General features: G+C 29.2%; 8 protein-coding genes across 18 annotated transcripts; 3 read left to right on the plus strand and 5 right to left on the minus strand.

Annotated features, from left to right (window-relative positions):
* Positions 1-1,178: 1,178 nt before the first annotated feature.
* On the minus strand, positions 1,179-5,628 carry LOC149894679 (uncharacterized). Its single transcript, XM_090098876.1, has 3 exons — positions 5,422-5,628; positions 5,151-5,290; positions 1,179-3,040 (listed from the first exon to the last, which is right to left on the minus strand). Exon 3 carries the CDS (start codon positions 3,037-3,039, stop codon positions 1,276-1,278), a length of 1,764 nt encoding a protein of 587 aa, XP_089955002.1. The 5' UTR covers position 3,040; positions 5,151-5,290; positions 5,422-5,628; the 3' UTR covers positions 1,179-1,275.
* A 5,042-nt stretch (positions 5,629-10,670) lies between these two features.
* On the plus strand, positions 10,671-12,737 carry LOC149894680 (uncharacterized). Its single transcript, XM_090101031.1, has 2 exons — positions 10,671-10,819; positions 11,367-12,737. The coding sequence occupies exons 1-2, from the start codon at positions 10,789-10,791 to the stop codon at positions 11,705-11,707; spliced, it is 372 nt and encodes a 123-aa protein (XP_089957157.1). The 5' UTR covers positions 10,671-10,788; the 3' UTR covers positions 11,708-12,737.
* Positions 12,738-15,330: 2,593 nt separating this feature from the next.
* LOC145191910 (uncharacterized) lies at positions 15,331-17,694 on the minus strand. The gene is made up of 2 exons (XM_090073084.1): positions 17,539-17,694; positions 15,331-17,230 (listed from the first exon to the last, which is right to left on the minus strand). Exon 2 carries the CDS (start codon positions 17,227-17,229, stop codon positions 15,466-15,468), a length of 1,764 nt encoding a protein of 587 aa, XP_089929210.1. The 5' UTR covers position 17,230; positions 17,539-17,694; the 3' UTR covers positions 15,331-15,465.
* Positions 17,695-21,137: 3,443 nt separating this feature from the next.
* LOC145191916 (uncharacterized) lies at positions 21,138-22,577 on the minus strand. The gene is made up of 2 exons (XM_080069050.2): positions 22,250-22,577; positions 21,138-21,668 (listed from the first exon to the last, which is right to left on the minus strand). Exons 1-2 carry the CDS (start codon positions 22,512-22,514, stop codon positions 21,355-21,357), a joined length of 579 nt encoding a protein of 192 aa, XP_079925176.2. The 5' UTR covers positions 22,515-22,577; the 3' UTR covers positions 21,138-21,354.
* A 347-nt stretch (positions 22,578-22,924) lies between these two features.
* Positions 22,925-33,337, minus strand: LOC145191915 (V-type proton ATPase 21 kDa proteolipid subunit c''-like). Its single transcript, XM_090099703.1, has 10 exons — positions 33,086-33,337; positions 31,678-31,726; positions 29,925-30,008; positions 28,660-28,737; positions 28,338-28,407; positions 26,163-26,229; positions 25,283-25,361; positions 24,131-24,176; positions 23,734-23,799; positions 22,925-23,525 (listed from the first exon to the last, which is right to left on the minus strand). The coding sequence occupies exons 1-10, from the start codon at positions 33,153-33,155 to the stop codon at positions 23,493-23,495; spliced, it is 642 nt and encodes a 213-aa protein (XP_089955829.1). The 5' UTR covers positions 33,156-33,337; the 3' UTR covers positions 22,925-23,492.
* A 3,165-nt stretch (positions 33,338-36,502) lies between these two features.
* LOC145192288 (uncharacterized) lies at positions 36,503-41,060 on the plus strand. 2 transcript variants are annotated; one of them, XM_080069508.2, is made up of 3 exons: positions 36,503-36,691; positions 36,781-36,855; positions 39,757-41,060. In XM_080069508.2, the coding sequence occupies exons 1-3, from the start codon at positions 36,629-36,631 to the stop codon at positions 40,903-40,905; spliced, it is 1,287 nt and encodes a 428-aa protein (XP_079925634.2). In that variant the 5' UTR covers positions 36,503-36,628; the 3' UTR covers positions 40,906-41,060. The 2 variants fall into 2 exon arrangements, with proteins under 2 accessions (XP_079925634.2, XP_089944120.1); XM_090087994.1 differs by having other exon boundaries at positions 36,541-36,691; positions 36,781-36,868.
* A 1,299-nt stretch (positions 41,061-42,359) lies between these two features.
* Positions 42,360-70,180, minus strand: LOC145191906 (receptor-type tyrosine-protein phosphatase S-like). 10 transcript variants are annotated; one of them, XM_090088004.1, is made up of 17 exons: positions 70,051-70,091; positions 62,974-63,035; positions 60,882-60,970; positions 52,249-52,431; positions 51,769-51,858; positions 49,002-49,068; positions 48,662-48,864; positions 48,188-48,328; positions 47,139-47,294; positions 46,647-46,993; positions 45,912-46,199; positions 45,495-45,762; positions 44,946-45,277; positions 44,614-44,745; positions 43,354-43,511; positions 42,891-43,026; positions 42,360-42,800 (listed from the first exon to the last, which is right to left on the minus strand). In XM_090088004.1, exons 3-17 carry the CDS (start codon positions 60,925-60,927, stop codon positions 42,462-42,464), a joined length of 2,886 nt encoding a protein of 961 aa, XP_089944130.1. In that variant the 5' UTR covers positions 60,928-60,970; positions 62,974-63,035; positions 70,051-70,091; the 3' UTR covers positions 42,360-42,461. The 10 variants fall into 10 exon arrangements, with proteins under 10 accessions (XP_089944130.1, XP_089944173.1, XP_089944126.1 ...); XM_090088047.1 differs by having other exon boundaries at positions 52,259-52,431; positions 70,051-70,087; XM_090088000.1 differs by lacking the exon at positions 70,051-70,091 and adding an exon at positions 66,432-66,564.
* Positions 54,198-56,570, plus strand: LOC149894681 (zinc finger BED domain-containing protein 4-like). The gene is made up of 2 exons (XM_090065627.1): positions 54,198-54,485; positions 54,604-56,570. Exon 2 carries the CDS (start codon positions 55,387-55,389, stop codon positions 56,350-56,352), a length of 966 nt encoding a protein of 321 aa, XP_089921753.1. The 5' UTR covers positions 54,198-54,485; positions 54,604-55,386; the 3' UTR covers positions 56,353-56,570.
* Positions 70,181-71,927: the final 1,747 nt, after the last annotated feature.

Consider the following 71,927-nt stretch of genomic DNA (forward strand, 5'->3'; position numbering starts at 1 on the left):
TTTTGATTCTGCTTTATGAAATTTAATGTACATTTGTTTTTGTAAATATAACAAAACTTGTATCTATAATATCTAAAAACTATAATATCTTTGAATGATTCTTTTGAAACCAATTCAGTTGTGTTATCGATTGGTGTAAGACAAACCGCAGAGCAGAGTGTATTGTGCTCGTTTCTGGTTTGTGATTTTAGCCATCTATAAAATTAGTACTTAGTAGTTATCTCTTAAACTTAACTTTATCGATAACTTAACTTTATCGACTAAATCGATATCGATAACACTATCGATAAACCTTATAAACGATTACACTTGAGAACAAGTAAACTTTTCATAAAAATTGATTGTCATCAACTTTTTTGTAACGCTACATACCGAAAACTAAACTGTTAAAATATGATGACAAATCTGATGCTAAAAAGCTTTTCACAATTTAAAAGCAAAAAAAGTTTATTAAAAAATAGAGAAAGATTCAAGATGTGGTAGCAACCTGTCTTTCAATTGCGTTGTAAAAATAGCTTTCTAATAGTAATGCCCAAAATAGTTTAGTGGAGTAACGGAACAAATTATTTTGTATTTAATACAAAAAAACAGTGCTTCATTTGAAGATGAAACGATAAAGATGACATTAAGTATTTCTTAATGGTTTTTACACATTTAACAGATTTATTGCAACATTTACCAATTCTGTATAAGTCTTTCTCAGAGACGAAACGTATTTAGATCTCAACTACTAAAATAATTACAAAGCTGAATTTTTCACGTTGGACTTTTTATACCGCTGCTTTGAACGGTTTGAAAATGGTTTTCTGATTTGTTTGTTTTTTGTGTCCTTAATAAATTATTTTTATTTTTATTGTGTTTTGTTTTGTAGGAGTAAAGTTAATGAAACTTATAAAAATTTATGTGAACGATGGTTGAGTTTTCTAAATTATAATTATTTGGTTAGTGTCAAAGTTTGTGTCATTTAAGTTTTAATGTTTGCTAAAATAGTTGAGTGTGGAAACATAGAGGATTTCACATCTATAATTTGAAAAATATTTTTTACGGAAAACTTCTGACACATTTCAATTATATTTGAAAAACCCATAAACCATTTTAAAGAACTTTTGTAAATAGATATTTTAAAACGAATGCTTCAGAAAACTTTTTTAAACTTCCATAAAAGGAATAAAGAAACATAACATGTGCTTTTTATTTTGTTGATAACAAAATGCACCAATCTTTCCACAGAAAAAACTGAACTTGTATTTTATTGAAGTCTACCTTCAAACCTCTCTAGAAAATATATTTATCTTCGCTTTCAAAACACCCCATAACTTCTCTTAACTCCAACGCAGACGGTTCAACTACAATATTGTTTGTTAGTGCGGACAATAGCCCGCTGCGATCACCTGCCAAAATTTCCCTCCACGTCGCTAAATCTACGGTAACGGTTATGTCCTCTTTTCGTACATGCAATCCGCTCATATCCATTATACCGTTTCTCAAGTGAAACCTAACTTTTTCGCTAACATCTGGAAATATAAACAATACAACTTTATCAACTTCGGAACATTCTTCGCTTTTTACTTTATATGCCATCACTGCAAATAAGTCTTTCAACTTTAAGTTGCGAATAGCATTTATCTTCTCGCTTGCCTCCATTTCAAATGAAACTTTTCCTAAAGTAACACTAGCTGCTGTTGTGTAGTAGTTTCTTCCGTTTTGACTTGTTTGTCTTGTAGCGAGTTCTAATAGTGACTTCACTTTCAGCTCTTTTGCCTTTTGATTGTGTTTATCAACTTTTAAAACGGCAGAGGCTAAGACCAAGCACCATTGGGCGTCGGCTTCGTTTAAAGCGTTTTCAGAAGCTGTCAACAAGTTGTTAACACCACCTCCTAGCTTAACCAAACGCTCAGCTTTTTCAGATGGTGTGTGAGGCTCCAACTCAGATATATCTCCACTAAACCATCCCATGTAGCCAGCAAACAAGCTTTTTGAAGACCAGCGGACAGTTCCATATCTCTCGTAGAGATAATCTGACTGTTTCAGTGACTTCGGAAGATCGATCATATGCGCAATATCATCAGGGTGGTATCCTTGGTTGATGAAGCGAACAGTTTGATCATGCACAAGCTGAATAGCGTCTCGATAGTCGGTGAGGTGTTTGAAAACGTTCTCCTTGCCAATAATGGGATCCGTATGGCTGGGTACAAGATACTCTGCATTCAGACTTCTCATGGTATCAATTGACTCAAACCACAGCTTCAAGCTGCGAAAGGGAGTACCGCGAATTGCATAGAGATTTGGAAACGCTTTATAAAAGTTATCACCACACATTAAAGCGTTCTCTTCTGGCCAATAAACAGCAATTTGATCGTCAGTCTCACCAGGGATGTGTATCAACTTTAGGTTCATTCCGGCTAAATGGATTGTTTGTTCTTTCTTGAATAAGAACTTGTTTGGATTGACGTAACCAATTGCAGAGTTTAAAGAGGTTGTTTTCAACCGTTGTCCTATTCCGACTGTATGAATTTGATCGTCATCGAGTTTTCCTCCGAATTGATGCATAGCTCTTACTTTATGCGCTCTGCCCACAATTAAAGTGCTTTGATGCATAATGGATTGCAGTGAATGATGAGCCCAAACGTCAACATCTGTTCCGTTTAAAAACTCCCTCGTGCCGATGACATGATCTAGATGATTGTGAGTGTATATAATACCTTTAACTGGTTTGTCAGTGATTTCTCGGAAGCGTTTGTTGATCTCCTGTGCAGCAAATGTTGACTCGGTGGTATCAACTATGACAATGCCTGTTTCTCCAATCAGCATTATACTATTTGCAATAGCAAAGTGGATTGCCATATAAATGCTATCTGTGATCTTCACTATTTTGGGTTCTTCTAACTTTGGTTTTCCTTGTACTTTTGTATCTTTTCTGGCTGCTAACTTCGCTTCGTATGAGACAATGGCTTGATTTAGCTGCCAGTCAATGTAGTAATGGTAGCTATGGTACAACAGCACTGCGATTAAGATCGGCGTTGAAATCTTTTCAAACATTCTATAAGGAAAGCAAACAACGGCGAACATTGACTAAGGATGATTAAAAACGGCAAAAACTCAATAAAACTTGAAAAAAATTGTAAATAAACATATTTAATGTAAAAATAATAGTTTTTTGGGTTAAAGAATTCAAATTTTTTAACAAAAAAATTTTTTAAGCGCACTTTTGACGCGTACATTCCGTGCATACGCGTTCAAACGCGCGTAAGGTTTATCTGTACGCGTAAAAAGTAATTTTAATTAAAATTTTAGAATTTTCAAGCTAATACACAACGTGTCTGTACATTACTCTATTTGATATTTGCATAAAAATGGATTTTAAATGATGTCGATACATAAATATAATTTTTTTTTTTTCAGATAGATTATATTCATTTCATTATTTATCTTACAATCGTTTTAATAACTTCATCTGCTAATGGTTTTCTTAGATGATTCTTATATTTTTTAAGACTTGTTATTCATTTATTTAAACTTTCCTACGCATCCTCAGAACACTCCACAATTGGCAAAATTACTTTATGTGATATGGAAGTAATATGCAGTAGCAATTTGTACAAACAAATTGCTACTGCATATTACTTCCATATTACATAAACTAATACAAACTCACTATAAGTTTAGTTGTTTTAGTGGCAGTATAAAACGAATTCATCGTTATTAATGGGACATCCACAAGATATGGTTATGAGAATGTTATGAGAATGTTATGGTCACGATCCTTCCATAATCGTAATTTATCCTAATTCACTTATATTCGGGATAAGAAATAATCTTTTTGTTATTATTGTTTTAAGAATCGCCAAGTCATTAATCAAATCGCCAAAATCGTTAATTATCATTTTTTAGTACTTTATATAATTTTTCAACTTACACTGTTTAACATTTTATGTTATTATTTCTTTGACAATTATCACATTAAGTTTCCTATAATGTATAAGTAAATAATGCCACTTGTATATTATAGGAAATACTGAAGTTGTTATGTAAAGCCATTTCAAATTTGTAGTACTTTATTCAAAATTAACAATAAACATTTTTTCAAACTTCTAAGTCGCAATTGATGAAAAAATGTTTCTTGAAACTATATTTGAAATATTAAAACAAGTTATACAAGTAAAAAAAACTCAAATTTAATAAATAAAAATGTCAGTGAGTCCATAGAAACCTTGTTTTCCGTCATTTTCATGTTTAGATATAATAAACTAGTGTTAAAAAATGGCGGAAAACAAGGCTTTTATGGATTCACTGACATTTGCATTTCTTTAACAACTCCCAATACCGCAGTTTACCGCAGCAATTTCTCTATATGCTAAACGTAAAAGTGTTAATTAACTAATATATATATATATATATATATATATATATATATATATATATATATATATATATATATATATATATATATATATATATATATATATATATATATATATATATACATATATATATATATCTACTTGGAACTCGGCGGAACCATTTTTTAGCTGATATTTATAAACTGCGTGTATATTCTATATTATTTTTAAAAATTCGAATTTGAACAAAAAAAATCAGGTTGTAATTTTTTTTTTTTTTCCAATATATTTGAAATCTTAAAAGTAAATATAGACTTTAATTTAGATTAAAAAGTCTCCATTTTTACTAAATAAAAATCTCTCGTTTTTCAGATTTCTTTTGAAATTTTTGATTTCTTTGAGAATAATATTGAAGTTTTTTACTTCTTTTAACCATAAGATAAGTTTTATGAAAAAAAGCTGTTTTCATTTTTTAAATGAATAATCATTTTAATTTAACATTATTAAAGAAAGGGGGCTGTATTTATAAAAAAGTTGTGAGGGGTTCATTGCCATTTTTTTGTTGTTTTGAGTCAATGTGCGGCGCTAACAAAAAAAATGCAACATCAACAAAAAAAAGCGATGAAAACATAACAACTGATGAAAGGTATTTTAACTCTTTGAATATTTTAGGCGACATATATTTAACATTAGTAATTTTATAAATACAATTATAAATATAAAACTAAATTATATAAGGATAAGTAACTGTAAGTAAAGAAAAATAAACGAGAATGACTTTAAAATTTTTATTATATTTTTGAAACTTACTTTTATGGCACCGTAAACTTCGCTTCGGTTAACTCATGCAACCAGTAAAGCTTTTGTCTGAGCTGCAGGAACTTAGAGTGTGATTGTATATAAAGATAATGATTGACGTGCAAGAATAAACACTAAGTTTGCTCTGCATACTAAGATTAAATTTATTCTTATTTACATTATTCCAATAAAACTATATATATATATGAACTATACATAAAAGCAGTAATTATAAGCCATACATATAATACAAGCATACATAAGTATATATGTATGTAAATACCTTTGTCTATTCACATACATATAAAGATGCGCACAGTATAAAGCGCAAGGTTTGGTTGTTAAGTAAACCTTCGAGTATAACGCTATTTGCTCCTTTATAAATACTTTTTATTGACTGATTCACACGTTGTTATTGATTATTAATCAAACAAACGATAAACTCTTTAATTTCTTCGTTTTGCTAAGAAAGCTTTTTAATGTCTTCATCAAGTAGATAAAAAAAAGTCATTTATTTTGAAATTTTTTGAATGAACTCGCTTATTGAGCGTTCAAGTGTGAGTAGTTTAAAAAAATCATCTACTGAATTATCGTCCTTGCTTTTTCAAATATTTTTAAATAATTAGTCGTTTTAAGTAAGCAGTTGTCATGAGATTTTTTACTTTTGTGATAAGCTGGCTTAAGATTTGAAAGAAATTTCTTATCGAGCTTCAGTGATGCAGTTTAGAACTTTAAAAAATTTATTGCGCAATAAATATTTCTAAATTATTGCAAAACGTTTTTAAATCAACACTACGTTGATGCCTTTTGAAAACGATGAAATGTAAATTGGCGCGCAAGAATTTAATTTTTTGAACACATAAAGAATTTTTTTTTAACAAAAGGAACAAGAGAAATTTTAAAATCTAGTATCTTTTCGTTTTAATATATCAAATTGCACAGCAATTCTAATGAAAATTAATTTGGAAGTGGTAGTAAATGATGCCTTAAGTACTATTTTTTATATTCCCGATTAGAAAACCCGTAAAAATTATTTTTTATTTTTTAAGTTTTCAGCCACAAATCCATTTTGGTAACGATGTAAGATACATTCAACATTGGTCAATTAAATATTATAAAAATCTTAAAATGGGTAAAGTTTGTAATAGTTAGCATTGTTAATATATTTGTATGTAAGTAACCCTGGGTGAAGATTGAAATGGCGCAATAAAATGGCGCGAAAAATGTGCATTGTTTATACATCAGAAAAGTGTATTATTTTACGTAAATCCTTTCTTTTAAAGTTTTAGTAGTATATTATGATTCCTTGAGGTCGTTATGGAAAAAATGCGTAGTAAAATATAATGCTTTCCTTTTTCGTACCTGTACCAAAATAATTGTATTTATAGTTTTTCGTACCTGTACCAAAATAATTGTATTTATAGTTGTATTTATAGTTGTATTTATAGTTGTATTTATAGTTGTATTTATAGTTGTATTTATAGTTGTATTTATAGTTGTATTTATAGTTGTATTTATAGTTGTATTTATAGTTGTATTTATAGTTGTATTTATAGTTGTATTTATAGTTGTATTTATAGTTGCTTTTGTAAATTTGTAATTGCTTAACAAATAAATTTGAGAGAGCCTTCGGCAAAAGATCAACGTTTAGAATCGATATAAGACAGGATTATCAGTAGTTTAACACTAGAAGCTTCAAGGTGGATCAATTGATCCAAACACGACTTTGATAATTTGCTGAAGCTAAAATTTTAATGTTGATAAAATGATATTTTATGACTTTTATTATTTAGATATTATTTATTGAAAAGCGGAAAAACTACATAAAAAACACATTCAGAGATGCGGCTATAAATATTTACACCTATTAACCCTAAGCTGGATCAATTGATCCACCTTATAGAAAACGTGCATATACATAACAATTTTAGTCAAATAATTAAGGTTATTTGCAATGTTTGCATATATTTGACAAGCACTTTCCACAAACAGGTTTGTTGCAATTTGCACATACCGTTGATGTCAGATTACGTTTGCAGTTTGTTTTTATCTGACATCTCAAACGAGTTGATAATTGTGTATTACTGTTGGTAGCTATTGTGTATTACTGTTGGCAGCAACTAGGGATTTTCGGTGAGTATTATTTGCTTCTCTTAGCTGTTCAGATAAAGTGAAAAGAAAACTTTCGTCTCGAAATTTTTTGTTGTGTTACTTTTTTAAAAATGATGCAAGCGTTTGCACCAGTCAAGTCCAAAATATTGAAGAAAGCTAGCGGCCAGCGTCGGCACCCAGATTTTGTTGACATTTGTCGACACATTGAATCTAACATATCAACTCCACATTTATTCGCATTGTAATAAATTATTCCCTCTGGTTTCTTCTTCCCATCACTTTGTTAGTCGCCCCTCTATGAAGTGTTGATAATAAAATTACAGCTTTCTTCTTCTTTACCGGGTAGACAATCAAGTTCAATGGACCATTTATGTAGAAAGTCGAATCGTAAAATGGAAGTGGATCAAATGCTGGAATTTCTTTTCTACTATGTTTAACTGTTCCAATAATTGACGTTTTCTTTTGCAAAAGTTTTGTTGCAAGATCGACACTTGTAAAAAAAGTTATCTGTAGTAACATTATACCCGCGGCCAGGGACGCCGAGAGCCTTCAACCCGCTCGGGACAAAACCTTTTTTGGCGCCCTTATGGATTTCGCTTCATATATATACTTAGCATAGAAGCAAAAAAGTACATTATGCCTTTATAGCAATTTTAACTTTATTTCATTTTTTGCTAACTAACCGCAGCATAAACAATTCCTAACTTAAATAAAATTTTTGAGCTTTTTTCGAGGCAAAATTATAAATTACTTCATCATATGACAATGATTTCGCGAGATCATTTTCAATAGACAACATCATAAGATTTGAAAGTCGCTCTTGTCCCATGGTGGCTCTGAAATGGTTTTTTATAATCTTAAGTTTACTAAAAGATCTTTCACCCTCTGCAACGGATATTGGCATTGTGTGAAAAATGATTAATTTCGAAAATATTCGTAAATTGCTTTGAAAATTATATATATATATATATATATATATATATATATATATATATATATATATATATATATATATATATATATATATATATATATATATATAAAAGTAGCTTTGTAAAACCAACGTAATTCTTGGAGCATTTGTTTATTTTTTTCACATTCTTTTACCCTTTTGGAAGCCAATGCCCTATTTTGGGCACCAGAAAGTTTTTTACGATTCATTATTAACAGTTACTGTAAATAACCGTACGCACCAATAAAATAATAGCATTGTCAACTACGCAAACTCATCAAAAAATTATAAACTCAATCTCAAAAAGCTAATGTCATAAATCAATATTTCAATAGTTAAATATAAATCTTAAACATGAATTACCATAAATAAGTTGATCGTAAAGAGTTGAAAAGCTTTACTATTACTTTCTAAATTCTGAATAGAATTATTTCTAAATTGTATTCACAGTTTGTTATCTTTAAGAGGAATTAAAAATAATGATATAACGCGAGTAATAGATACATTTCAATTATGGCATTTTAAGATTAAAAAAACTATTTTTATCTTACTTTGGCATCTGGCGCCCCAAACTGTCCCTTTGGCCCTCCCCCTCTCGGCGGCCCTGCCCGCGGCCTAAATAAGGTTCCATTAGTGACATGACCACATAAGTACCCAAATTTTCTACTCGGCTTTCATCTTTACCTAGATACGGTCTGATAACATATTTAGTCTTTAGATCAGATAAAATCCAGAATTTGATTCCAAACTTGTCCGGTTTATTAGGTATATACTGTCTAAAGTGACACCGAGCTTTAATTGGAAACAACTGCTCATCAATTGTTAAAGATTCCTCAGGTATATAACATTTTTGGCTGTTTTCTACAAATCTTGTCAGCACCCGTGACATAAGAGCAAATTTATCACTTTGGAGGAGTTCTCTACGTTCTGAACGTATATTAAATCTAATGTTTTTCATGATGTCTTCAAATCGAGAGCGCGGTATAGTTTCTATAAAAGCTTTGTTGCCATATTTCTTAGACCATAGGAATTTAACTGGAAAATTTCTTGCGTTCATGCATTTGCGAAGATATATTAGGCCAATGAAAGCATCAAGTTCAATGTTGCTTATATTCCGTCCTTCATTTGATAAATTGGCAGATAAAACAGTACATTTTTTGATAAAGCGTGTAAACCCTTCATCCATAATTAGTCTAAATGCATAATAGGTGTCAAAACATTACGACAGTAAGAAGTTGTTCCGCTTTTGGAAGTAAACGCATTCTAAGATTGAAATCCTCCAGTTACCTCAACTTTTGACACAATAGTCCATTTTACATCATCTCTACGAGTTTTAACAGTTAAATTATTACTCCCGCCGCATGAATTTTCTTCTACGTCTTCATCGCTACTACTTTTTGAATTTTAAACAAAAGTATTACTTTCATCATCATCAGAAAGATTATCTTCAACAACATCTGCCTCGTCATTTTCTTTTGTTGAATCTAATTCATCAACACTGTCGATTTCCGAGAGTTCTTGTAATATGAAAAAAACACTGTTACGCCGACACACGTTTTGGACGTTGATATGTAACTGATTGGTCAATTGAAAGAGGATGTGCTGCAACAGAGGTTTTTGATGATGAAGCACCATCAGCGTTTGATGAACTGAAGAGTTTCATTATAATGTTAACAGCTTTTATGAAACTTTTCTACAGGTCAATAAAGTAGTTAGTTTCATAATGTTCAGCAATAATATTAGTATACTTGTGGTGGCACCATTTTTATACCAATTATGCGGAAACAATATTTTATTTTATTCGCTAATATTTGCATTTTATTTCTTTTTTTTTTTTTTCGGTTTAAATGATCTGTATAAATATGCTGGTAATTTAGATTTAGGCAAATCATGCTACTAAGCTTCTACTTAGAGTAAAACGCGCCGTAATTTGGACATAAAACCTATGTATATATATGTAGAGTGAAAGAAATTTATATACTTTGTATAACTTACATCAAAATTAACAGTTTTAACTGTTATTTTTATATATTTAAACAAGAAAATAAGTCTAAATGCATATATATATTAAGCGGGATCAATTGATCCACTTTGAGGTTTCTAGGTATATAAAAAACCTGGGGCTTCTAGCGTTAAGCAAAACAACTTTTTTTACGACAAGGAATATCGCTTTGCGTTCAGATAATTCGTTTCTAAACCGACAAGCAGTTCAGTTGCATCAGATTTTGTTTCTCTCTTTTTATTTATTTATTTATCTTAATTCTATTTTTTTTTTTTTTTTTTTTTTTTTTATTCTATATGGTGATACAAAAAAAAAAAACGAGATCCATTCATAACGATTAAAGCTTACTTATTGGTTTTAATTTCAGTTGGTACTTAGATTTTTCGTTTAAGTATAAAAAAAAATTACATTATCCCCTTCGTACACAATGTGTACAAACGTACACACTTCATCATGTTTATTTTTTACTATAAAGCTTAAGCAAAATAATAATTGAAACACGATGCATACATTAGTGCACACCAGTCCTACCTTCGTGTAGTTTGTCTTCTTTAAGTAAGAATTCTGTATCTAGATATTTCAACATGGCGTTGCAAGGCAAAAAAATACTTCGTGGTAAGTTTTTTCTTTATTATAGTTTGAGAATTATAAAGTATCTCAAGTCAAATTTTGTATCAGATGTATTTAATAATATGTTTATAATTGCATACACATAAGTTAAAAATATAACAGGTGACTATTCTTTGCTGAAAATTTTTTTTTATAATACTGTGTACATTTGTACACACTGTGTGTTAATTGCAACGAGAAGAGAGAATAGTAAAACTAGTAAGGTGAAACTCAACATTGAATTTCTTTTTGTGTGATTGTCGTGAGTTAATAATTGCATGTGTGTATATATATTTCTTTAAATCTCAGATACAAAATGTGTTTTGTTTAATAGTTTAGCTGTTCATTTAATACCAAAAGGTTGTATTAGAATCATTAAAAATGAAATATTTTATTTATTTAAGTCTACCTACTGAAGCTAATGCCCCTGCCTTTATGTTTGTATAATCAAACATTTGTTTTAAGCCTGTCATTTTTATTTTGTTACTAAGTTTTATCAAATTGATTTTATAATCAAAGATAAATAAGTATAATATGTTAAATATATTTTCAGATAATCCACGAAGGCGGTTTACAGTTGAAGATATGTTGCAGCATCTTGATGACTCGGAATTTGAATTATCAGATTCTGATGACTCTGGGGATGAGACCTTTAACCCTTCTGCTGCTGATATGCTGACTGATAAAATTGAGGATCAAATTGAAAAACCAGATGAAGATGATCAGCCTGGCACATCTGTGAACAGTGAGAACAAAAGAGAAAAAAAGACTCAGATCAAGTGGCAGTCTCTTCGAGGTGCATTTGAAAGCAGCTCAGAATGGCTGGACAATTTGAACTTGGGAGATGGCTTACTTTCGCCATCCTCATATTTTTTTAATTACTTTAAACCATAAATATTTGAAACATTTGCTGAACAAACAAATATTTATCATCTACGCCAAACTGGTAAAACTCTAAATACTACAACAGCTGAAATTCAGAAATTTTTTGGTATCACAATAGTAATGGCAAACTTAGGTTTTCCCAGAATAAGGATGTACTGGTAAAGAGCAACTAGAGTAAATGCAGTGGCAGATGTAATGCCTATAAACCGGTATTTACAGCTGCGAAACAGCATTCATATCAATGTCGATCCTAATCCAGAACAAGGAACAAATAAATTCTGGAAAGTTCAGCCTCTGATAAACACAGCACGTTCTCGCTGTCTCAAGATACCAAGAGAAGAGTACAACTCTGTGGATGAGCAGATGATCCCTTTCACTGGTAGAGTACCTGCTAAACAGTACATCAAAGGAAAGCCGAATCCAGTAGGGGTAAAAAACTTTGTTGTCTGTGGCACCTCTGGTAGGGCAGTTGATTTGGAACTATATCAGGGTGCAGGTACAGGCATATCAGAAGAGTACAAACACCTGGGACTTGATGCTTCTATTGTCCTAAGATTGTCAGAAACTATTCCAAAACATAAAAACTACAAGCTCTGTTTTGATAACTACTTTACTGGCATGATCCTAATTAGACAGCTAAAAATGTTAGGGATTCAGTTCCTAGGTGTTGTTAAATCCAACAGATTAATGGGGTGTCCGTTAAAATCTGAAAAAGAAATGAAGAAGGGTGGATGTGGATTAAGCGACTGCAAAGTCTCATGAAATTATTCGTTGGTAAAAAACTGAAAAACATTTTGTTCTTTTTCTGTATTGATTTGGTAATGTTGTGAGGTAACTACATGACATAAATATTTTTATATCTTTAAAAGAAAGGTTAAAAAATGAATTATTAATTTGTTTCAGCTTTTTGAGTTTTTTTGTAAGGATTTCTTTTGATATAATATTGTCTACAAAAACCTTTACAGCAAGATTGATACACGCTGTGTACAAATGTACACATGCCCTATTTTGAATAATTGATGAAATATTTTAACAAAACTTTACATACCCCACAAGGAGGCCTAGTACATTATTTTTATTTCAAAAAAAATTTTTTTAGACACATTCCATGTGCCCGTGTACGAAGGGGTTATTCAAATTTAAATTTATATTGCAAAATGTAGGAATTTAGTACTTAGAAAAAAACATTTAGAAAACATCATTTAACCAACATTAGGTCCTAAAAAAGATCGCCCCTAAATATTAACTTTAGGGAAGATTTACTCAGATTTAAGATTTACATTCAAAAAATCGGAAAATTTAAGATTAAATTACAAAATTAACCTAAAGCATAAAAGATGGCTCTCACAGTGTTGGGTCTCGCACTGTCTGCTTCTAAAATCAATTCTAAGCACAAAAAATGACTCTCACAGTGTTGCTGTCTGCAAAAAATATTACTGTCTGCAAAAAAGAGCTCGATTAGCATGAAATATGATAACGGTATCCACATTAAAAATAAAAAACAAAAAAAACAAAAAAATTTTTAATAATCACAATCGTAATCTGAAAGTTCTGAAAAATGTCATCATACAACTATTATTTGATTATTTTCCGAACGAGTTCATATTTGTTAGTAATTCTTTGTATATATAAAAGAATGGAAGTTAAAAGAAGTAAAATTTAAAAAAATAGGCCACCCCTTGCATTGATAAAGAAATTTAAAAATAAGGTTTCCTAAATTGAAATTAAAGCCTAAAGTCATGCGTTTCATTTAAATTTACTTTTTAGATAAATTATATTATACTTAATTGTATTATATTATATGTTATATTTCCTATTATATTTTATATTATTTTATATTATATGTTATATTATATATTATATTTTATATTACATTATTGTATATTATATTAGAAGGCATTACATTATATCATTATATTTAATTATATTTTGCTACATTATATTATTTTATCAACTGCGTAAAGTTTAGTTTTTGAAAAAACTCTTTTTTTTCAGCAAGCACACAACGTTGAAACAACGTTGAAATAACGTTGATCAACGTCGTTCAACGTTATTTCAACGTTGTTTCAACGTTGTGTGCTTGCTGGGTAAATAAGTAATGAATCGACAACAAAAAACAAACGACAAAAAAATCGACAAGTTCGCGGTTAATATTTGATATGCCATTTTAAACAATTGGTTTCTGATAAGTTAAAATTTTTTGGATAGATAATTGAATGTACTGCTCGTTACATAAGTGGTATAAGCTGAAATCCAAAAATCAGACGAATAACTCATGGATGATTTGTATGAACTATTTTCTAGGTGATGCCAGCTTTCTAAAAAATTATGTTTTAATGGAGTCGTGTTTTTGTTGATTATTAATCAAGTTGCTTTAATCCCAGAAAGTCCAGTGTTTGGGTCCAGGATGTTCCCGAATTAGTTTTCTTTCGGGTTTGCCACTGGTAACACCATTTCTAATTGCCTCTCGTTTAATCATAAATCCATTTTCAATAAGCTCCAAACTTTCATTTCCGTATGCGCGAAACCATTGTTCATTTAAATCAAATATAAAAATAATTTGTTGAAACTATAAATATTGAGAAGTTCAAAGTACTCTCAACTAAACGCATTTTCAAATACTACAAGTCATGCAATACAGTTGTCAAAATCACACAAAAAACGCAAACGGCACGTACTGCTGCACTAACTCAATACTCATGTACTGTGTTTGAAACGCTGTTGTTACTAATGAGGATTGCTTAACGCACTTGCAATAAAAATGTTGAATTAAAATGACAAAGAAATGTCTAAAAAATAATTGCATACTTATTAAAATAGATGCATTTGTCGAAATATTATTAGAGATTTCGACATTAAAAGCGACATATAACCGATAAACAAATAAGGCTTTTAAATGAATCCATGTTTTAAATACAATTGATAAATGAAGAATATGGAAGCGAAATTGATTGGTAAATTTGGTATGAAAATAATCTCTTCAGTACTTGTCAACTGTGAGGAGGCAGCGGAATGCTTAGAAACCTATGAGAATTTAAGTCATTTATATAATTAAATAAAGTTGCATGATTGCAAACAATTGTTAGCATTATTAAGCATAACATTTAAACAGCGCAATAATAATGATGCATCCTTGAAAAATAAATTTTATTTTGACAAAAGATAGAAAGAAAATGAAGGAACTCATTTATTTTTTCCCAGCGTAACAAATAAGAACAAAAAGTCAATGAGCAGACTATATTAAATCAGAAGTACTTCTCAAGTTTTCACTTTAGAAAGTAATTAGTTATGGTCAGAATTGCCCTGTAAAATATTTGCTTTCAATATTTGTGTATTCTCTATATTAAATCTCGTTCCTACCCAGCTAACACAAAACGTTCAAATACGTTCTAAGAACGTTGGAAACGTTCTTAGAACGTTATTAGAACGTGCCCAACCGTTTCTAACGTTCTACGAACGTTTCTTGAACGTTTTGTGGTAGCTGGGTAGGATCTTTCTTTCGTATTTATGTTAGAACTGTAAAAGAAAATAAATATGAAGAAAGAATAAAAGAACCGTAAACGAAAAAACAAAGTGTGCTTATTTACTATTTTCTTCAAACGGAAATGTTAAAACTTAGAAAATTACAGGTATTTGAGACCTCAAGTTTGAGAAATATTTTTTACGAAAAAAAATTCTGATGTTAACAAGATAAGAATTAAAACTAACCAGTTTTGAAACTGTCTTGGCATTGATACATTTCTACAAATGTTTACCATTTAACCTCTCTAGAAAACGTATTTATCTTCGCTTTCAAAACACCTCATAACTTCTCTTAACTCCAACGCAGACGGTTCAACTACAATATTGTTTGTTAGTGCGGACAATAGCCCGCTGCGATCACCTGCCAAAATTTCCCTCCACGTCGCTAAATCTACGGTAACGGTTATGTCCTCTTTTCGTACATGCAATCCGCTCATATCCATTATACCGTTTCTCAAGTGAAACCTAACTTTTTCGCTAACATCTGGAAATATAAACAATACAACTTTATCAACTTCGGAACATTCTTCGCTTTTTACTTTATATGCCATCACTGCAAACAAGTCTTTCAACTTTAAGTTGCGCATAGCAATTTTTTTCTTGCTTGCCTCCATTTCAAATGAAACTTTTCCTAAAGTAACACTGGCTGCTGTTATGTAGTAGTTTCTTCCGTTTTGACTTGTTTGTCTTGTAGCGAGTTCTAACAGTGACTTCACTTTCAGCTCTTTTGCCTTTTGATTGTGTTTATCAACTTTTAAAACGGCAGAGGCTAAGACCAAGCACCATTGGGCGTCGGCTTCGTTTAAAGCGTTTTCAGAAGCTGTCAACAAGTTGTTAACACCACCTCCTAGCTTAACCAAACGCTCAGCTTTTTCAGATGGTGTGTGAGGCTCCAACTCAGATATATCTCCACTAAACCATCCATTGTAGCCAGTAAACAAGCTTTTTGAAGACCAGCGGACAGTTCCATATCTCTCGTAGAGATAATCTGACTGTTTCAGTGACTTCGGAAGATCGATCATATGCGCAATATCATCTGGGTGATATCCTTGGTTGATGAAGCGAACAGTTTGATCATGCACAAGCTGAATAGCGTCTCGATAGTCGGTGAGGTGTTTGAAAACGTTCTCCTTACCAATAATGGGATCCGTATGGCTGGGTACAAGATACTCTGCATTCAGACTTCTCATGGTATCAATTGACTCAAACCACAGCTTCAAGCTGCGAAAGGGAGTGCCGCGAATTGCATAGAGGTTTGGAAACGCTTTATAAAAGTTATCACCACACATTAAAGCATTCTCTTCTGGCCAATAAACAGCAATTTGATCGTCAGTCTCACCAGGGATGTGTATCAACTTTAGGTTCATTCCGGCTAAATGGATTGTTTGTTCTTTCTTGAATAAGAACTTGTTTGGATTGACGTAATTAATTGTAGAGTTAAAAGGGGTTGTTTTTAACCGTTGTCCTATTCCGACTGTATAAATTTGGTCGTCATCTAACTTCCCTCCTACCTGATGCAAAGATCTTACACTATGCGCTCTGCCCACAATTAAAGTGCTTTGATGCATAATGGATTGCAGTGAATGATGAGCCCAAACGTCAACATCTGTTCCGTTTAAAAACTCCCTCGTGCCGATGACATGATCTAGATGATTGTGAGTGTATATAATACCTTTAACTGGTTTGTCAGTGATTTCTCGGAAGCGTTTGTTGATCTCCTGTGCAGCAAATGTTGACTCGGTGGTATCAACTATGACAATGCCTGTTTCTCCAATCAGCATTATACTATTTGCAACAGCAAAGTGGATTGCCATATAAATGCTACCTGTGATCTTCACTATTTTCGGTTCTTCTAATTTGGGTTTTTCTTGTACTTTTGTATCTTTTCTGGCTGCTAATTTTGCTTCGTATGAGACAATGGCTTGATTTAGCTGCCAGTCAATGTAATAATGATAGGTATGGTATAGCAGCACCGCGATTAAGATCGGCGTTGAAATCTTTTCAAACATTCTACAAAGAAAAAAAATCAACGGCGCTAGCAAAAACAAAACAAACAACAACAAAAAAAAGTGGTGATAACTTAATTTAAACTCATTCTAACTACTTAAATGCTAAATTCATTTTTTATCAAGTAATGAAAAATATTCCGACATTTTATTTATATTTTAATATCTTTAACATTTTATTAATATAGACGACACATATTAAAATTTGTAATTTTATAAATATAAGGCTAAATTATGTAAGGATGAGTAATTGCAAATAAAAAAAACGAGAATAATTTTAATTTTTTTACTATAAATTTTCTTGAAACCTACTTTTATAGCAAGAAAATTTAGCTATGATCAACTCAAGCAACCAATAAAACTTTTGTGTGAGCTGCAAGAACCTATGTGGTTGTATATGAAAGTTATGATTGACATGCGAGAGTTAGCTCTAAGTTTGTTCTGCACCTTTTCGCGTTGTATTTGCATAAAATACAATCTTATTTACATTATTCTACACAAACTATATGTAAGAGCAAACTATACATAAAAACAATAAATATAAGAGATATATATATATATATATATATATATATATATATATATATATATATATATATATATATATATATATATATATATATATATATATATATATATATGCATACTTATATACGTATGTAAATACATTACTTTATTCACATACATATAAACATGTGCACAGTATATAGTGCAAGTTTTGGTTTTTATGCAAAATATCTAGTATAACGCCGTATGCTCCCTTATAAAATACATTTGAAGACCACACTGGAAAAACGATCAAGCTACATTTTTGCTTTTTTTGGGTTATTGATTATTATCTAAACAAATGATAAACTCTTTAATTTCTTCATTTTGCTGGGAAGGTTTTTTTAATGTCCTCCATCAAGAAAGTGGTAAATAAGCTCATTTATTCGGAAATTCTTTGAATGAACTGACTTAATGCGCGTTCAAGTGTGAGTAGTTTAAAAAAAACATCGTGTATTGAATTATCGTCCTTGCTTTTCTAAATATTTATTTTTAAATAACTAGTCGCCTTTAAATAAGCAGTTGTTATGAGAATTTTTATTTTTGTGATAAGCAGACATTTAGATTTAAAATAAAAATCGAACTCCTTCTCAGTGATGCTATATAGAACTTTAAAAAATTTGATGCACATTAAATTAGAGCAACACCAAGTTGATCCCTTTAAAATGAAATATTAATCGACGCGCAGGAACGTAATTTTACGTTGATTAAGAATTTGTTGCTTCTCCCTAATGATTAATTTTTTGCCTTATATTTCTAATATTCGCATTCATAGTTTATTTAGTAGGGATTTGCGGACAATAGAGATTCGATATGAAATCGAATCAAAATTATTATTCGATTTGATTCATTTCTTCTCCTTTTTTTTTTCAATTTTCTGCGTTTTTGTTTACTTTTTTTGATTCGTGTATGAAATTTGTTTGTATGAAATTTTTGACAAAATTTTCATAGAAAAAATGTGTCATGTTAATTCGATTTAAAGCATTTGATATCGTTAAGATGTCAACTGATTCAATGTCAGCATATGTTTAACTTTTCCTTGCATTTCGACATGGAAGGAGGAACTGAAGTCCAAATCCTCTCCAGGTCTTCAACAATTTCGTGATGAACTTCTGAAGCAACTTCAAATAAGATTTAATTATACCATGGATCACCTGTTAGCAGCTACTTTTGTTTATCCACAATTTAAGAATTATTTATTCTCGGATGAAGAAAAAAAACTGTGTTATTTGTGTAATCAATGCTGATTAATTCTGACATTACCAACAATAATAAGAGTACTGAAGAATCCTAGTGCAAGTTCAATATATGAATGATAACAGAACAGTCTTTTAGATTTAACGTTCAAGAAAGTGTGAAACGTTCAAGAAAATGTGTGAAAGATGTGCAAGAGAATTCTAAGCTCAACAAACTTCCAGATATTTCCGAAAGATGTGAAAAAAGAAATTTGCTTATATTTAAAGCATTCTGTTCGGGATCGAAGCAGTCCAGGATCGAAGCAGTTCAGAATCGAAGCAGTAATCCTCTTCAATTTTGAAAATAGAACTTAAGTACTTTTCCACTTCTGTTAATATTAAATATTTATTTAAATATTTATTTTCAATATTCTGTTTTCAATATTTATTTCAATATTTGTTTTCAATAGTCAATATATATTTAAAATTAATTCTGTCTGATAACCATTTTTTTTTTTTGGGTCATCATTAATAATTGAATGCACTACTCTTAATATAAATGGTATAAGCTAAAATCTAAAAATCAAACCAACAGCTCAAGGATGATTTTTATGAGCAGCTGTTAGACATTCTACTGGTTCTTGATGATAATTTTAAAATTACCAACAGTATTTTTTGATTTTTTGTCACTTTTTTAAAAAAAAGTTATTTCTGGGAGGTTTTATCCAAATATTAATCTCAATTACAATTAAAATGGGCCCCATGTTTTATGATAAAACTTTAATATATATACAAGTTTAGGATTTTTCTATTATTTTTTTAAGTATTTCCAAGTATTTTACCTATTGAGAGTGAGACTAGTGTGAAGTAGTGTTCACGTGATTTAATGAGGCTGTGACCATTAAGATAAAACTTTAATCCAAGCATTTATTTTGAATCATTTTTTCTACTTTGTTGTAGAACACAATTTAATGGAGTTTTTATCTTATTGAAACTTGTCAGTATTTTAAAAAATGGTGCCGTGCGATAAATTTGACTAGACATAGCAATTCGGTATCCAATTTATACATGTTTTGCTAGAATATATGTAGTTTTCAGACACAGGTAAAATCCATCGCACTTGAAACAATCCTTTAAATTAAAACAGGCGTTTCTTTAAAATTTAAATTGCACCATACAATCTCATGACCATTTTCAAAGCTTTTAGTTTTTCAAACACAATGAAGAGTTTCATCATTTGATTTGAAAATTTGCTTTAAAAGTAATAAGCACTCCTTACGTGATGTTTTATTCATGCAGGGGGTACAGATTATGATAGCTTATTCATGCAGGGGGTACAGATTATGGTAGCTCATTCATGCAGGGGGTACAGAATATGGTAGCTTATATGTAGGATGCTCGAGAAGCTGTTGAATACTTACATCTGAATTTAAGTAACTTTGTTAAATTATTTAATTAAAGTAATTTTTATATATGATATTTTGCGATGACATTACCTTCTTCTGTGTGGATTTTAACTTCTATTTTTAAATATGTTTTGTTATGACATTAATTTCTATCGTGTGGAAGGTTAAAAGTCGCTAAAAACTGACTTTCTTGTCAAGTTTTGACCACCATATTTCTTGAAATAAGAATGCAAAAAACTTTAGTTTGCTATATTTGTATTTATCACATAAAAATAAGCTCAAATAGATAACATCGCCTTCTCTGTGAAAAAACTTATGGACTTATTAGATCTAAAACATTTTAATTTATTCATAACGCATTTCGGCGGTTAAATACAAAACTTTAGTCCTCTTAAGGCACCCCTAAACATCATCTGTTTGGCCTTATTTTTCTGCACATGATCATAACTCAACAAAAGGAAATTTTCTGGGGGGTAAGACCTTAAACTTTACAAGCTTTTCTTTTTTTGAGACACCCTAATGGGTATTTCCAATTATAGATTAGATTATTGTTAATCAGACCACTAATAGAAATATTTCCATTATGTAATAGGAGACTTTTAAAATGACCAAATTTCCTATTTGTTCGGTTGGATGTTCGAAAAAGTTAGCATTACTTATAATTAAAATTAAAACAATTATATATACTAACTTGCTGAGATGCTTTTTTACTAACCTGCTGAGATGTTTGTTAAAATCAATTGCTTATACCAATATTATTATGTCAAAGAAAATGTAAATTTGATTTCCCATAGAAACAATCGTCATATAATACCAATAAAACAAAAAAGCTCCACATACTACAAGATAACCTTAAAAGAGAACAATCTAAAAGGAAATTTTAGTGAGAAAATTTAAACTTTCACCAAACAATTTATTGACCAGAACGTCATAAACCAACCACACCAAACTAGTTTGTAAGTCTTTAAGAGTTTAGATTAGTTGAAATTTAAGGATTTTTTTTATTGACCAAGTTGCTTTAATCCCGGAAAATCGAATGGTCTGGGTCCAGGATTTTCCCAAACAAGTTTTCTTTCGTGTCTGCCAATGGCAACATCATTTATACTGGCTTCTCGTCTCGTCATTAATCCATTTTCGTTAAACTCCCAATTTTCATTTCCGTATGCGCGAAACCATTGCTCGTTTAAGTCATGGTATTCGTACTGAAATTTAACTGATATGCGATTGTCAGTGTAACACCAAAGTTCTTTTATGAGTTTATAGTTGATTTCTTTATTCCATTTATCTTGCAGAAACAGCTGTATTTCTTCGCGACCTTTTATAAAAAAAATGCTTTGCTTAATTATTTTAAATTGAAGAATCAGAACAACATTAAAAAAAACAAACACAACAAAAAAAAACATGATATATATTCAGCACGTTAATATTATTGAGCACAATAACCACAATAAAAAGTTGAAAAGCTGATTTTGTCTAGTGTGTCGGCGTCAATGAAGGATTCACGGTTTAAACTCTACATTCTAGAAACCATGCGAAATGTAAACCATAACATAACATAGAAACCAATCTCGTTGTTCTACGTTACGATAAGGTTTAAGCAAACAACAAAAAAACAACATAAATTACATAAATTATACTATGGACGTTAAAAATTATCAACAAGTTAAAACCTCAAAGTATTTTTTAAACCAATTTCAATGCATTTATCTAAAACCACTTTTTATATGAAAATCGTCATTGCAAATTTTTATTTCCCTGCAAATCGTCACTGTCGTTAATGGTTGATGGAATTTGTAACAACGAAAAAAACGTCGCATTGCAACTTTATCGTTACGCGTGCTGAATTTTAAAACTTCTTAATGCTGATTAAGTTATTTATAATCTAAAAACAAAAACCTTTAATGAATTGTGACCGGTTTCGCCACCAGCAATCTTCAGTGTACGCCATAGAAACTTGTACTGGATTTTTTGAATTCCATGCATCCTCAGCTAAACGAACTTTTTCGACAGCGGATTTATTCGTAAATGGAGGCAATGGCAATTTCTGCGAAACGTATTGTCTTCTCTGCCCCACTTGTGCATTTACGCATCCTCTGACAAGGCTTGAAAGATCGGTAATTGCCATGCGGTACATGCTATGTTTAATGTTTATATTAAACATCTATGCTTAATTTCAATGAAGCAACTTTTTAACAAAAAGAACAGCTATACTCTTTGCGTTTAAACACGTAAACATAGCGTTTAGTACACGTAAAACCCATACCAAACTTAGGCCTTAAACACGTAATTAGACATTGACAGCGCTTAAATCTAGTTTTGACCCTTGTAGCACGCTTATTATTGCGGCAAACACTATAGTCAAAACACCATATGCATCATTTTGAAAACACAACGGTTAAAAATGTTATTGGAAATGATCTTTACAATTATTTTTATTGACCTTTCAGCTGTTTTTGAGTTTCTGCATGCAGAGTTTTCTTATGAAAGTTCGAATGAAACTATAAAAACTTCTTTAAACTGCAATTGTTTGGATTTCTTGATTAGATTCTTTTGATTTTAAAGCGAGACAAATACAAATAAGAAAGTTTTTATTTCGCAATTTAAAAAATAAACTTCGTTCAAAAAAATCTAAAAACGGAAACTTAATTTAAATGCAATATAAAGTGCCAGATAACAATGTTCCTCGCGTATCTTGGTTTCTATTAGAGATTAAGTAAAAAAAAAAAAAAGGCAGAGATTCCTTTATATATATAATAATTATATATTTTATATAGACTTAATCTCTGATGAAAACCAAGATTATCTTAAATTGAGTTATTTCTATTTCAATTACTTTGAAAAGCAACCTTTTAATTAAAACTATACAACTAACAACCGAATGAACATTCAAATTGACGATACACAAGTCTTTTCGCATCACCAATAAAAACTAATTCAAATGACCAACAGGAGTTTTCGAAGCAAATCTTTGCAAAAAAAACTCGAGAAAATATTTAGGAAATTGTATGCAGAAAAAAGAAAACAAAAAAAATCGCTGCGCATCTTGGTTACAAAAATTCAAAAATTAGGCTCTCGAATAAATAGCGATGTTCGAAATCAAACGGCAATGTTCGAAATCAAATGCGTCACTTCCTTTGAGCTAAAGTTTATCTCCCATTTTAGCTTGTGTACTCTAAAAAAAATTCAAATGCTACTTATGCTACTTTCTGATAAAAGAAGATATAAGACAGCTGATTGCTTGAAAATATGTAAAGACAAGTTAAAGAATGAAATAAGCTTTAAAATAATGACAACCATTACGATTTTTTGCGAAAAACATCAAAAAAGCAAGAACAACAACAAAAATACTTCACCATCTTTTCAAAATAGGATTTCTTTACCTGAAGAATGCCAACGATAACTCCAAAAAGACCGATAGCACTCCCAAATATTTCAACCACCAACACCTGAGGTATTTTAATTATATACAATTTTATCAACAAAATATATTAATTTGCATCAATACGTATATAATCATATAAAAAAAATATGATTATAAAAATAAACTTGTTAAAAAAAAAAAAAAAAACTCATGATATTGATTAGATCATGATTGTATTGCGAGCAACTGAATAGGAAAACTTCAATATAGATATGATAGTTTAGTAAATTAAGATAAATTAGAATAAATTAGATTTGAAAACTCAATTATTAGGATTAAATATAACTACTAATTCAACACAATAAATCATATAAACTTAGATTAAAATAATAATCTGTAGGAATTCACGCGTTTACCTTTACGAATAACGAACCGTTCTGCGCATCAGCAAGGGCAGCACCGCTAAAAAGACACAAAAAATAGAGAAATCAAATTATTCTTTTGACGTAAGACAAAAAATTTTTATATAATTATGCAAATTGCATGTTTGTTACACTTTATCATTTTATTTGTAAATCCCTAAACCTTTTTTGTTCGTATTTTTAAAAAAAATTTTGAATAGAGAGTAGAGGGGGCGTAAAAGTAGTATTGTCCCCACAGACAATTTTAGCATTACTCTAATTTGCAATCACAAGTCCGACTTTATAAAGTATATTAATTACTTTACAACTAATAATCAACCTTCTACTGTGCTTCTGTTAACAGTTTTTTTTATCTTATACCAGATAAGGATGTTGTTCTTTTTTTTTATTCTTAGAAGAAACTCAAACTGATCTGAAGTTAGCATATGTTCAGAGCTGCCGGTAGTTATAAAGCTTTATCTGTTCGGAGATTTTTTTAAGTAAGCTGAGGGTACCGAATTTTTAAAAAAAATGTAAGTCCGCTAATTGGTTGAAGTTTTGGATTGTCCGATCCACGAGATATTTTCACATTGCAGACACGTAAGTTTTCCATGCTCCGTTGTAAAATTCTTCTTTTATTTTCCATTGTGAAATTCAGCACTAAATAATTTTTGCTGAAATTGGCTTTGTTCACTGAACAAAGTCATTTAAGGAATAATTTGAGAATAACAATTTGAGTCAACGTAGCTACAATTAAATTTAAATTAATGTAAAAGTTTCGGTTGATTATGGCATTAGTTTGAACAGAAACTTCGGCCGAAACCGGAGACGAAAATTTCCATTCACTAGTGGGGATTCAAGAAATCTTTGCCTGAAGAAGGTTGAAAGAGCCGAAGCCAAATATTTCTATTCACTAGTGGTGATACAAGAAATCTATGTTTAACAAGTCTGGACCCACATTAGGTAGAAAGTAAGGAAACAAGAATTTTTGATGTTCACAAAAATCCACAATCAGTAAACAGCAGCAAACACAAACAGCAAACGACATTACTAAATGTGTCGCTTATTGGTGATAATTCATGTCTATTTGCATATATTACAATATATTTACATACATTAAAACAATTTTTCTTGGATAGAGTAAACCGTATATTTAAAACAGCATACCTCCCAACAATTCCAACACAAATACCACAGAACAGGTTTGAAAGGCCTACAGTCAAACCTGCTCCAAAAAGCATCAAGCCTGTGTAAAAGTAAAAATATTATAATAAAGTACACTAAATTACAAAAAAATGTTAAACAACAACAAATGTTATGAATTAATCTCATATCTCATGATGATCTTAAAATGCATTTAAATTATAACTAATAATAAGCCGTAGTGGACCCCACAATTAAACAGGCTTGCATAATTTCATAATTAAAAAGAGGAAATGAATTGTAGGTAACATTTCACAAATTAGCATATTCAATAGGAAAAACACCTACTAAAGAAACTTTTTGGCAACTGTTACATTAAAAAGTAAACGACCACTGAACTAATATTTTCAAGTAGTTTGAAAAGTCTTTTTTAAAATGAAAATACTTAAGAGTTTTTGGGTGAACTTTAGAATAATAAATGTTATAAGAAAAAAAAAAGTACAACCTATTAGCGTCAAGTAAAATTATCAAAAATTTTAAAAGCTCTGGTAATGTAGTAAGAGTGGGAAACAATGTTCTACTACTGGTTATAATGATTGAGTAATTTATTGCTTCGTTTGTACTAATCTAAGTGCTAGCACACAGTCATCAAAGAGCAGTTAAACTTCAGAGTTACTTGCAGTAGAATTAAAAAAAGCAACTAAACTGAATAATGTTAGAAAAACTTTATTAAACAACATTTTATATTTCAACTTACAATTCATTAAACCACACAAAACAACAAAAAAGCATTAAAAAGTATTAAAAGACAGGGTATTTAATACCATATATTATTGCATAATAGCTTTGTTATTGCAATTATGCAGTAATCCATTGAAAAAATAAATATTTAATAAACAAATACCGGCTGAGTAATTTTTCTTAACAACTTCTGGATTTCCTAGACTTAACCACTTAGCTTCATCAAAATTCTACACAAAAAACAAAAAAAAACATGAACAAACATAAATTTATTAAAGACTTCTTCAGCCAAAGAAAAATAAATTTTGACTTCTTCAGCTAAAATAGTTAACTGATATGATGTAAATTATAATCTTAAATTTTGAATTGTTTTTTGCAAAAACTAATTTCTAAATATGCTAGTATGACTCCTTGAGACAGAAAAAAAAAAGTAAATGATTATTACAAAAATAATTATACCCTATAATTTAACTTACACATACAGAGACATATACACACATATATATATATTGCATGTATAAGACATGTACCAGAAAAAATCTGCGCGGACATTATAAAGGATATTTATCTATTATATTTGGATATTGAATGTTATGTATATTTTGAAAGTACATATATTAGTATTTTTAAATTTCACTTAAGAAAGTTTGTGAAGTTTTGTACGTGAGAACGCACGCACTTTTCATTTTACACTCGACATCAGCTTTTGCACAGTCTTTGGCTGGACTTTCTTGGTAGCTCTCATCCATTTATTTTTGATGTCTTTAATGTTTTTGGCTTCTTTTACATTGAACCTTAGTTTTCTTTTGACAAGAGCCCAATATCTTTCAATAGGACGTAGTTCGGGACAATTTGGTGGATTGCAGTGTTTTTCAACAAAATCTACTTTTTGTTCTCTAAGCCAGTTTAAAGGTGTCCCAGAGTAGTTACATGATGCTAAATCGGGCCAAAATAACGGGTTACCCGTGTGTGTTCTTAAAAACGGCAAAAGACGTTTCTTGAGGCATTCTTTTATGTATATTTTGGTGTTAATTGTTCCCGTAGTCACAAAACAAGAGCTTCTTTCACCACATTCACAAATTGCTTGCCAAACTAAGAATTTTTTAGCGAATTTTTGCATTCCAATGCATTTATATTTGGAATTCAGTTTCTTGGGAGTAATTGCTGAATAATATTGGTGTCCTGGAAGAGATCAGAAATATGCAGCACAATAAGTTTCATCGTCAATAATCAAACAAGATTTTTTAGCACATAATTTTTTATAGAGCAGCTTTGAACATCGAATTGCAACATTTTCTTGCTTTTCTTCACAACGAGGAACTTTTTTCTTTTTATAAGATTTATAACCACAATTTCTCTTTACTCTTTGTATAGTGGAAGCACTTGTCTTATATTTATTCGCTAATGTTCGAACAGAAATCTCCGGTTTTCTGTCTAAGGCATCTTTTACCTTTTTACCAAGATCTCGTCTAACAAATCATTTTTTCTTCCACTTCCTGATTTTCTTATGATTATACCAGTGTCCTTAAATCGTTTCACAACGTTCTGCACTGTTCTTAAAGCAATCTGCAGCTCTTTAGAAATTGTTTTGTTTGATAAACCAGGATTTTCAACGAGAAAATGCAAAATTTTTTCTCGCTTCTTATCTTGATTTGATGACATTTCAATTAAAGCTAATTGTTTTAATAACAGAGTTGTTTAAATTTTGAACAACATTAATACAATCACATTTTAAAACAATTAGCTATTTTAAATGATGTACGGTTTCCGTAAAAACCACATCACGCGCAGATTTTTTCTGGTACATGTCTTATATGCATATATTGTATGTATGTATGTATGTATGTATGTATGTATGTATGTATGTATGTATGTATGTATGTATGTATGTATGTATGTATGTATGTATGTATGTATGTATGTATGGATACATAAGTTCATTGAATTCAAAAGGCTGATGAAAATTAAGACTATTTTTGTAAAGAATAGTATAAATTTTCATCAAGTATTTCTTTTTTTTAGTAATTTCCAGTACATTTCATTTAATATTCACTTTCTAACACTCAAGCTATAAGAACTTTTTGAATAAGTGAACTGATAAGTAGTGTTGTAGAAAAATGCTTTCATGCAAAAAATCATACATGTCACATTTGATTACCTTTTTTATGGTGCTTTGAAAAAAATCAAATAAATATTACCATGGCTATACTTTTTTAAAAAAAACACTATAAATATACTATCAATTAAACTCTTAAAAGGTATAATTTCTTAAGGTATATAAGATGTTAGCTATTGTTTCTTTACAGTGGTGATTGAATGTTAATAGCTCAAGTTTTACCTGGATATTACTTGAAAGAACAATGGCCAAAATGATTCCATAAATAGCAACAGCTTCACAAAAAATAATGCTAAACATTAAAAAATAAAAAAATAAAGCAGCATATCTAAAAGATAAAAAAAAATAAAACAACACAGAACAAAAAATAAATAAAAGTTACTAGCTTATAAAAAAAAAGAAATTATCCAAACTTTTGGAATGCTGAATGATGATTAAATTTTTATTTATTTACTTAGCTATCTGATAAAATTATACAATTACAAAAATTATAAAATAAACAATTCTATCATTTGAATAAAAAAAAATAGTGATAATAAATAACCTGACAAGATTTTTAGTTTTAATTCTTGGCGCTTTCACACCTCCTCCTAGAATACTTGAACCTGTTGTGAAAATCCCTCTAAATATATTAAATGATAACTTTGCAAAGTATTTTCGTTATACACATTAATATAGACCATACTTTCCTAAATAGATAATGATAACTGTACATATGTAAAAAAAAGAGCAACTGTTAGACATTCTACTGGTTCTTGATGATAATTTTAAAATTAACAACAGTATTTTTGATTTTTTTTTTGTTACTTTTAAGAAAAAAAAATTTATTACTGGGTGGTTTTATCCAAAGATTAATCTCATAATCAAAATGGGCTTTTATTAAGTTATTTTGTGTTTTCAAAGTCAAAAATTAAGATTATTTTTTTTAAAATTTACGAATAATTAAAAACAGAACACTTAACTATTCTTTTCACACTTTGGCTAATGTTAGAAAATAATCAATAGAAAACCATAAATTTGATCTTTTTTTTTTTTTTGCCATGTATTAATAATAAGTTAATTTCTTTTTTTGTTTGTTAGCTCTATAAATTTTACTTCTCTTTTTTACTTTATATGGCAACACCTTGTAAAGTTTATTTCTATTAAGTTAAGAACTATCACTCCAGTTAAGCTTCTTCTTAACTTTTAACAACTTCAGCCTATTTGGTTGTTTAATTCAAGAGACATGGACACCTCACAAACAAAGAAACTTAAAAAACAAATTTTCTTTCAATTTTAGAATTTTGTAAATATTTTAAATAAATTAATTCCTCCTGAAAGAAGTCAAAACTTCCATGAAAATGTTCAACACTTCCATGAAAATGTGATTTAGAAAAACAAAAGATACTTGTTTTAAAGTAGCTGCTTGTAAATTTTATGTCAATGCTAAGTTATTGAGGAAAAATGAAACAAAATTAGAAAGCAAACAAGAGTTTTAGAAGTTTGTGTTCAGCAAAATATATATTTACAGATTTGGAAATAATCTTAAAAGACTAGATCAGTAAACAAGGTGAGCCAAAAAAGATTAATTACCATAGTTGAAACATCTTAGAGCTAAGCATTTATCCATTAGAGAAAAGTAAATTTTGGTCAGTAATTACCTAATGATATTGTTTAGTGGCAAAAGATGCTTATGAAAAAAAGTCAAAAATTTACACACAGTAATTCATTATCTTAAAAGAAGAAATATAATAGTATAAGAAAAGATTTCATCATAATAGAAGAAAGATCTTGTGGAAACATTTACTAATCTTAGGAGAGAAATCTTACACTGCAGCACCAACAATAGATAAAGAGATGGCAAAAGCTATTCCAAGACAAGCCCAAACATATGGTGAAATTTGACCAATAAACCTAAAAAACAAAAAACAAAAATATTTGAAATGTTCATAAAATCATTAGTTTTATAAACTCCTTTGACTTATCCTGTGATTTGTCTTTTACTTTTCTAAACAATAAGAATTTCATTTTTTGTAACAACTTAAAATTTGTACATGCACTAAAAAAGTAAAAACTACTATGTTGTTTGCAGATTAGGCACAATTATCTTTCAAAAAAGAATATTTTTCATGGTTTTCACCCATACTAGCTCAAAGCATGCTGCAGATTAGATGTCAACAGTCTAGTTGAATCAGTGTTTTTTAAAAGGGCTGGTTTGCTCAAAACCCGTTTTTGAGAAAACTAAAAAAAACTCTTTATATCTTTTAATATTAAATATACAGAATTTGTGTAATACATTTTTAAAAAATATATGCAAGAGTAACATCTAAGCACACTTTGATAATTGTTATAACATTTCGTTTGTTAACAATTAATGTATGAAATTTCGAAAATTTGGCCCTTTTAAAAAAAATCAAATATTTCGAAATCGAAACTGCTTACATTTTTCGTGTTTGCGGCTAAAAATACAAATCAGCTGGAGAGTGATTTTTTTAAAAAGGGCATATTTGAAGCAAACTTGCCTTTTTTAAAAAAATCGAAAACTTTCAGGTGGCTTTATTTGTGTAAGAAGATAAAATTTAAACACATTTTTAACATAAACTGATGAAGCCATCAAAGAAGGACACAAAACACACAAAAAGTGAATTTCAAAAAAAATGTCAAATCAGCCCTTTTAAAAAACACTGATTCAGTAGAACAGTTCATTATTGTCAAACTTTTTCAGTCAATAACTTTTTCACAATTTTTTTTTTTTTTTTTTTTTTTTTTTTTGTCCTTTATGTTTTCTGATGGTCTTAGTAATGCTTCAAGCATTCTTGAAAATGTTGCCCCTCTTAAGAATAAGTTACAATTTCCTCTCACTGAAAATGTTTTTTTTTTTCTTCTCCTAGTTTTTACACTGCTCCATGCTCTTAAGAAATTCTGTAATATTCTTGAGGAGAAAAAATGATTTCTTTTGTGTGTTCCACTTTTGATATTGGCCCAAAAACTTGATAAAAAAGTAAAAAAAAAATGTGAACCTTGATTGAAAAAAATATTTAAAACCTTTGATCTTAACACTAATTTTGATACAATTTTTTTCAAACAACACAAAACAATTTTTGTTCTGTGATAAACAAAGATCAGAAAATAAGTAAAGATCTAATTGTACTTTAGTTTCTTTTTATGTAATTAAATCGTTTTTCAGTAGTGAACCAGGGCTGAAGACCCTTCATTAGATCCTCTATCACTCTAAGCTTCCAACCAAGTATTAGATAAAGATATCTTTATCTTGTACTGTTTTGATCATGTTGAGCAAATGTTAACTTGTAGAGCTAAATCTGCCAAGCATAAAATACTTCACCAACACTTAATTTAGGAATTGGTTAGTTTTGTCGCATGTCAAAGCATACTTTAATAACACTTTCATTTTTGTCTTTCATAAAAGAATAGAACTTTTTTTAAAAGTCAGTTGTTGCAGTGACTAAAATCTTTTAAACTGTTACAACTTTAGCATTAAAATGAGTAACTTTAATAATTCAGTTAAATTGCTGAAACAACCGCATTTAAGTTAACTAACTTAACAAAACTTTATCAAACTTACCATCCGAAGTCAAGTCTAGTGCCCTGGTTACTCAAATTGTAGTGTAAAGCTAAAAGAGAGAAAAAAGTAAAATAAGTGTAAAAGAATACACTGTTAAAATCCAGCTTCTAATTCTAAATTTTTTTGTTTTTTGTACCAGTCTTGTATTCAGCAATCCTTAATTAGGTTTTATGTTAAATAACAATTAAATAAAGTTGTCTATTGAAGCAAAGCTATTGACATTTTCTCATCCCTTTTTTGTAAATCTTAAGTCACTGCTGTAATTTTCTTAATCTCTTATGTTTGTTAGAATAACTAAAAGAAAAACCAAATTATAGTTTATGTTAATTTTGTACAACATTTTTTGGATTATAATTTTAAATTTCTTTTCAGAAATTGATGAAACTTTTATGGTAAATAGTTTTTTTTGTTGACTTTATTTTAATAGAGATATTTCACAACTTTTAGAAACATTTAGTGGAAATCAAAAAGCTCTCAAAAGACAATCCAAGAAAACCAGCTAATTGATTGCAAAAAAAAATTAAAAATCAACTGTATTAATTTTAATTATCAAATTTCATACAATGGTTTCACTTGTAGCATAATTTGTATAATTAATTATACTAACAGTTACCTTAAGTTTTTATGTTAGAAAAAAGCTTTATAAGGTAATGCTTTTATTGGCTGAGCATAAAATTTTACCAACAATGTACAGATTTAATTTAATTAATTGCTTGATGCTTAAAAAGCAGAAATAGTAACAGTTAACTCTAATAACTACATAGAGCAAAGAGTTGTGTAAATTTCTAAAAATAAATTTTAAGTTACAGAGGAAAGGCTGATCAAAAGATGTGGTCTCATCTTTTTGACTAACAATAAACAACTTTTTTTAAATCATATTTTAGTTATTGTATTTAATATTATTGACATTAATATATTGATACTTTACAAGATCTATTCCACCATTACGCAGTTATTTTATCTATACATGGTGGATATTTATCAAAGTAGCACAACTCACTCAAATACTTATATCTCCTTACAAGCTATTAAGAATAATTCAAAATTTTTTTTATTGCCTGTATATTTGCATACGTTACCTTATTTGCAATAGTCTTATTTGTAATTGAATTGGTCATTAATATTAATTGAATGCCTGTTTAAGGAGTGTTGGTAAAAAATTTTTCCTATATATGATGCCGTTTTCAATGTCAATAGGATAGGAAAAGAAAGGTGTTTTGAATTATAATTTAGGATTTTTAACAAACGAAGTTATTACTCCCCATACTGTTAGCGATTTAAAAATTAGAGAGCTGACAAGCTAGCTCTACAGCTTTAAATTGTATTCACACAGATTTGTATAAAACTGCATTCTCTGAACATTTTATTCTGAGTAACATACATTTAAAATTTCAAAATAAAAACATACCAGCTAGTATCAAAAGAAACAAGCCGACGAAATAAACAATTCCATAGTGAACCATATAACTGACCGCCATTTTGTATAATGTAATCAGTTAAGTTTAATGTGTAACTTAAAAATACCCCGTAAAAGAAAAGCGAATAAACAGACGTAAAGAGGGGATCAACAGAAAAAGCTTGACACGACTTTGTAAAATTCACAGCCCATCCCAATGTCTAAAATGTAACCGCAGCGATTGAATGAGATAGCTTCAGTGCAGAGTGTTGAACTTCAGTATGTGGTGGTGGGCAAAAAACGAAAACTTTGTTAAGTAAAAAGTTTATGGTATTTTTTAGTTAAAACACCAAAATTGCTAAAAAAAGAACTTAAAAATTTTAATATCGCATTTTATATTATTAAAATAACATAATCGTCTTAATATTAAAAGACGATTATGTTATTTTAATAATATAAAAAAATAATATTATATTACTAAAATAACATAATCGTCCTCAATTTCGTCAAGGTCGTCAAAGATTTTCTGTTTATCATTTTCAGGGGATTATTTCAAGTTCAGTTGCTGTATCTGAATTGTAAAAGATTAAAAAGTCTTTTACTACGTCAGAAAGTTCTAAGCCCTAAGTTTTTGTTTAAACCGGGTTTCTAAGTTGAAATAGCTGATGATAGGGTCAGATGATACTATAGTCTTATAGCTTATTACTTGACTCAGCAGCTTCTTCACCCATTACTCTTAGTGGAGCAGGGCAATGCAACAGAGTTTTAGCAGTATGTGCTAATACTTTATACACTGAAGCTAAAATCATAAACCAAGAACCATAAAAATTGAGAAATAAAAAAATGAAAGTTTATTTGTAATATGAATCCAATTTCTTTTCGTTGATTTTTTGATGGCAGTTATTCGTGATCAATGTATTTTTGAATCTAGTAATCAGGTTTTCTGATATATCTAAAACTTCAATTAATTTGTTTGGATTGGAGAAAACTTGTCGACAAAGAACTGGAGTTTTGGGTTGAAAACTTTTTTGAAATTTTTTTGATTGAAACCTTTTGGGTTGAAAGCTGATCAGCCAAATAACTGGAGGTTCTAGTTCCAGCACCTCTAGTTCTTGGTAGATCGACTTTCAATCCAAACTCTTTTATAAAACCATTTTTGGATTTCGAGCTTTCTCCTTACGTAGGAGGACTTTTGATAATGTCTGATCCTCCAGACCCTTAACTCAAGCCGATTCTATACACGGGGCAGGCATTCGAAGAACTTCATCCATTTATGAAGAGGACAAATACCATCGTTTAGCATGTCTAAATGTTCTAAATGATAACGGAAAGGAATTTCAATGATCTTTAAAGGAAACAATACAACCTTGACAACAAACTCATTTTATATTCACAAAAGCTGGAGTACTCGGCGCATTGCACCGGATATTCCAGCAAATCAAAATATTTTGCAAAGGATCGTGAGACCTGTGGAACTCATTGATTCTCTAAAGAGAATCATCTCGTTTCTTAAGAACAATGTTTGGTGAGTTTGTTTGGTCACCGGCAACTATAATGGCAACCTCATTTATTCTTAGTAAATTTAAGTGACCAGAATGCTGGCCAACTGACACATTGTCAGCTCTGTTATGAATTTGTGATTGTCAGTAGGCATCAAGTCAACTGCTACCTTGAACAAACCAACACATGGTTTGTGAGTGCTTCGGTAATTAAACCAATTTTGGCTAATAATGATAATGATAATAATAATAATAATAATAATAATAATAATAATAATAATAATAATAATAATAATAATAATAATAATAATAATAATAATAATAATAATAATAATAATAATAATAATAATAATAATAATAATAATAATAATAATAATAATAATAATAATAATAGTAATAATAATAATAATAATAATAATAATAATAATAATAATAATAATAATAATAATAATAATAATAATAATGATAATAATAATAATAATAATAATGATAGTAATAATAATAATAATAATTATTATTATTATTATTACTATTATTATTATTATTATTTTTATTATTATTATTATTTTTATTTTTATTATTATTATTATTATCATTTTTTTTATTATTATTATTATTATTATCATTATTATTATTATTATTATTTTTATTATTATTATTATTTTTATTTTTATTATTATTATTATTATCATTTTTTTTATTATTATTATTATTATTATCATTATTATTATTATTATTATCATTTTTATTATTATTATTATTATTATTATTATTATTTTTATTATTTTTATTATTATTATTATTATCTTTATTATTATTATTATTATTATTATTATTATTATTATTATTATTATTATTATTATTATTGTTATTAGTATTATTATTATTATTAGTATTATTATTATTATTATTATTATTATCATTTTTTTTATTATTATTATTATTATTATCATTATTATTATTATTATTATTATTATTATTATTATTATTATTATTATTATTATTTTTATTATTTTTATTATTATTATTATCTTTATTATTATTATTATTATTATTATTATTATTATTATTATTATTATTATTATTATTATTATTATTATTATTATTTTTATTATTATTATTATTATTATTATTATTATTATTATTATTATTTGGGCTCTATATATTAGATTATTCTTTAAAGACCGAAAAACCAAACGCCAATGCTTACTAATTTTTTTATGTCTAATATACGGATATTTTAGTAAAATAACGACTTTATAGAACAGCTAACTATGTAACTAAATAAAAATGTAATCAAAGATGTAAAAAAAGGATGATCAACAAAGATTCTGGTGCACAGTAGCAAAAGTAAATAACAATTTATTGGTAAAAAAGATGTAATTTTTCTGAATCATTTTAACATGTACTGAAATACAAAATTATGCGACCAAGTTAAAAATTTGTAATATTCACCACAAGTTTCGCAAAAAAAGTAAAATTTTGTCCAGCAATTGTTTTCATATTCTTTAATGCGGTAAAAACGAAATTTCAAATCTTCACGCAAAATTCAAATAGAAAATGCCCGCGATTAAAGTTAAAAGAATTAGTCTAGAATTGATAATGTTAAAAGTATGTAATAGCAACATCAACAGAACTGAGGAGTTGCGTTAAAATGCAGCTTGAGTTTAAAAAAAAGCTGAAATTGAAGCAAAATGATTTTGAGTTTGTTGATTTTAACATAAGTTCCATTTTAAGTTATTCTTTCGTGACTATTATTGTTTAGTATCTGTGTTTTAATTGATTGACTTTTTTACTTTCCGATTGCTTCTTTTAGGATTTCCATTCTCTAAAATTTGAATATAACAAGAATGTTTTTTAAAGGTTAATGAGGCAAGTACCCACAATGCACTCAACTTGAAGACATTAAATAAGGCACGATTGGCTCGGTTCAGTTCCCGTAAGTACTGACAGCAATATCTTGCGCTCATGACAAAATTTCGCAGAACAGAATGTCTGGCTTGGCAAAGCAGACGGGAGTACTGTTTGAAAAAATCGTTACAGTATTTTGACATTCATGCCTCCCACTGCTCTCGAAATCAAAGCACGTTTAGATAAAGCAGTAGATCCTGAAGGCAATGTAATATAGGTTTTTACTCCAGTTTATCCAGAATATAATGTGTTTTCAATAAAGAAATTGGAATTTATTCAGAAACATTTTCTTTGCAGGTGCTGAACATGGAGGTCGTACTTGAGGTTGTATCCTGCCTAGAGAGGCTTGCAATGACCTCTGAAGCTCTCGAGGTATGTTTTAAAGGTACCTTCCTCAATTAACTTTAAGAATATGTTCAATAATCTTGGATCAGCGTTGGTTTTAATGAATATGTTGCCTCGAGCATTAGTTTTTGGGTTTTGGTAGCAATATAAAACATTAGTAGATTGTCTTACAAATAAAGAAGCTAGTTTGGTCTTTATTTAAAGATATTTTTAACATTTTATGTTAGAACTGTATTTGTTTATCCACACTTTAAATGAAAACACTAAATCCCAAAAGTAAAAAAAAATAGTATAAATGATGTTAGTTATAAATTGAGAGAATTTGTTGCCATACACTAATATTTCAAGTGGTTCATCTTAAACTATTGGGGGAAAATTCATAGTGTTCTTATTAAATAGGATCCTTCAATAACTTTCTTATAATAACTTCATTAAATTCTACACTTTCAATCAATTTTTTTTTTTTCTTTTTTTTTTTTTTAGTTGTTTTTAACACTTATTGATAATATAAAATTTAGTAGCATACTTATGTTATGTACCCTCCTAGTTATTGTAAAGTTAAGCAAAAGCAGTTATGTTAAAATTAAAGTAAAAACATATTTGTAGATATTTAAATCAATCTTTATTTAAAGATTAGCCATTTTTCACTAATTTGTTAGATTATTTTCATTATCAAGCCATTTTTAAAAGACATATGAACACTATATAAATGGCTGTTTGCTCCAAACTAGTGCATCTAAATCAGGTCTTAATTACTTTTCTCTAATCAGAGTGAGAAATTGATTGATAAAATAGCTTCAGTCTTAGCTTAGTCTAATAAAGGAAAATTTTCCTTTTTCCACTCAATGTAATAATAGGATCTTAAAATAATTTTGATACTTTATCAAGAATAAGATTTTAATACAACATAAAATGCTGTCTTGTTTTAGTTTAAATAATGCAATTATTAAAATATAAATTTGGATATTTTATAATTATTAAGTTTTAAAAATCTTAATATCCATCATCATTGCACTAGTTGCTTCATTTAAAGTTGGCAGGTTTAAGATTTAGTCAGGTAATCCCTAGTAATCTTTTGGGATATATTTTCTAACTTTTAATGTCCTGCATCTTGTTGAGAATGACTGTAATTTTATCTTGATAGATTTTGTCTTCTGGGAACAGCCTTTCTTTTGTTTTATTAATTTTTTACAGACTTTACTTCATAAGTTAGTGAGAAATTTTTGGCTGTTGTAAGATTCTTATACTGACTAAATACAAAGATTCTATTAAACCTCCATACTGATCCTTGTATTGATAAATATTGGTGGATGACAGAAAATCTCTTATTCTTTGTCATAAAAGAACTTCATATATTTAGTGATTCATGTGGTGGCCAAAATAGATGAACCCACTGATTTCTATTTTGGCCACCACATGTATTACTAAATACATGAAGTTCCTTTACTTCATCAGGCATTATTTTAATAAAAATCAAAAAGAAAGTTACAAACTTCATTTAGACTCCTTTTCTTTCAGGGTAGATATAAGATAAATCTTTGTTTTCCAATATCATGAATATTGAATATGTAAAACCATAATTTATGTAAGTAGAATATTTCATGGACTGGCATAAAAATGGATGAGGGAGGTTTTGCATATTATCAAATGTTATTGACCATTACGTCACTTCTGATTTTAAAAAATCTCAAAAACTTTTAAATTTTTTATAAAACTTATTTGCTCTGTTTTTGTTAAATACTGACTCAGCAACTGCTACTCTTTTTACCACATTGTTTAGTGGAGATTTAATTTTTGTGTTAAGATCTTCACAAGTCCAGCACACATCTACTTGTGATCAACCAAAGTGTTCATTAAGATATTTTGATAATTACATTTTGCAATTTTTTTCCAGGCTAGGGTTATTTTCAATGAAATGGCATGCATTTATTTTACTGTCAAACATGCCTCTAAAGAAATAACAGTGGTAGATGCATAATGTGCCTCCTTTGTAGGAAAAGATGAACTATGATCATGAATCTTACAAATTATTTCTGAGTCTAAAATTTTTTCTTGGTTTTTATGCTCTTTTTATATTGATAGTTGATTGATTAGTTTCATAAAGTCTGTTCAAACTTTGAACTACTTTGTTTGATATTGAATGGAGACTCATAAATGCTATACAATAGTACTGCCCTCTGAATCGGATGGCATGCAATTAACTATTATCAAAATATTAGCATAAGGAATGTTTTGTAATCAAAACAGTCATGATTGTTACTATCATCATTGTTGTTGTCGTATTACTAAAAATAGAAGAAAATAAAGATAACATTCTTGGAGTACTATTGATTTTTGACTCAGCATAAACTACAAGGCTAAATTTATAAATTTAGTTTCTATGAAATATTATCTATTATACAATCATTTAATGAATTTGCTATTCAATCATAAAATTGCAAGTTCTCAGTCTATTATTCTTATTTTTGGAATATCCTTTTTCTACTTAGCTGTTTAGTTGAAACCTTAATTGATGATCAATCAAGGTTTCCTAATTACAAGTAAATAACCAAAAATTTTCTTGAATTAAAGATTTATTGAAAAGTAGAAGTTTACATAACTAAGAAAAATGCAATTAGTTCTTAAGAAGCCCCGCAAAAAAAATTTAAAAAGTTAAGTTATTATTCCAGTAATTGTTTAATAACAGAAAAACAGGAAGAGCAATCTTCATCCAGTAATTGAGTAGGTTGTTTTTTAAAATCTGTTTTCTTTGTGTCCACTGTTACCTAAGTTTTTAGTTAAACATCTCTTTTTTTTTTTGGCATTTTATTGCTGCTGTTCCATCAAAAGCAGCTCTGGAGCATTTCTTAAGCTGCAACTTTTTTTTTCTGTTTTTTTCTGTATTTTAGTTGAGATGTCATTTTCTGATTTTTATTCCTTTAATTGTAGGTAACCAGAATAGGTCGAACAATAAATACTATGCGCAAAAAAACTCAAAACAAAGATTTAGCTAAAAGAGCTAAAAAGCTTGTTGAAAAATGGCGAGCTCAAGTTCTGAGTAATAATCATATACGACGTGCTCTCAATAGTGATTCGCCCACAAATATACTGACAAATACTATCAATGGTATCCCTGCTGCAGTTGTCCGCAAAGATATTAGTAATGTTCTTGAGAAATCTTTAGATCATACAGAAAGTATAACAGAAAAATTATCTAGAAAGCGTAAGAAAGTAGGTCCTGAAAACTCACCTTCAAACAACTCAACACCTAAATCTTTCTCGTGTAAATTAAACTCTCCTATGTTAACTGTCAATCACAAACTTGATCCTAAATTAAAATCTAGCTCTGTTTCTAGTCCAAAGGTATCCCAAGTTGTGAATTGTAAGCAAACAGAAAGCCCTAAGCCAAATCAACTTTCTCAAGTAATCAGACCACCTCCTTGCTCGCCCGTTGTAAATACAAAACCATCTGTCAAGAAACAGCATGAATTATTCAATGAATCTGTATCTGTACAATTACCCTTTGATACAACTGATACTTTAAATAAATTACCAAATATTCCAGTAAATAGTTCAAATGACTTTTGTTTAAAATTGCCTGCTGTTGCAACTGAGGAAAAGACTGTATCTTGCAGATCAAATGAATTATTGACTCAAATTGTTACTCAAGATGAAATAAACAATAAAATAAAAAACGATTCATCACATCTTATCAACAATGATAATTTGAACAGTCACAAGAAAATTTATATTGACAAAGCCGACTCCTCAAATGAAACAACACTAGCTAGTACAGATATCATGATTTCACTTAATCAAAATCTTACTGATAAAGAAATAGAACTACTGAATAATAACATTGAATTAAATACAAAAACTAATAAAGCTTTTATACTAGAATCTCACTGTGTTACCATAGAAGCAGAGGATTTAGCAGTATATCGAAACGATCTGCCAAATGATATAGTGAACCCTGAAAGTTTAGCTGATGGAATTAATGGTATATATGATAAGGGAGGGGGGTGGAAAAGTTGGACTGACAAAATATTTCGAAGGAATAATGAGTTATGCATATTGCCATACGTTGTTTTAGATTGATAACCTGTTAGCATTGTGTTTTTTTTAATTATATTTATTTACCAAACAACCGTTTTAAAAAAAAGAGATAGTTAAGATTATTTTTTACGAAGTTTTTGACCATTGTTATAAATGTCTTCGTTTTTATATTGATAAATAGACGCAACATTTTCTTATTGTTTGCAAATATTTTTTGCTAAATTTTGTAGAATTCTGTCTATTCGATCTTGATAGGCAAAATATTTCAGTTGGTTTTCCTTAATATTCACTTAAAATTAATTCTTTTAAAGCAACATTATTTTGAAGCATGCTATCTTACACAGGATTTTCTTGAACTTGAGTATTTGTCTGGATAAGAAAGGTATGATTTTATTCATGACAATCTTAAGTCAGTATTTTATTTCGGTAAGTCTTCAGATTAAATTTATATTAGCTCAGCTTTTTCACTTTTATCAATTTATATGAAAACAATACTAGGGAATATTTTCACACTGAATAGGCTGGTCCGTTTGGGTGTTGAAACTTTATTCACTTAAGTTTCATGAGTGTAAACGTAAAGTTAATGAACCATCTAAAGTAATGCTCCACTAATTGAATTAAGATTTCTTGTGAAGCTCTGGTCTCTAAAACTTACTCTTTTTTTTTTAATCTATTTAAGTAGCTTTTAGAGAAGCTTTTACCAAATTCATATTTGTTTTAAACATTTGTAGTGTAGTGACTTTTTGTCACTGAATCGTTTAAATGACCTACTATTTACACTAAATGACGGCCTATATTTTGTTTTTGAATGAAATTTTTTAGAAAATTAAGTCATGCTACAATATGCTGAGGAACGACTTGACTTGTTTTAGAAAACATTTCTTGCAAATATATTTTCATCCAATACGGCCAACTAGAATACGAGTAATTCCATACAAATTCAAAGTGGTTTTTGAAATAATTTGAAACCCAATTTCCTACTTAGTCGTATAAATTTAATGAAACAAGCTAATGGCTACACCTTTTGTCAAGAAGTATCCGAATCCAAGCCGCCATTGCTCTGTAACTGTTGACTGGAGGAAAACTCACATGATTTTCTACGGAATAACCCATATTTAAGTTAGAAAATAGTGTCAGTTGCATGAATTCTCTTAACCCATTAGGTACTTTTTTCCATTTAGAATCAAAGTATTTCTTGCCGAAATTTTATACAAGATATTGGAGCTAAGTTCTTTCCTGGATCCATAAGTAATTTTCCTTCCTATCGAGGTTATCAATAAAAAATAGTTGTGGAACGCTTATGAGAGCTAAAGTAAATATTTGTTATATGAAGAAAATTAGCTATAGCTGTAACACATAAACACGTACGTACGTACGTATTAAAGTTGAATCACAAATGTGATTATAGAAAATCAAATTTCCTACGGAAAATGAAGAAATGAATATATTTCTTCATATTAAAAGAAATTAGTTGAAAAATTGAACAATATAAAAATATTTTATAAGAATTAGTGATAGAATATAAATACTATATAAACACAATATTTAAATTACAAAATTAAAACTTTCTTAAAAAAGTAAAAGCATTAAGTAATCCGTTAAAAACTGGTATCCTGAGAAGATTTTGTATCATCGCTTTCATGACTTGTATTGTATCCTTCGTTGGAGATTCCTAAGAATCCACCAGAAAATTCAGAAGTTAAAGAGGGCACAGACATCTGATCTATGACCTCAAGAGGTTGCTGCATCTGAAGATCGATAGTGTTAAGCGAGATGAAAGAGGCTTTTCTTGAAGGAGGATTTAAATACCCTGAAGGAAAAATGTTTTCGCCAATCCTAGCATTAATATTATTGGGTTCTACAGTCGAAATGACAGCACGCTTGCGAATGTTTTTGGTAAGTTCCAACGTGCACGAATAAATGATAGAATACTCTTCCTTAAAAAAAAAATATCAGTAAATAAAAAAAAACAAAACAAACAAAACAAAAAAAAAACAAATAAACAAAATAAAATAACAAAAACACACCCTTGTTTGAACCATCCCAAGTCTTTGTTGACGAAGCATATACACTGTACGAACAATATTCACACTACCAGTAATATGACTCTCCTCTATGAGAGATCTCAGAGCAATAATAACACCTGACCGTCCGGGATCAGAACTATTTAAAAACAAATTTACTATAATTATGATGAAAAAAAGGGTAATTTATTTCTCTTAAGTTTAACTAAAAGAGACAACAATAATTAAGGAGGCCCTCCCTGAGGTGGAGTGAGACTTAGGCCATCTAAACATTTTTGGAGCTCCACCCCATCCACATATTTAATAAATTATAATATTCAAGATAAATTTGAAGGCCCTGATGAATCATTAGGGTCATGCAATTAAATTTGCTAGCTCCCTCTGATAGGGCCTAGACAGGTTACAATGATTTTAATTTAAATATAACCTATTATTTAGTATTCAACTGATAAAATAATGATCGTACCCTGATACCAGTGTAACTTTTTTGGCGTTTAGTTTTTCTTTCCAGTAATCAGACTGTTGAATAATTGCCACTAAGCTGGACATGGAATCAGAGGAAATATTCTCGTCATTTGGCCAAGTGAGATATTGATAAAAAACAACTAACCTTTCTTCTCCACTCTAATTTTGAAATTAAGCAATAAAAGAAAAGTTTAATTATACGCAAAACTTAAGAAGGACGATTACAATAATTTTAAAACTACAAACAAACATCTAATAGAGAACAAAGCAGACAAGAGGATTTAATTTTTTTTTAAAGCTGGTCATCTTATGAGCATTGTTTCTTAATATTGTAGTACCAGCCAAAAAGCGTATAAAGAGTGTGTTGTATGTACTATTTATTTATAATGTTTTCATCTAATATCGTGTGTAGTTTCTTACAGGGAAAACATTCGTTCATTTGAAGCCGTTGAGCCAGGTTTTAGTATTTATGTAATCTATTGAACAGCAGATGTGAGGGAGCCCAGCTTATATCTTGTATAACAACTTTACAGCCAAAATTTAGTTCATAACAATTTTTAACTAGGAGTCATACTATGCTTTGTTCCTGAATGTCGAATCCCTGCACAGATTACAGAAGTCAATCATTTTCACACTTCTTTGGCATTTTTATTCACTAACACAATAGGTGATTTTCTAATCATAAATCAGAACAAAGCACATGCATCTATTACTAACGTTTGAACAATACTGATCTTTCAAATGCATGATTTTCGAAGGTTGCTTTGTACTAAAATGTATGAACCACAATACCACAACAGAATTACTTGAGAGATGTAATTACACATTTGAGTTAAGCATTAAAAGTTACTTTAGTAATGCTCAATTTTTAATATGCAAAATTATGTTAAGATTTTTATGCTGAAAAGTTATTACCTATGTAATTATTGATAAAAATCACTGATATATTGATTTTTATCAGAGACCTTTTATTCATTTTATCAAACATGATTTCCAACGCTGATAATTATTACTGATAAATATCAGACTGATAACATTTAAAAAACCTCCCTCTGCAGTGCATATACTAGTTACACTTCTGTATGTAGCGATTAGTTTTACGTGATTATCAAATCTATTTTTGCTTTAAAAAATTTTTGCTTTCCAGAAAATGCATATATTACATTGAATGAAATAAAAATACATAAGTTTAACAAGCATTCTTAATGGCATTATCGTATAACAAAACTACTATCTAAAAAATAGTGTTTCTAGATTTTACCTTATTATTTAGTAAATGTATGCGTCGAAGAATTACATCTCTAAAATGAGATTCTTCAGATAATAACTTTACAGAAAGATCTCCAAGAACCATCATAAAACCTTGTTCTGGCCAAAAAGTCTCTGCACATAACTTAAAGAAACGAACAAAACAAAAAACGAAGTCAGATTTTTAGAAGTTCATATTTATTTCGATTTCTTATTTTTAACTATTACTATTTAAAAATTGTTATCATTTTATAACGATTTTTTTTTCTTTCTTACAGCTTTCACAGATGAAAAACTAGTAAACAAGATTTTAAAATATGTGAATTATAAAATCAGAGATCTTACATTCCCTTGCTCAATCTCCTGACCACACATGACTATAACATAAGCTTCCATTTCATATATCATTCGCCAAAAGACTTCCATAGAGTCAATATTGGGGGTTTGTGCAACAATAAAAGATGCTTTCTTCGAAAAAGTATCAATAAAACTAGCATTAATAAAGTCTGAGCCTTCTCCATTTAATTTCCTTAATTTTACTCTATTGTAATCGAATGGTTTGATGCAATCATCTGTGCTCTTAGCCTTATTACACGGGAGACTGGCAGCTAAAGATTTACGACTGTTACTGTATAGATTTTTAACAATAAAATCAAACTCATCTCTGAATCGAAGAACTAAGAAGTAAACAAAAAATATTGACCGAAACAAATTTATTCATATTCTAAATAATATTTAAAGTTATTTTTATAAAATGTTTTACACACTCACACACACACACACACACACACACACACACACACACACACACACACACACACACACACACACACACACACACACACACACACACACACACACAAATATAAAAGTAAAAAATGTATTAAAGTTTACCATATTTGTCTTTGTTGACATTTACAATGTAGGAAGGTAAATAATGAATGGGTATGTCCACAAAATTTTTTGTCAGAATAAATTCCAATATACATTCATGAATGAATATATATTCATCTAAAGATTTAATGCCATCATGACGACGATTACGTATCTCTAAAACATTACTATGTACATTTACATCATTTTGTTTAACAATACGCCGCATTTGAGTATCTACACATGCAAATATACTACCAGAGCCACTGGTATAAGAACTATGAGCAACCTAAAAACAAATTTAAAATTTATAAGTAAAAGAAATTCTATAATCTGTAAAATAACAAGTTCAAAATCAATTTTATTTAAATCATAAAAATTTTAGTAATAAAAGTAACAAAAAAATACACCTATATATTTGAATTTTAAATTTCTTACTATAGGAGCTGTATTTTCAGATGTTTCTTTAAAAACGAACATTAAGAACTGAAGAAACGTAGATGGTAAATGAGGGGTCACTTGCACTGATGGCCAGCTTAAAAATTGGTAGTGACAAATTTTACGTGACACATCATCAAGCTTTAATAAAAATTTTCTTAAAGTCATGTGTGCAAACTCCTGAGTAGCTATAACTGATATTTCAAATGAGCATTTACTTAAGAAAACACCATCCGATGGGAAATATTGCGCACAAATTGATTTATCTTTTTCAACCAAAGCACCTATCTGCAAAAGAAAAACAATAGAACATTTTTGCAATCACGGGTATTAACAAGAATTTTTGAGGGGGGCATTTTTTTATTAAAAAAAAAAAACAGTTAAATAATTCTAATTAAACTTATTTTATAAAGTATTCATTTTCATTTATTAAATGTTAAAATTAGTTTGAAAATTATGTTTATAAAAATACCATTATTACTCATTTATCTTTTTAATTTAAAAAATGTTTGATCACAAAAAGAGGTGTGTATATTTCTGTGTTTAAACACCCAAAACACACACACACACACACACCCACCCTGAATACACTGCTGCACCAGCATAAGCTGCTAAAAATATATATTCTTTATTTCCTGTGTTATAAATATAGCTAAAATTCTGTATACATCTATATATAATTACATTAATAATAATAAAAATAATAAATTTATGAATATAATTTTTTTTACTTACCATAACTATATGTTTAACATTATTTTCCCAAACCATTTTCCAGAATGCATCTATTTCTTCATGCACTGGACTTAACATTATAATATAATCTTTTTCAGAAGTAAAACCAGGTATAAAGTTTGCATGCAAATAGATATCATCAGATTTAATTTGGACACGAGATTTATCAAAACAAGGGATGTTGTTAAAACGTTTTCTTTGCATATCAGATAGTTTTGAAAAATCATTATAACTACAAATTTCATTGGGCATATGGGAGAATTCATCATTGAATGCTTTAAAATTGTTAAACTTCATGTGCGTTACATGATTCTGAAATTCAGAATCTTTAACAGGAAGACAAGGGTCTAAAAAAAATATAAAAAGGTAAACTGTTTAGTGCTATACCCAATAGAGCCACAACAACCACTGACATCATTAAGATTTTCATAATCATCACCATCATTATGGTAGTTTTATTTGATGCAACACTATACAATAATGTTACTTTACCTGTCTTTAACCTTTTGGAGTGTTCTATTCTTGATTTTTGTGGTGGTTTTGGTGTATAGTTACGTGAATACTTCCAATGGCATATCAAAATGATTAGGAATATAATAGATAATATGCCAATAGCAATTCCACCTGTTATCATAACAACCTCAGTTTCTAAAATATCCAACTTTAATATTTTAATTTTTTTTTGTTGTTTTTTTTTAATAATTTATGTGTAGAAAGGTATTAATGCAAATAAATACTATAAGTAAATAAATACATTCATTTAGTGATTATTAGATTTTATATTACAGGGAAAGAAACAAATGTAGGAATCACAAGTAATTTTTATTAAGCATTTTATTTAACACAATAGTTTGGTGAATTTTGTTAGGAATCAATTTTTAGTAATACGTTAAATACCCCTTTTTTTCTCACTGCAATCAAATATTCACAATTAAACTGCAGAAAATATTCCATAGATTTACAGATAAAAAACACCTTAAAAAATTAAATTGTTTTAAACATTTTTAATGTTTTCTGAAAAGCGAATAAAATTAAACTTTAGAGATTAATGGTAGCCTGACTTAAGCGAGGCTTCTTTGTATACGCTAAAGCGAGGCTTCTTTGTATAAGATTAAGGAAAGTTTGTTCAGTGATTCTTATCCTTTCATGCAACTTTTTTAGGTTTCATGAAAGGACAGAAGATGATCAGAAATATTTTGTTGTCAAGTTAAATATTGAAGTAATAAAGTGTTCCGGTTCAGGCCAGATCTTCAGTTTTAAACCAGTTTTAATATTTATTTGTTAAACTAAGATCGAAGAGTTATTGATTTAAATCTAAGTATTGTTCGGGCCTGCGTAAATTTTAAAAGTGTTTAAGGTTTTTTTCTTTTTCACTCATTTAAATTAAAGCTTTCCTAATTGTTCAATTATTATTCATTAATTATATTAAAATTTCATTAAGTTAACTGTAAATTTTTCAAACTTGATATAACTTTATCATCTTAACATTTATAATATTTATAAAAGCAAGTGTTTAACAATTGTAATAACTGCTGGAATACCATAAAATACTTCAATAACATCTGCTGGATTTGTTTGAATAGCATCAGTCCAATCATAGGAGAAGTATTCTGTATCACTTATGAAAGTTCGCTGGAAGAAAACATACTGTGCATTTGGTTCTAATGGAATATTCTGAACTTCTAAAACAATCAAAAAAAAAATTCTCAACCACAAAATATTAACCTGCTGGAAAACATAAAAAAAATCGATTAAACCCAATTTTCATTCTAAAATTACAATGATACTTTAAAAGCTGACAAACACTACATACTCATGAAATTACAATGATACTTTAAAAGCTGACAAACACTACATACTCATGAATTAAAATATTAAAAAAAATTTTACTCTTTATTTTTTGAGCTTTACAAACCGAAATCAACATCCATTTTCAACTAGAAATTTTTTTAACTAACAATAATTATGTAAAACTTTAGAAAATGATTTTTTTTACTGAAATACTTTTATCATACTTATGTTGTTATAAGAAAACGTCATGTTATTTCCAACCGCAAAAACGTTTGGGACCACTGACGCATTCACTATCAGTGTAACATACATGTTCTGTGATGTTTGATTAAGTAGCGATTTTGAAATCAGATCAGACGTATTTATGGACAAGGGATCTGGTAATACACGAGATGATGGCACTTTTGACACAACAAGTTGATGATACCTTAAATAAAAAGTATTTATAAAAACTTACTTTATTAAAAAAAAAAAGTAAAAAACTCTCCAATTTAAAAATTGGTTTAATTTGTTTTTTAACATGAAAAAAAAAATCTGCTATTAAGTTTGTTACTTAAAACATACTTTGCATTAGGAAAATCTAACAGAAGAACTTTCACTGAATTACTTGAAACAACTAGAGCTCTAGGTGCTAAAAGCAAATAATCATTTAATATAAAAACATTTAAAAAAAAACAAAAAAAAAAACAGATGCATAACTTTTTTTTTGTTTAAAACTTCTTTATAGTACCAATAATATTCAATATATTTCATATTATATACACATTCCAATGTATTTCTTTATCAATTTTAGTATTGACTTTAAAAATACAAAGGACTTTACTGAAACAAGAAATTGTTCAGTTATAACTCTCATCAGCATGGGTTGAACTTTAACCATTTTTTACTGATTTACGGGTAAATTTTGATGGTAAAATGTAAACATTAAAAAAAAAAAAAACGATTTTCAGCTATTTTGTTAAAATGACAAAATATTACATTTCATTGGAATAACACAGTAAATTAAAAAATTATGTATTTATAAAGTGATATTTTACTCAATTCACACAAGTTGGAACAAGATGCTTTACTTTAAGCTTCTCACATTAATCAGAAAAAAGCAACACCAAATACCAAGTCAATCAAAGACACTCTCTCCAGTGTGGCAGCTTAGATGGATTTAGTTTGAACACTTTAACAAATAGAATGTTCACATTTTTCTGGGTCTTTTCTTATAGAATAAGTAGAGAAATGCTCTCAGAAAAAGCGGAAGAATTTGAATTAAACCTCACTGCATTTGCCATTTGTTCTGTCACTGAACTTCAATGATAATTTGGAAAATTACTCCCACGTAACATTGAACTTGCTACACTCAAGGAGCTCATCTCTTGTCATTCATGGCCACAAAAACTCCTTTATAGGTGGTTTTGTACCCAAAATATGCTCTTATTCAGGAGTTTTTGTACCAAGAATATATTCCAGACATAGCAAATGAAAGCAACAACTCTGATGAGGAAGTTTTTTGAAAATAAAAAAAAGTGACAAGGACTTAGACAGTAAGAAAAATTGCAAATAACATTAAAATTATTTTTATTTTTGGCCGCCAAAGAAGATGGAACAGTTTATTGGCAATTATTCAGCAATTTCTCAAAATCAAAAATCAAATTGGATTTGTTCTGGTCAACTTTTCTCCATATGAGGTTTGCACCAAAGTAGATTTGGACCTCTTGACTGAGATCAAAACAGTTTATTTGGCAACAGAAACACTTTGAAGGAAAAATGACACTATTTTAATTGTAGAGAGAGTCCTCAAGTTTCTGATTAAAAAATTGAATTTGTGCATTAAACCGAAAGATGTAATTATGAAGCAATTTAATAAGTCTCTATAAATATCTGTCCAATCCCTTCATGAAATCGAAGAACATTAAATTTTTAACTTGCTATTAAAACCAATCTTCAGAAAACTAAAAAGTACTTGCTTTCAAAGCTTTTCTCCACAAATGATGTTGTAATCATGGATCAGATTGAGAGTGGTAATGGATCAAAAGAAAATAAAGAACATCTTTCTTCCGAGAAGAGAGGCCATCCAGCAAAAAGCAAAGAAGCAGACATAACTTTTAAAGAAAATGCTGGTCTTTGAAGTAACATACAAGAGAACTGCTTGAATCTTGAGATGTTGTTCAATCATATTAACTTCATTCCTCTCACAATTGTTGAATAAGAGCAAGTATTTTTAGCTGCTGGAATATTTATTACATAAATTCAATCAAGATTGAGCAACAACCTGCTTGACATTCTGTGCTTTCTCAAGGTACTTTTTTTTCTTAAAAATTGAAGTTTTAGTCTTTTATTGCTTATTCCACTTCATTAGCAATATTGGGCAGATCAAAACTTGTTGTTAATTGGAGAGATTTTTTTTTTTTTTTTTTAAATTACCAGAAAATTTTTTACTTTATAGCAATTTACCAACAAATTTAAAATCCAGTCAAAACTCAACCCTAGTACCAATAAAAAATAAAGAAGATTTTGACCTAATTTTCTTTTTAATTTTTTTTTTTTTAAAAAAAATTATTCTTAAATAAATGTTGTACCAAGGTTTCATACTAAAACATACAATTATATTTCAATATTTCACTAAACAGATTAATAAAAATAATCAAAAATCAATAAATCAAAATTAGTGCAACAACAAAATATTAAAATTAGTATTTAAAAACATCCACTACAAGCTTTTTTGTAACCTATGCAGGTCATTTGCATTAATTTAACAAGATTGTTGCAAACTTCTTTTACCACTCTTATACAAATAGTATCTAGTTCTTGTTTTAGACAACATTTGGAACTTATTTTGAACTTAACTAATTATTTGTCCATTCAGCCCCAATTCCATAAGATTTAAATTTGATGATTGAGCTGGTTAGGACATTAAAGTAACTTTGTTTGATCCAGGTTTAGACTGTGCCACTATGTAAGCAAAGTCATATCTTGTTGAAACTCCTATAAGTTATTTTGAACAATCATCATGTCTACTGATAAAACCATATATGTTTGCTTTTAATACTTCAGATTTACTTTCATCACTGAAAATTCTATTCTTTCATAACCTTATTCTTGTAAGCCTCCATCATCAATTTTCTAACAGCATCATAAACCAATATTTTTTCCTAAATATAATGTTTTTAACTGCATTTGAAGAAACAATTTTTAGGCAGTTTTTATTGAAGGTTTTAGAATGTTCACAATCACTTAATCTTGGATTGTCTTTAAATTTATATGAATTATAAACAATTCTAATGTGCCTTTTGTTTTTATAATTACTGCACACATAAAAAAATTAAAAGCAAAAACTTACTATCAGGTGTTTTCAGTACAACATTACTGTGAACAGTTTCTACCGTATTGCGAGTGAAAGTTGTTGTAATGTTATATTCAGAGTCAAAATCTATTGAAAAAAATTGCATATATATATATACATATATATATATATATATATATATATACATATATATATATATATATATATATATATATATATATATATATATATATATATATATATATATATATATATATATATATATATATATTACAATATATATATATAATTTGAAATCTATATATATATATATATAATTTGAAATCTATATATATATATATAGATTTCAAATTATATATATATATATATATATATATAATTTGAAATCTATATATATATATATATATATATATATATATATATATATATATATATATATATATATATATATATATATAGATTTCAAATTCAAAAAAGGTGTGTGTAAAGTGCTGTATAAATACAAAAAAATAGTACCAAGACTGACAGATATCTCTGGTTGAGTTGTATTTTTTCTGACTTCAGTATTTCCACCATTACCATAAATAGCTTTTGTCTGATTAAAATAAACATTGTAAAGATCAGCAGGTACATTCCATTTAATCAATGCAATAGGTTTTGATAATGGATTTACCAATAAACTTATGTTTTCTGCTATCACTAAACAAAAACAAAACATTTATTAAATTTCATCTATGATTTTTATTATTTTAAACAAATAACTGAGCTTTGTATAATATGGCAACAGAATGACAAATAATACAATGGCAACAGCATAACAATATTTACACTGGGAACCAATGCCATGTAACTTTGATTTTGTTCAGTGGTATTTTTTAAGTACATTTAAGTGTTTTGAAATAAGAATTCCTGAAACACTGAAATGTATATTAGTAAACAGCACAATTACTTATGTATAAAATTAGATTGTTTCTATATATAGTTTACATATAGTTTATTAACACAACTACAATATCAGCAAAAAAAAACTTGATTTTACAAAGAAGTTAAAGAAACAGAAATAGACATTTTTGTATTGAGTTCACATCAAATAATACAAAAAGGTCTATTTCTGTTTATTTAACTTCTTTAAAAGATCTAAAAATCTATCAAACAGGCTATTCAGCAATAGAAAACATATTAGCAAAATATATCTTGATGTGGTTAGATTTTCTTATTGAAATGTCATAGAATTCAGATTATATGAATGCTTGAACAATATTTTTAAACTTAGGTGATTGTTTGTTTGAAAAAACTGCATCTCTTAGCTAGAAATGAAAGAAAAAGCTTACAGAAAAGATTAAGACATTTTTGATATTTAAGTTTTGATATAAGGCTTTGTTTTATTACATTTATGTCCAAATTTATATCCCAACCTTCAAGCAAATATACAACAAAATTTTATGCGTCATTCTAAATGCTCCTAATTTTTCTCAAAGATATACTTTTGATTTTGTCCACATTTTTGTTGGTACATACACAAAGTTCTTGCCAATAATCTTTTTATTGCATATCTTGCAGAGTTTCCATTTAAAATAGAATTTGAAAAACAACTTTTTTTAAAAACTGTTCCTCCTAAGCATATTAAAAGCCTGCTTTTCATGATTTGTTTTAAAAAACACTCATCTTCCATCTATTCCAAAATCAAATTGTGATAGCATAAGTAATATTTTTCCAATAATAGCATTGGACTGGACAACCATTGGATAAATAAATAACCTGTATACGTCTTTTAGATTATTGATGATGGCTTCTTGTATTTTATAAACTACTAGATACAGTAGAAAATGTGCTTATCAACTGCCAATAATAGTAAACAACAACAGCTTAACATGTTTATTAAATATTTTTCGATGAAAACCTTACTCTTCCTCCAGCGCGACAAAGCTATGTTTTCCAGCAATAGTAAGACAATTTACCCCCAGGGCAAGGGGTGGTTATAATTGTCTTCGGTTCCACTAGATAAATGCTTGATGTTTTTGAAATACTTGCTGTTACAGTGTTGCTTTTATATAATAATACATTTTTTATATTGAAAATGAACACTAAGTCAAAAAAACAAGGAATTTTGGCATGATTTACTAAATTTGAGCTAAAAATGAAGAAATTCAACAGGATGAATTGACATTGAAAAATCCTAATATTATCTATTAATTTCTCGCAATCTAACGCAGTCTTAACTTTCTTTGTAACCTTATTTTGCTCATTTTTGGCCGTTTTTACGCATAATTTTTATACTTTTTAGATTTTTGGTAGAGATGTGCCGGGTACCCGGTTCGGACCCGGGGACCCGGGAAATCGGCTGTTTTACCGGGTACCCGGTATCGGGCATTTGTTGCAGTACCCGGCACCGGGTATCTTCTTTTTTATTTTAAATTGATTTTTATTTTAGCTTCTACCAATAAACTTCAACCAATAAACTTCTTGATATAATTCTAAGAGCGTTATGTAGTCGATAACCACAAAGTTCTATAAACTTAAAACAATCTCACTTAAAATATTTTTAAATATACTTTTGCAAAAAAATTTATGCGGATACAAAAACTTTAACGCTAAATAAAATAATTTGAGAATACGAATAAAATGAATGGGAGTAAAAAATATTTAATAACTTCTTTTTAATCTGTTAGAACACAAGATAATTTTTCTTCTTTTGGATGCCGATAGCGCTTTTCATTTGTATCAAGCACAAATCATAAAAGTAGAGATGTAAGGTAAATATTTTACATACTTTTTATAAATTTAATTTCGAGCGTATTGTTAAAAAAATCATGTTTTATATAAAATAATCGAAAACGTTTGATATTAAACGTACTTTCATTATCTTTATAGAAATTTTATTTGAAAGAAAAATTATGAATAAAAAAAGTATAGCGTGGAAGTTTTTTGATATAAGCACGACTCCTCATATGAGCAAGTGCAAATTATGTGTGATAGTTTAGTTACGAGAGGAGGAAAATCTTTAAAGCCTTATGGAACTACAGCAATGGCAAAACATTTGCGTTTAAAGCACTCCAAAGAGTTTGAACTTGAGGGAAAAAAAAAAGGTTCAATCATTTCCGTCTATTTCTGAAACCTCAGTTGCTTCTACCACCAATACAGTACAAAGTAAAACAATTCATGCTTTAAACAAAAAAAAAAACTATGGAATATTGATGACCACAGATCTTTTCGAATCCATAAAATAATAGGCAAACTTATCACATTGGATATTCAGCCATTTTCTATTGTTGAAGATACGGGATTTAATGAACTGATTAAAGATGCTTACCCCAATTACAAATTACCATGTAGAACATATTTCAGCCAAAACGTAATTCCTAGCATGTATGATGAACTGTTTGAAGATATGAAAATAAAAATCTCCGCGGCAAACTATTTGTCTCTGACGACAGATATTTGGACAGCGGATACTGCGAAAATCGCATTCTTAAGCATTACTGGACATTGGATAGATCCAACTAAATTTTCCCAAGAAACTGCTGTTCTTCGAGTAATTCATTTTCCGGAAAATCACACAGGTGTTCATATAAAAGAGTATTTACAAAAGGTTTAGAATCTTTTGAAATCCCGTTAAGCAAAATTCATCTTATTGTTACCGATAATAGAAGCAATATGAAAGCTGCAGTAAAAAACAGTGGAATAACATCAACTCGATGCTTTATCCATACTTTACAGCTATGTATTCATGACTCTATATTTAGCCAAACAACCATCAAGGAAATTTTAACTTTTTGCAGAGGAATTACGACCCATTTTAATCATTCACCAATAGCATGTGCAAAATTAAAATCAATTCAGCAGCAATTAAGTACTGAACCTCACAAAATGAAACAAGATGTTCCAACTCGCTGGAACAGTTCGTTTGAAATGCTACAAAGAACGGTTGAACAAAAAGTTCCTTTGGCGCCTTATGCAGCAGAGTTTGATGAAATTAAACATCCTACTAATTATCAATTGGGAATCGTCGAAAAACTTGTTTACATTCTTGCTCCATTTAAAAATTTAACAAAAAAATGTGGTAGGAGGGACGAAACTTGCGCAATAATTATACCATCTTTTCTTGCATTAAAAGTTTTATTACAAAAAGCTTCATCAAGTGATAAATACGCTGGGATGATGACGATGATTGATGAACTAATAAAATCTGTTACTAAAAGACTTGATAAATTTTTGCTTAATAAAATGTTATGTGTATCAACATTTTTTGATCCACGGTATAAATTATTTTATCAACATGCAGATGAAAATGTTATTATAGAGTGGGTTGAAGAAGCATGGAAAGAAATGCAAGGAGCGCAAGATGTTGTTGACTCTGACTCCGACGATGTTCCAATAGTAAAAGCTCCAGCCTCTACTGGATTAATTAGCATTGATGATTGTTTTAAAGATGTAACTTTTATGAGAACTGGAAGAAAGCAGAGTGAAAAACGTTCCGAGGCAGAAAGAGAACTAATAGATATTGAAGTTGATGACATAAATAAGAAGCAAACAATATTAAGGTCTGCAATTACTCAAGAAATAGACAACTGTTTATCTCTGCCTCTTTTAGAAAATACAGGTTGTCCGTTTTTGTGGTGAAGTAAATGTGGAATGCAATTTGAAAAACTAAAAAAGATGGCATTAAAATATCTTACAGCAACTCCTTCATCAATAGAAAGTGAAAGGTTATTTAGTGCTGGTGGGGACATATACGAAGCAACAAGGAGCAGACTAAAAGCAGATGACGGAGAATACCTAATGTTTGTTCATTACAATCTAAAGTTAATAAAACAATTAAAATATGATAAAGCAAATAAGTGTTGTTTAAGTTCTTTTTATTTGTTTAAATTTGTTTTATTTTAATCAGACTACAGTCGAGAAAGTCTACCCTTTTTTTGCAATTCTTTGTCTCTCTTAATCTTTTACTTTCCCTAATAAAACTTTCAGTGGCGGAACTTCAAATTTTGCCCCCTTCCACACAAAATTTTATTTAGGCCTGAACCACCAGGAGAGAAAAATAATTTTAAACTAAGTATAGTTATTAAAAAACTGTTGCACAACTTTTAAAAAAATTTAGGCACCTACAACTCAGGCCCCTTACCCTGCATTGCAGGGTTTTGCTAAATGGTAGTTCCGCCACATAACTTTTGGTTAGTTAGCGTAAAAAGCGTAATTTGTATGAATAGTTCATCGCTAGAGATTTCACAATTTTGTATTCCAACTTTTAAAAAAATGGACTCGGTGCCGGATACCCGGAATCGGACCCGGTTTTTCAGCCGGGTACCCGGAATCGGAGACTCGGCATAAACTGGTTCCGGCACATTACTAATTTTTGGCTCGGTTATAATTTGCGAGCTAATTAAGTTTCAATGCATATATTAACATGGAATAACTGCGGCTTTTTAAAATTGAAGATTGCTTTTTTCAAAAGGGACATAAGTCATTTTTTTGCCGAAAAAGCGCTAGAGATATTCATCTATTAGAAAAATATTTGTCAGCGCTTGCAGGCACAGCAACAAAAGAAGTAAAGCAGGCAATCTTGGCAACCTGGATATTGTTGGTGAGCTCAGATGTATTAGACCAGCCACTTTTTGTAGTTCCTATTGTTAGCTATGAGTTTCAACCAAGCAATAACTTTAAATTTTATAATTTACAATATCTTTGAGTTTTAAAAAATATATCTTTTAATTTCTTCTAAAGATCAATTAACAGTTGCTTAACTATACTATTTGTTAAAAATACAAATAATTCTTTTTATACCAATCCAAACATACCAATTTTTTTTCAAGCTTTTTCCAAAAGCTGTTTATTGCAGAATTTAAAGTTAAACAGGATGCTTTTCTTCTGAACTTTTAAAAATTAGCTCAAGTAAAAAGACACAGGCTAAGGAATTTTTTAATTAACGGAAACACTCAATAAACTACAGTATTGCCAGTAGGAGTTGTAAAACAGCTTTAGTTTTTAAGACAACATTTCTTTCTGTTTGATATGTTGAAATAAAAAGACTGCATAATATTTGTAAAATACTTCTTCAAAAATGGGTGTCTGAGACCTGAAAAACTTGGAGGTGTCAAACCAAGTCAATATGGATATTTCATCACTTTCTAATTTTAAAAAGATTTTTTACACAAAGCTCAATGTTGGGTTTAGAATCGCGAAAACAGATTTCTTTTCTTTTTACGGATCACAAAAAAAGTTGATACGAAAAACGTGTGATATAAAACTAAAGGCTTCATTTAGTTTTATATCACACGTTTCTACTTTGCTAAATGTAGTCTGCAAAAGTTAAGATCAAAAAACTCTATTCTCTTACAAAAATAGAAATCAATGTTTGTTGAAAGTTTAAATAACTTTTTTTAGTTTTCTCGTAAAATGTGACTTTCCTTTTGAAAAACGCTCTTCAATTAACTTGCGGTCGCAGATATATTTGAATTTGATAAAAAATTATATTTTTTTCATGAAATTCAAAGTTATGACGCATAACAAAATATTTTTAAAGGAGTAATGGGGCATTAACTTCAAAGGTTCTTGATATAATACCAGTAAAAGACTTGTGGAGCTACTGGAACAAATCATATTCTTTTTCAAAGAGAAAAAAAAATTCACATCGCTAAACATAAAGATTTCTTTTAAACTTTTTTTTTGACAACTTTTTTTCTTCAAACATTTAAAATACCAGAAGACATTTCAAATCACATTTGAAGATTTTCAGACATTTGAATGTCCTTGTCTTACGAATCCTTCTCTAATCAATATTATCAACAATAATTGTCTAACTCCAACAAACAATATTGAAGAAAAAAAAAGTGTAAATTAACACATGAGAAACAAAAATAGTGCGACAAGGAAGACAACATTCTTATGAGTACAACATACAATTAAACATTTGAATAAAAATAAATAAAACAAGTCGGAGTTTACAGATCAGCTTGGAAAGGAGTGACCATTAAAGAAGGAAGCGGATCTAACAAGAAATGAATCGGCTCAGGAATTTTAAGTTATTGAAGCCACCACCGGTGAATAATGGGAGAAACTGCAAGTTAAATACATGGTTTTAACAAACAGTGAGTTTTTTTATAGCCACAAGACTGCACTTTATATACTGAGTGTATGCTTATTAATGTTTTCATTAAAAGCGCATATGTGATTGACTGTACACTACTAGTATGATACTATGAACTGCACAAATATGTCTGTAGTAGTACAGCCTCAGCAACTGGCGGAGGTGCGTCAAAAAAATGGCAATGATTTGCATCTTAGTGAAAGTGCATAACGTAAATTACGGGGAACTTGTTAAACTAATCAAAACTGTCAATTCCAACGTGGCACACAATTCCCGAAAAGAGTCAAAGGTGGAGGCCGTCAGTGTCTTTGTTGACACATTATGACCGCAAAGATTACTGTATCTCAAGAAACCCCAACTTATAGCGTCAAAAATTACTATTCAAACACTTTTTTAATAAGAATTAAAGCATGAAAATTGGAGTGGAATCCATTTTTATTGATAGAAAGCCACTTCCATTAATAATGTTTTTTCCTCCTATTTTTGCTGATGCTAAGATGCGAATTATACAGAATATATTCAAATACAAAACATTTTTTAGAATTCCTAGCAGAGTAAATTAGTTTAATGGTAGACTGATAGTTTTTGTGTACTGTATGCTTTTGTATACCATACTTTAGTAAAGCAATAAGTGACAATGTTTGGCTGACAACAATGCTAGATAAGAAAATCTTTAATTGGTGTCATGAAGGAACAGTTAAATATATTACAACTTCATTATCTTTTTCTTAAAAATATTAAAGCATTTAAAAAAAAACAATGCAAAATTATTTTTAACAGTAAAAACTTTACTTGGATTTTTCTGCACCTTTTGACTGAAAATCTGCCACCACCCATTTGACAATTTTCACTGAAATGCCTTATCGATGAATCAGTTTGAAATCGGCTTGTTAAAGCAAAATTATATCCTTTTGAAAATAAATCTAACTTAAGTTGTTGTGTTTTGATTTAACTGTTTTATAAAGATATTATTCACCTCAAAAGGTGCAGTAAAATGCAAAAAAAGTTTATACTGTTAAAAGTCTTTTTTGTAAAAGTTTTAAAAAATACTTCAATTTTGATTAGAAAAAGGATAATGAAGTTCAAAGCTCTGAAAAGATATCATGCATAAATTTCTTTAACTAAAGCTAATATTAACAGTTGAGAAAGCAGTCTGAATCCTAATATAAATAATAGTAGTAATGTACTTAAAGAAAAGTTGGAATATTAAGCAAATAAGTTCTGAATAAATCTGATTGTGCTAACTGCCTGGTATTGTTAATATTTAATCAAGTCTCAACAAAATATTTTAAAATTTTTTCTTCTGATGGTTTAACAAAACCTTAACCATTAGCTGATTTTTTTTTAATGGTCTCATAACTTTGCACTCTCTAAAGAAATTGTTATCAAAATATTCCCACAGCGCATCCTTTTGGGCACTTGAAACATATCAAGCAATCAATAATGGTTTTGTGTATAGAACAATGAAGAATAGCGAAGGAAATTGATAATCAATTGTTACCAATATTTATTTCAGTAATGAGCGACAGATTTAAAATGGAAACATTAAAAATGACGTAACGGAAAGACAAATTTAAGAAAACAAATCTGGCCGTGCATTATTAGTCACACATTTTACAAAATTTAACTACTTCTGTCTGGTCAACAAAAACTGACAATAAATTTTAATCATAAATTTTAAAATTAGTAAGTTAAATTTTTTTTTTGAGGTTACCTAAATAGGCTCTTCAGTAAAAAAAAAAAAAATATTCATTTACTAATTTCGTTTACACAGAATAAAACAGTAAAAATTAAAAAAGTAAAAATTGAAACAAACTATAAGCATAAGATCCTCTAAAAACCTAAGTTCATACAAGCTACCTCATACAACCCAAAACTACGTTCATACAAGCTAACTCATACAAACCAAAGCGAGAGGCCATTTACGTAAAAGATTACGTCAGACAAAAACTTTAAATGAATGAAGCCTTCAGTGTACAAAAAAAATAATGATCAAAATTTAGCTACAATGGTATTAAATTAAAGAGGGTTTTAGTTAGCTACGATGCAAGAAAAGATTACTTACCAGCTACCGATAATAAAGCCATAAATATTGCACAACTAATGCTCATGATTTTGACGTCGTTTTAAATATATTTGCCGTTAGTTTCCAATCTAAAATATAAATATTTTATAATGTTGAAAATATGAAAACTTTTCAAATTAAAACAGTAATTCAGGGTTTTGATTTTAGATGTTGAGATATTTGACGTTTTAAATATTAATTAGGGATGTGTTAAAACAAAACACATTACAAATGAAAGGTATTAAAATACCACTCCCCCATTTTTCAACTGCTGTTAAAAAAAATACAGATGATTTTCATGTGGTATAACTTTAGAGTCACTGTTGGAAAAAACATCTTAGTCATGTTCTCAGCAGCCTCGTTACAAAAGTAGCGCACAAAAATCTACTTAAAAACTCAATATGTTTTGTTTCATTTCAGATATTGGATGTACTGAACTGTTCTTTCTGATTAATTTTCATCTCAGATATTGGATGTACTGAACTGTTCTTTCTGATTAATTCTAATTAAATGTGTATGACCTTGTTGATGACAACTACCATCAAACCTTGTTGTTACAGAATTATAAGTAAAAGAAAAACATTTTCTGCAAACATGTACCTTTAAATTCAGCATAATTAAAGCATACTTAACAAACATATATTTCAAAAACCAGCACACTTTTTCAAGTATGTTGTACCATATTATATATGGTTTAAAACATTACGCAAACTGCAATATGGCTATATAAGTTTGCATAGATCAGGGCCCACGCAACACTTTTTAAAGTCAGGGGGTCACGTTTCACTGTTGCTGCTAGATAACGTCAAGAAGATTTAGCATTAATAGCAGTAATGGCTTAAAACTTCTGGAGAAAATTAGAAAGCTTAAATCTTGATTTAGATTTACTCTATATAAAATATAGATCTAGGGTGATTTTACATAGTGAGGGAGGGGGGGGGGGTTTCACGAATTTGGTATATTTTTAAGTATATGTTGCTAATGAGTCAACAAATTTACTAGCAACATATACCAATTGTATTTTGTCAGTCATCTCCTTGTGAGGAGAGAGTATTGCCAATCCGTTTAACTACTTTTGCGATATCGTAGATCGAAGCCAAGTATTTATTTGTAAATTTGTGAATCTATAATCAATCAACTAGAACTTATATGTACCACTGTTGCATTTTAACAATTTTCTGATATTTTCTGATAATAGTGTCGAATTTATAATATAATTAAGTTTAAGTACTGAAACACTGATGACAAACGATGTTTGCAACCAAGAAAAGTTGAGAGAAATTAACAAAATCTTCCGTAGGCCGGTTGAATTGTAGCGATCGAATGCACGTCATGTTTTGGTTTTTCCAATCTCTATTTTTTTAATTCTAGGACAACTGTCGTTCTTTCTTAAACTACACGCAGCCTCGCTTTTCTGAACTGTTGCAAGCTGCCTCCACTCGTCCAAATCATAATGTACTTTTGGTGTCTTTTTTATTATTACTATCATTTGTGCCTTTTGTCGACTTGTGTCGCTCTGCGCAACTGGTAATTTAAATGCTTCTGGAGTTTAAAATTTAGCGACTTGAAGTAAAAATAATGTGAAATCTTTAATTTGTAAACTAATTTATTATCTTTTAGCATTTTATTTTGTTACATATTTTGCTACCAAATTATTCCTAAAACCATTCTTAAAAGTAGATTCAAACACGTTAGGAATACAGCAACCCATATTTGATGCGCTTCTTGGGGAAAGTCTAATAACAAACCAGGTTTAAAATTGAGCAAGAAACAACATAATAATTGGGTTTCGACTGTATTATGAAAACTTTCGAGAATTAAAAAATAAACAGGAAGTACTAAAAAGAGGTAAAAATATGAAAACATCACAAAGGAAGATAAAAAACGACAATAAATGTAAAAGCGAAGAGATCTTAGATAAAAAATTGAAGTTGGTAGATTGAAGATAACTTGGCGACGAAGTTATCTGAAACCCACCACATGACACGAAGACTGCAAAATTCTATTTATTTAGAATGTGGAGTTTACTAACTCCACCAAACATGAAAGATAATATAGACATTACCAAATTTTACATTTGTAAAATAGCTACCTAACACTTTTCGAGCGATGCAGATGGTAACACCATAGCAATTGAACTCGATTATTTAAAACCTAAAAAGGGACAATTATGCACCATACTAGTAATGTTTTCAATACATCTTAGTGGTAACAAATATCGTGAATTTCCAATCTACAAAATAATCAACACACTATCAATAGCTAGTTATTTAGAAGGTAAAATTGATGCACCAAACTGTAACGTAATACAAAAAGCATTCGATATTTTTTGAATAAATGAAGCTATTTCTTTTAAGTGACAAAATAAAGATTTCGTAAAATTTTTCAAAAAATCATATAAAAACAATTTTAAGATAAAACAACAATTTATTAAAGTGGGTTTGTCACACCGTTATGCCTCTATGTGATTAGTGTAGTTAGTTGAAATTCCTGGATTGTTAGTTGAAATTCCTGAATATGGTTTCATTTTCGATTCTCCATTATTTTTTTAAATCAATTTCCGCTAAATATAATGTTTGTGATGAGGTTGCCCAATTCTTTAAAATATCGAAAGGAATTTTATTTCTACAGAGGTAGTCAGCTGCCGTTAATTATCTCAATGTTAGGTTATCTTTTTTTCTTTTCTCCTTTTCGATTCCTTTACATCTCAAAGCATCCAAGCCTAGTTTTTCAATTTTTTTTGGTACATTTTTTGTGTGTTCAGCGTGCCGTAGTCATTTTTTAAAATTATTCCAGAAAAAATTAAGTTAAAATTTAGAGCATCAAAAGGAATTTTTTTCCCGATTTGAATAAAAAGGTAACGCTATGACGTCATAACTTGTCAATTAGAGCACATTAAAGAATAACCAACGGCCTTGGAGATTAAAAATATCGGATACTTTTATTGCTCTAATAGACCAATAATTGATCTATAACTTTTTAACTGGAATAATTACATTTTTCTCTGCAAAAATAATAAACGTGACAAATGTCAGGGATGATATTTCACAATGTGACTATCTTTTAGCAGCTCAAACCGCACAACCTCAAAAAAAAAATAAATAAAAGTAGGTCAATGCTGATGCTCTTGGGACACAGTGTGTGTGCATACCTATCACCAAAATGTAAAACTCCTTGCTGGTGTAATAAAATAAAATGCTACTTAGAAGGATTTAGTAAACAAGATATCATGCAACTTACTAAGCATAATCTTAAGGTACTCGGAATGGCCTGGCATTGGGACAATAATTAAAGATGAGTTTACCTTCAACGATAGACATATAGAATGTTTATTGTCATCAAGTGTAAAAATCATTGTTCAAATATTTACACTTCAGCATCGTCTCGTAAAAACTACGGTAGTCGAAAAAGGGTGCTCTCTATTCAAACAAAGCTGTTCAAAAATGTCATAAATGCAAAGCCTTTTTCTTCTCAGTTTAACAACATTGAAGAGTTACAATCAAGGTCTTACAATCAATAGAGTTTAAGAACTCTTTTAACTCTGTGTCCAACAGCAATATTTATTCAAAACTTAAAACGAGTTTCAGTCTAAAATCGATTTGCTCCATTATAATACTGGATTTGTGTATGGTACCCAGTATTATCTTAATTCATAGCACACCTACCAGTTTACGAAAATGTACTACTACTCAGATGGTTTTGTTGGTTTCTATAAGAATAAAATTGAAAAATTTCTCTAAACCTGTTTTATAACGAGAATTTTAAACTGGATGAAGAGTGAGGGATTTTTTCAACAAGCTACATGTAATAGAGCAGGAAGAATATTTACAAGGTCAACGGCCAGAGTCAGGATGCAAAGGCCAATCCATTCCCTAATTGTAACTGGTGGTGTTTTTCAATATTCCTTTGAAAGCAAAAAATATTCAGTTTGTTTGCTTTAAAAAAAGAGATGAAAAAGAGAAAGGTTTTAAAAAAGAAATGAAAAAGAGAGAGGTCTAAAACAGAGATTTTTATCTAATTAAAAAAAAAAAGGACGTAAAAACCTCCAGGCAAAGTCTTGTGATTTTTTGGTATGTTTGAGTGACAATTTTGGGTATATCGGTTTTATCATTAAGACTTATCAATATTTTTTATGTCGCTGACACGAGAAGATAATTGCTGGGTTCCGCTTACCAGCTTACTGCTACTGAAGCCCCTAAAATCATATCTGATCCAATTTATAGCATTACGAAAATCATATTTGGGGTCGAAATTATAAAACTTATGCTTTCATAACACTAAGAATTTTGTGAAAATGCAAAAACTTTCATAGTTCTAAAATATCTTCGTGATTAAAAATGTACTTTCTTAGGTTACACCGATACGGTGTAAAATGGCTCTAAAGGAAACTAACGTTAGACATTTCATGTAAAAAGACCCCCAATATTCAAACTTTCCTTGCACTAAAATTCCGTTACTAATTTTCCCTCTTGATTATCAATAGAATTTTTTATAAACTTAAAATCCACGAAGGAAGTGATTTTAAGAAAGTTGGAGCCAAAACTTTGACTCTTTGTAAGTATTAAGAGTTGTCAGGTATCTATTTAAAAAAATTCGACGAAGTTGGGTTGTATTTTCAAATTTTTTGGTTGTTTTGATAGGGAATAAGTGGTGCATTTAAGCTCAATGCTTTAAATTAAAATGCCGCAAAATGCCGCAAGGGCGCTTATGAATATTCAAAATTAATCGAACCAGAACCTTTTCAAAGAAACAAAGACCCGCACTGATTTTAAAATATACGCTAAAAATGTATGTATGGCACTGTCTTCTTTTGTTTTCTGTTTTGTAACTTAAGATTAAAACCTTGATAAAATTACTTTTAAATTCCTGAATTTAAACGAACTAATTTGATTAGACAAGTTTGACATATTTGACACGAATATGAGTTTATTTTTGTGTCATAAATAATCGTTTACAGTTGCAGATAGACGTGGATTCATCGTTTACATAACTGACTCAATCTTAGGATTAACTTACTAAAAACTAACTTTGTTTTACAATTCTTAAGCTAAAATATTATTCAAGTTGTTACCCAAAAAAGAAATGAAAAATTTCATGTATAAAGTGCTTTTCTTCAACTAAAAAAAAAAGCAAAAAAAGCTAAGAATTTTTTTACGATTTCTTTTTTTAACATCGATAAAATATGCGTTTAACTTTGCGTTTAACTTTGCGTTTAACTTTAACTTTGCAAATTATTTGCGTTAAGTTTAAAAATTGTATATACGGGGGTTGCTACCCAATTTTTCAAGCGAAACTTTTTAATTTCAACACTTGACAACTGTTCGTTGATCAGAGCCAGATAGACTTCTTGTTGAACAGATAACTATATTGTTGTAATTCTGAGATTCTCACTTATTCCAGTTTTACAATCGAGTTTTAATACCAAAGCTGGTTTATTGTTTGTAATCGTTTTAAAGATTTTTCTTTACGCAAAGAAAAAATTGGTTTAGTTTAGCACACATACAAAAAATAATAATAACAAATTAGTTACAGAAAAGTAAAAATCTGTACCTTTTTAAGAAGTTTTCAAAACGTCGTCAATCAAAAGTTAAGTTCTTTATATAAAAAAATAACTGAAGTAAATATAATCTTAAGCATTATTAAACTTTATATATACCAAGCGTTAGCGGCAAAGAAATAGAGTAAAAGTTTATTAACCTAGATGACGTATTAAATTTTAAATTTTCAAGTCCTTTTAATTATGTCATTAACCGTCCACGCATTTGAATCGCCTTTAAAAGATATTTAACTCATTATACAAAGTATTTCATTGGCTAATTAACAAGACTTCGAATTGGGCGCGTTTTAAAGTTTAACATGTCCTAAAGACGTTATACTTATTTGCTACTATATAGCGTTAAAGGTTCACAATTGAAGCGTCTCAATGTCTATTATGTTGAATGATTCACCTGGACTCAGCTTTATATAATTAAAAAGCCTATGGAAACCATGTTTCTTGTCACGGGCTCCTTATGTAAGATTAATATCTGAGAAGGAGTGCGACTATTCTAAAAGTTTATTAAAATCAAACCTCAGAGGTGTATCTCTAATGTTTGCCCTTATCTTCGGACGCCTATATTTCTAGACACTCAAAGTGTTATGGGATTTACTCTTCTCAATTACAAAAATTTTTTTTTTTCAGGAAACCATACCAAACTTTCAACAAACTGCGGTAAAATTGTTGACACTCTTGTAATGAATAAATTTTTCTGGATGAATTTTTAACACAAAGCCCTAAATCTTTCTTTTTGACGTAAATTTGACTCTTCTTGTGCACAGATTAGCAATGCGTAGTTATAAAGCTGGAAATAACCCACGTTGTTCGCTTAATATAAATGAATGAATTTGAAATTTTTTTTTTTTATTGAGAAGTTGTGATTGATTTTTTTAAACTTCGTTAAGTTTTATAAAAGTTCATTTTTTTTTTTTTTTACATCACTATTGGCCAGGAATCAACAAAACTCTAATTGAAAACAATTAACCCTAAAAGGAATATTTATGTGTGACGCCATGTTTATAAATTTCTGACGTCAGCGCTATAACAGGGAAGGAGTCAGAATACAGCAAAGTTTCTAACGTGATTGTTGTACTCTAAGTATGATTTGATTGACTGTTGTGGGCTGAGTGTTTATTTACATTAATATTATTTCCCTCCAATATTTTAAAGTTTTGAAAAAGAGTTTATAGGATTTACAAGGTTATGAATTCATTGGGTTTTTAAAATTTATGATAAATTCGAATTTTAAAACCAACCGGAGTGATACAGTAATCTCTAACGGAAAAACTGCGGTAATGGAAAATAACTGAAAGTTAACCACGGTAACATTAATAAGGACAGATGGTAAACCGCGGTACGGTTATACCCCTATAAAAGCAAAACATTTCGCCCACAAAATTTTTTGATAGAAATCGGGCTTCCGCTAGGAAATAATTTTGATGTGTAGTTTTAAGCGTAAAAAAAGAAAAAAGGAAAAAGGCTAAAAAATGCGATATAAATAAACTAACGAAAAAAAACAAGTCATTAATAAATAATAATAATAAATGTTTTAAGAATACAATAAATATTGTTTTAAAAAGATAGTAGTTTTACACAAGCAAAAAGTGACGTCAACACAGACTCGATTTTAACATGTTCTCATTAAAGCAGAAGTGATGGCGAAAACTGGTGATTTGAATGTTAGGAACGCTGAACTAAAACTTAAAAAATAATAAAAACGCGTTTACTGAAAAAAATTGTGGTATTCAATACCATAACAGCAAATATCCATGCTGTTGGTGCAAAGTTATCCGCAAATCTCCTGAACTGCGGAAATCCAAAACCTTTTGGTAAAATTAGGAAACAACTCTCAGAAAACAAGCTGGCTTATGAAGCCTTTACTCGCCGATGATGATCTATTTGCTGCTTGGTGTAGTAAATCACTTCTTTAAGGGTGAATGGCGATGTGCAGTGCACATCCCCATTGCGGACAACCCTATAAAGCTATTTAGAAGATTATATTAATTGCAGCTGCTGTCTGAAACATCAAATATGAGTCAAGCTATTGGCTTTATCCATAATATTGATTTTGAAGCAAAGATTTTGAAATTCAAAAAAAAATTATGCCCGTTCACCTGACTTCATCAACCGAAAAGTACAAAGAAAAACTTCATCAGCCTTAAGTAACATGCAGCATTTTATCCGGTACCTGGTAGAAAGTATTTGTCTCTTCATCAAACAACAGTTGGCCTTTGAAACAGACTATTTAAGTTTATCTGACTTCATCAGCCGTAAGTATATGCAGCTTTTTATCTGGTACTTAATGAAAGGTATTTGCCTCTTAATCAAACAATAGCTGGCCTTTGAAACTCTCCATTCGGAATTATTCCACTTTTCTACTTATGGAAGGTATGGGGAAAAAGTAAGTGGTAGAGAGGGTAAATAGATAAAGATTTTTTGCAAGGAAAGAGATTTTAAGCAAAATAGAACCAAAAAAGGTGTACCAAAAAATCATTAAAACTGCGTTTGAATATTAAGATAACTTATTTTATTTCCAATGTTAAAACCGATCACTGATCAATAAATTACATTAAAAATTTGTTTGATGAAAAATATTGAATTTACATAAATATTACACAATAAAAAAAAAACTTGAGTTTTTTGAACAGTAGGAAACTTTTATCACCCAAAGAGGATTAAAAAGTATTACAGAATCAAAGAACGAAATGAATTTAAAAATTATATTTATCAAAATCAATGTATGTTGTTCTACTAGATTTTTGAAAATATAATGCAAGTTTTTCTTGATTTAATAAGTTTTTGCACGATTGTATATTTGGTTGTAAAATTATCTTGAAAAATCATAACTTTTAGTTCTTTGGTACAACAACCCTGTAATCTCAAGTAGACAACAGCCCTATAATCTCACAACACCCCTATAATCCTAGCTACAACAGTCCTATAATCTCAAGTAGATATGTAAAATGGAATGACACAGCAGAGAACAAGCACTAAGATTAAAGGACACAAAGACAACGGTGCTGAAGTATTAGAACACATGCCGAGAAACTTGCCGAAAAACTTGCCAAAAAACTTTTTATTATGAATGTAATTCATTCTTAAATTTTCCGTAGTAAACTCCTATTAATATTAATCCGATAAGAATACTCAACAAATCACCGGTTATTAATCCGAAGGGAACACTCAACACATCGCAGGTTATTAATGAGAGTAAATTCAAGGATATTGACCCTGTCATTCAAGCTGGACAAAAAGAATAACAGATATGACTATCTTTTAAAAAAGAAACAACGTCGAGCTGATATTTCAGCTCATAAGATAAAGATGATTTCAAACTATAGACTTATTTATACTTAACACATCTCCCTAACACGAAAACCAGTTATCTCGTCATAAAAATTTCATTTAAAAATAATTACTATCCGGACTTAATAACTACAGCTCTTATCACGAGAGGATTGACTTATTTTTTAATTATTACTTTTTTTTAAGATCAACTGAAAGTAATTTTCTCCATCTTTCTTGAGATAATTAGGTTGGATTATTGCTTAAAAGAAATTTACTTTATGGATCAAACGCAATTAAAAGTAAAAAATAAATAAGTTATATTGAAATTAAGAAATATAAACTCACCTTTCGTTTTAGTTAGAACTTTATGAACATGGAACATGCTCAAAACCATAGCATTTGAAATCCAGTTTACCAATGTTCATTTAAGTCGCATTATGGAGGCAACACTCTCCTTTCTAGAGAATTTTTTTTATCTTCATTTTTATTAAATTTTCGTAAAAGGAACATGAACATAATATGAATGTGCTCAAAATCATGTCGTTTAAATTATCTTGTTCTTAGTAATGCGACTGAGATGGACTAATGTTCATTTCAGTCGCAATACGGAACAACACTCTCCTTCCTGGAGAATTTTAATTCAGTTTTTTAAATTAAATATGAAGGTAAGGTAAAGCTTTTTCTATGACTTTGAAGGTAAACCTTCAAAAAAGCTTTAACAAGAAAAATATCTTAAAACTTTATGAATAAATTTGTGTCAATTCATTGAGCTGATCCAAAATTACAATTTGTATGAAGTTAAATATTTAACAGATTTTTATGTTAGATTTGATGCGTTATTTTTAGAACGTATGTAAGAACCGAATAAAGTTTAAAATAGGTAAAAAAATTAAAACCAAAGTTGCGTAAAAAAGTAATCTTCAATATATTGAATGGCTTTCTAAAGAAGGAATTAAATTCTTTATAAAAAAAAATAATGCACTTTTCATTAAAACTTTAAATTAAGTGCATTCTTGAATGGCTTAATACGCTTAATTTAGGTCTGAGGAAATATATGCAAGTGTCTTGCAGCAATAAATCTGGCAAGTGTGATACTAAAAATGTTAAGAATTTAGCTGAGTTGCGAAATGAGAAAACATTTTTTTTTTGTGCTTAAGATCATTTACAGCTTTCTTTGTTATTTATTTTTTTTTTTTTTGAATATTTTCCATCCATGTTAAAAAGTTAACTCAAGAGTTCTATAAAATATTTGTTAAATGTAAGGTTCGGCGTTTGGATGTTCAGAATTATCGAAAAACTATCTAAACTTTCCGATTATTAACATAGAACATTCGGACTTTTCGTACACATATTTTTTAAATATACTTTTGAAGCTTTTTTTTTTTTTTTTGAAACTTTTCCTTGGAACTTTTTAGCGCACGATTTGAGAATATGAAAATAATACAAAACACATTCTGAAAAAATAGTTTTCGAGAGTTTTTCTTTTTTTTCTTTTCTTTTTTTTTTTTTTTACAAACTTTAATTGATGGCATAAAAAATATCAAAAGTTAATCTTCGTAAAGAATGATTAAAATGAAGATGGGAAATTATGTCATGAAAAACTTTTATTTTTAGTGTTTTAAAAAAATATTGAATACGAAAAAAGTGATGACAGCAATTGGGTCTAAAAATAAAACACATTTGAGTGTCAAAATTTTATAGATCAAACCTTCTCTAACGCGTCCGAAGATAGTAAAAAAAGTGTTTTCCAGTGATTAAAAAAAACGTTTTTTTGTAAATTTCTTTTTAAATGTTTGAGTGTAAATGTTGCAAAATTCTTTGAGTGTAAATGTTGCAAAATCCGGTAGCGTGATGTGAAACACATCCTCTAGCTTTCTGGATCCTATACAAAACGTCGTTAAAGAATTCTCATCTCTCAGCCGTTAATTTAATCACGTCTGCTTTGCGTTTAAACACTCCAAAATTCAACTCTTCGCTGAAAATAAATTTTTACCAGTCTTCTACAAATCAGTGTAATCTATCTTTACACCACTTATCTCGCCTTGGTTTATCTATCGCTGACAAAAATGATTTTCAAAATACTTATACAATTCTATTTTTCGTTTCTCTAAGCCCTCTGTTATTGTCCCAGGGCATCCTTAACGTCAAATAACTTCTTATTGAACAAGTCAATTACATTAGCAATACTCAGCCAAGGATTTAAATTTATGTGATTTTAAATG

The sequence above is a fragment of the Hydra viridissima genome, unplaced genomic scaffold (assembly GCF_058129835.1).
Source record: "Hydra viridissima isolate aposymbiotic clone 2 unplaced genomic scaffold, HvirCarnegie_v1 scaffold_1, whole genome shotgun sequence".
NCBI classification, from domain to species: domain Eukaryota; kingdom Metazoa; phylum Cnidaria; class Hydrozoa; order Anthoathecata; family Hydridae; genus Hydra; species Hydra viridissima.

Coding starts and splice junctions, on each gene's coding strand:
- LOC149894680 (XM_090101031.1), top strand. CDS start 10,789: ATGGCGTTGCAAGGCAAAAAAATACTTCGTG. Junction 10,820..11,366: donor AGGCAAAAAAATACTTCGTG/GTAAGTTTTTTC, acceptor ATATATTTTCAG/ATAATCCACGAAGGCGGTTT.
- LOC145191915 (XM_090099703.1), bottom strand. CDS start 33,155: ATGGCGGTCAGTTATATGGTTCACTATGGAATTGTTTATTTCGTCGGC. Junction 30,009..31,677: donor ACTAGACTTGACTTCGGATG/GTAAGTTTGATA, acceptor TTTGTTTTTTAG/GTTTATTGGTCAAATTTCAC. Junction 28,408..28,659: donor AAAACTAAAAATCTTGTCAG/GTTATTTATTAT, acceptor TTTAATGTTTAG/CATTATTTTTTGTGAAGCTG.
- LOC145191906 (XM_090088016.1), bottom strand. CDS start 60,927: ATGAGCATTAGTTGTGCAATATTTATGGCTTTATTATCGGTAGCTG. Junction 48,329..48,661: donor GTTTTCTTATAACAACATAA/GTATGATAAAAG, acceptor TGATTGTTTTAG/AAGTTCAGAATATTCCATTA. Junction 43,027..43,353: donor AAAGTTACACTGGTATCAGG/GTACGATCATTA, acceptor GTTTTTAAATAG/TTCTGATCCCGGACGGTCAG.
- LOC149894681 (XM_090065627.1), top strand. CDS start 55,387: ATGAAAGCTGCAGTAAAAAACAGTGGAATAACATCAACTCGATGCTTT.
- LOC149894679 (XM_090098876.1), bottom strand. CDS start 3,039: ATGTTTGAAAAGATTTCAACGCCGATCTTAATCGCAGTGCTGTTGTAC.
- LOC145191916 (XM_080069050.2), bottom strand. CDS start 22,514: ATGTTTAATATAAACATTAAACATAGCATGTACCGCATGGCAATTACC. Junction 21,669..22,249: donor CCGGTCACAATTCATTAAAG/GTTTTTGTTTTT, acceptor TTTTTATAAAAG/GTCGCGAAGAAATACAGCTG.
- LOC145192288 (XM_080069508.2), top strand. CDS start 36,629: ATGCCTCCCACTGCTCTCGAAATCAAAGCACGTTTAGATAAAGCAGTA. Junction 36,692..36,780: donor CAGTAGATCCTGAAGGCAAT/GTAATATAGGTT, acceptor TTTTCTTTGCAG/GTGCTGAACATGGAGGTCGT. Junction 36,856..39,756: donor TGACCTCTGAAGCTCTCGAG/GTATGTTTTAAA, acceptor CTTTAATTGTAG/GTAACCAGAATAGGTCGAAC.
- LOC145191910 (XM_090073084.1), bottom strand. CDS start 17,229: ATGTTTGAAAAGATTTCAACGCCGATCTTAATCGCGGTGCTGCTATAC.